The 72,089-nt window shown below is 42.7% G+C and overlaps 1 protein-coding gene across 1 annotated transcript; it reads left to right on the forward strand.

The window, feature by feature from the left end:
• The first annotated feature begins 22,891 nt into the window (after positions 1-22,891).
• On the forward strand, positions 22,892-55,972 carry FNIP2 (folliculin interacting protein 2). Its single transcript, XM_056855243.1, has 17 exons — positions 22,892-23,087; positions 27,715-27,841; positions 29,885-30,007; positions 31,828-31,928; positions 32,016-32,087; positions 33,503-33,603; positions 36,264-36,335; positions 36,944-37,064; positions 39,251-39,452; positions 39,967-40,055; positions 44,004-44,150; positions 44,246-44,415; positions 46,998-48,168; positions 49,554-49,710; positions 51,322-51,522; positions 52,129-52,244; positions 55,355-55,972. The coding sequence occupies exons 1-17, from the start codon at positions 22,897-22,899 to the stop codon at positions 55,431-55,433; spliced, it is 3,240 nt and encodes a 1,079-aa protein (XP_056711221.1). The 5' UTR covers positions 22,892-22,896; the 3' UTR covers positions 55,434-55,972.
• The last annotated feature ends 16,117 nt before the right edge of the window (positions 55,973-72,089 follow it).

Genomic DNA, 72,089 nt, shown 5'->3' on the forward strand with positions numbered 1-72,089 from the left:
CAAGTACCTACCGTATATACCCGTGTATAAGCCGACCCGCGTATAAGCCGAGGTGCCTAATTTCTCCCCAAAAATGGGGAAAAATTAGGCACCCGCGTATAAGCCGAGGGTCGGCTTATAACCCCTCCCCCCTGCAGACTTACCTTTTGGGCTCCTGGCAGCAAGTGGCGCGGGCCCGGCGGCAGCGCGGCCCGGCGGGGGCCAGGGCAGCCTCCCTGCAGCTGCAGGAGGCCACCCCAGGCTGCTCCCGGCGGCATGAAGCGGCGGCGCTGCCCGGCGGGGGCCGGGGCAGCCTCCCTGCAGCTGCAGGAGGCCGCCCCAGGCCCCTCCCGGCAGCGAGAAGCGGCATGGGCCCAGCGGCAGCGGCGAAGGTAAGTTCCCCCTCCCTCCTCCTTCCCTCCTCCCTCCCCCCTCTACCGTATTGACCCGCGTATAAGCCGAGTTCGGCTTTTTCAGCCCTTTTTTGGGGCTGAAAAGCTCGGCTTATACGCGAGTATATACGGTAAGTACTTTACTTTGTTAGTTTTCTCCCATCTTTAAGTATGTATGAAATCTTTTTGTTCGTTTTTTGAAAGATTTTTAAACAATATCTGAGTCTTATCTTGATTAATCCTGAATCCCGAAACATCACCATATTGCTTCAATACATCCAACAGGATATTTGTAGATTGATTCTGGTCATTCAGAATAAGTAATAAGTCATCTGCAAAAGCTCTCATTTTAAATTCTTGTTTGTTTACCTTGAGGCCATGGATTACATCTGTATCACGTATCTTACAACATAAAGTTTCTAAAATCAAAATAAATAACAGTGGAGAAAGCGGGCAGCCTTGTCTGGTTCCTTTTTGTATTTCACAGTTATCTGATATTGATTCATTCACTAATATTTTAGCTTTCTGCGTAGTGTAAATAGCATCAATTCCAGTCCGAAATCTTACACCAAAGTTCATTTTTTTCCAGGACTTTTTTCATATATTCCCATGAAACTATGTCAAAAGCCTTCTCAGTTTTTGAAAATTAAGAAAAATAAATGCAGCTTTATGTTGATTATTTTGTTCATAATATTCCATTGCATCTAGTAGAATCCTCAAATTATCTTTTACTGTCTTCCAGGAACAAAGCCCACTTGGTCTTCATGAATCAAGGTTGTAATACATTGTTTAAGTCGGTTTGATAATATAGAGGCATATATTTTGTAATCCACATTCAGTAGAGAAATAGGTCTATAATTAGTTACTCTTTCCGGGTCTCTTCCATCTTTGTGGATTAATGATATAAAAGCATGGGACCACGTCTCAGGAAAGAGTCCCGTATCCAATATGGTATTACATACCTTCGTGAACGGATTCTTCAAATCATCTTTAAATAGTTTAAAGAACAAAGCAGTAATTCTATCGGGGCCAGGTGTTTTATCTATTTTCTTTTTTGATATTGCTTCTTCTATTTCTGTTGTTGTAATTGGAACATCCATAGATCTATGTTGTCCTGGGGATAATTTATTAATATTCACTGTTCTCAAATATTTGTCCATTTTCTTTTCAGAAATAAGGTCTTTTTGATATAATCTGGTATAAAAGGATACAAATTATTTCTGTACATCTGCTGTAGTATGTACCAGTCCCCTTTCAGTCTGTATTTTACTGATTATTTTCTTCTGCATGGAGTCTCTTAATTGACTGGCCAATAATTTACCTGGACGGCTTGCATGTTCAAAATATCTCTACGCATATTTCATATTTTTATTCATTTCTTCCATAACCACCAGATTAAGTTGATGTTTAGCAACCTTAATCTTTAACAGAATCTCTTTCCTCTGGTCTTCTTTAGATTCCATAATAAGTTGTTGTTCTGTTTTGTAATTCCCAGAGTATATCATTTGTTTGTTGTAGATATTTTTTCCTCAATGCAGTATTCTTCTGAATCATAAATCCTCTCAGTACAGCCCTAAAAGCATCCCACATTATATTTAAGCTGGTTTCTCCATTCATATTGATCTCAAAAAAGTCTTTAATAAGAGTTTGTATTTCTTTTCTTGTTTTGTCCTCTCTTAAAAGTCTATCATTTAGCCTCCATCTGAATGCTTGTCTATTATTCCATTCAAAGGAAACCAGATTATGATTAGAGAAAGTTCTAGGTATTATTTGTACCTTATGTAATTGCGTGAAAATGGACTTACTTGCCCATATGTCAATTCGGGAGTGTGATTCATGTCTCGCGGAAAAAAAGGTATACTCTCTTGATGACAAGTTCATTGTTCTCCAAATGTCTTGTATTTTAAATTCCTCCATAAGTTGAAAAAATGTCTTAGGAAGGCAGCCTTCCTTATCATCTTTGGCTTTTGATTTTTTGTCAATCGCACAGTCTATAACTCCTTTAAAGTCACCCATTATCAATATTTGTTCTTCAGCATGTTGCAATAAAGTATCATGAAGTTGTTTGTAGAATTGTGCTTTGCCTTCATTAGGTGCATAGATCCCTACCACCAATGTTTTTTGGCCTAATATTTTGGCTCTAATTATAAGTATTCTGTCCTCCTCATCTTTGTATACAGGTTCAGGAGCAAATGATGCATGTGCATAAATGACTACTCCTTTAGTTTTTGTATTAGATGAAGAGATGAAGATTTGCCCTAGAGAGTTTCTTTCTAGGTACTTTTTGTCTTTCCTTGAGATATGAGTTTCCTGCAAACATATTAAAGAATATTTTTGCTCTTGTAAAAATTTGAAAATCCGTCCTCTTTTTGCCTTTTCATTTAAACCATTTACATTCCACGAAATTACTTTGGCCATATTGCCAGAGTGTTAATATATAGATTTTATAATCCACCCTCTGCTCCTTTTACTGAGTCATCTTCTTCTTGGCTTGAATCTTGTTTCTGGTCTGGTGTAAGACCTGTCAGGTCCCCCCTGTATTTTCTCAGGAATTTCCCAACATCTTCCATTGTGGTGATAGTATATTTCACTTCCTTGTAGGTGAATGCAAGTCCTTGTGGTAACAGCCATCTATATCTTATTCCACTTTTCCTCAGAGATGTTGTAAAGTCTTTAAAGATATTCCTTTTTGTCATCAGATGTCTTGGTGTGTCCTTAAGAAGTATTAGTGCATTATCTTCCAGGACTATTGGATCTTTGTAGTGTAGTTGCATAATTATATCTTTCATCCTGACATCATAGAAAGATATCATAACATCTCTTGCCTTTGCCCTCTTCAATTTAGGAGGCAGAGGCATCCTATAGATTCTGTTAATTGCATGATCTAAATCTTGTTCTTCTATATGGAATAAGGTAGCCAATGTTTTCACCAATGATTCTCTTGTATCACCACAATCTTCAGGTAAATTTTGCAGGCATAGATTAGATTCTCTGACTTTCAGGTCCATCATAGCAAGTTGATCTTTCGTGGTTTCTTCCTGTGTTTGCATTTTTTCCAATTGTTTTTCATGACTTTCAACTTTTTTCCTCACTTCTTTATGTTCTTCAGTCATTTTCTTGACTGAAGCATCCATTGTCTTCATATCTGATTGCAATGAGGAGAATTGTTATGACTTGTACCTTTGGAATTGGCATAAAATGAAGATGAGTGTTTTGTAGATCTTGATCAGGTGGAGTCTGTTTAAACGTTTGCACACTAGGAACTCCAGGCTGCTTCTTGGCACCCTGGGAGCTTTGGGGACAGGGCAACATTCTGGCAACTCTGTGGTATTCATCTGGCTGTAATGTCAGCATGTCACATGATGTCATTTCTAACCCCACTGTTCTCCCACTGGGCATGTGGGAGATCCTAGATTGCGGACAAATGATATGCCTAGTGTGCGTGTGTGCGCGTGCACACACAGACGCACACACACACCCTTAGAGTTCTGACAATGGGTTGGATCCAGCCATCTTTTTTTGCTTAGCCTACCCAGTTTACCCTTCTTACTACTGGACCTGTCCCATGTGGTTATCCCCATTCTTAGCTAGATAGGTGCAGGAATGGATTGTCCTTTGCCTTTACAAATGATCTGCAATCTTCTCTCCACACCCCCTGGATCCCTGTTTGAGAAATGTTCTAGTGGACCAACAGACCATTTTGCCCAAGAACATTGCCATTTATAGTAAGCAGACTTTTCAAGCTGTATTTCATTACTGTGTGTGTATGTGTTAAGTGCTGTCAAGTTGCTTCCGACTCTTGGCGACCCTATGAATCAATGTCCTCCAAAATGTCCTATCTTTGGCAGCCTTGCTCAGGTCTTGCAAACTGAGGGCTGTGGCTTCCTTTATTGAGTCAATCCATCTCTTGTTGGGTCTTCCTCTTTTCCTGCTGCCCTCAACTTTTCCTTGCATGACTGTCTTTTCTAGTGACTCTTGCCTTCTCATAATGTGACCAAAATACAATAGCCTCAGTTTAGTCATTTTAGCTTCTAGGGTCAGTTCAGGCTTGATTTGATCTATAACCCACTGATTGGTTTTTTTGGGGGGGGGGCAGTCCACGGTATCCATAACACTCTCCTCCAACACCACGTTTCAAAAGAGTCTACTTTTTTCATTGTCCAGCTTTCACACCCATACGTAGTAATAGGGAATACGATGGCATGAATTACCGGTAGCCTAATCTTGGTGGCCAGTGACACATCCTTACATTCAGAATCTTTTCTAGCTACTTCATGGCTGCCCTTCCCAGACTCAATCTCCTGATTTCTTGGCAGCAGTCTCCCTTACATTACTACTTGTACACAAATATTCTCATGGCCCGTATTATCTAGTGTTGTCCAGTCGCAAGAGGAGTCAGTATCGCTGCAGTGATATACTAGCCATTAAAGCAGGGGTGGGGAACCTTTTTTCAGCCAAGGGCCATTTGGATATTTATAACATCATTTGCGGGCCATACAAAATTATCAACTTAAAAATTAGCGGACCAAGCCCCAAGCAGGCAGCTGCCCTAGATGACACCCCCCGGGGCACGGGCAAGCATCCAATCAGTGGTGCACTCACGTACCTGGTGGAACAGGATGGTCTGTTGCACCAGCCGGGCGTAGCCGTCCAACCACATGCCAGAATTGCTCCTGCTCCACATGGTCGGGGCCGGATTCTACAGCCGGCTCCTGCTACCTCCACCTGCAGGGATGAAATGAGGACACACTGGCCCCCTCCCATGCATTCTGGCCCTGCCCCCTTTAATACAGTTTCTTGGGTGGTCTTAGCAGCTCTATAGTTAACGACTCTTTTACAAGGGGGGGAAAAGGTTCCTTTTCTTGGCAAAACAAACTCACATCCGGCTTGAATAGAGGCTATTCCTGTCTGCAGGCGGGGGCGGATCACCAGTCTTAGATCCTTCTGAGCTAGAGATCTGCCAGGAGCCATGAAGGGCCAGACCAAATGATTTCGCAGGCCTTAAACGGCCCCCTGGCCTGACGTTCCCTACCCCTGCATTAAAGGAACACAGTAGGGAGTAGAGTGATGACCAGGACTGGACAATGGCTGAGATGTTGCTCCAACTGTATTGAATTATTGGGATTCCACTGTAAATCTCTGAAAAGAGAAGCTAAGTGGCAATCTTTTTAAAACAAAATGTAAGCACTCCTAAATTAATGTGTAAGCTCTGATCATTTGGGTAAAAGAAGAATCTTCCATTGACTTGCCCATTGTAGCCTGTGAAAAGGAGAATAATTTATAGACATCTGAGAAAAGGTAAATAGCCATTACATCCCTAGGGCTCTGCTTTGATATTTGTCGTGGAAAAAGAAGGCATGCCATGTCCCTGGGGAAAATCTTTACTTGCTGATGGGTCCCCACTCCCTTTGAGCTGGAGAGGGTGTCTTTGTTATGTTGTCAGGCAACCTGTTGATAGGGAAACTGTACCAAGGTGTCTCTTACCCTGGCTTCTAACCACCAAGTGTATAATTCCAAGGGGTAGCTAGGTTTGTCTCTTACAGCAAAAGCAATTGTTCAACATAGCCCAGGGCCTCAGCAGCCTCCGGCGACATGGCGCTCTGGACCACAAAAGGTCGTGCTGCAATTTCTTGGTGTTTAGGGCTCCACAAGATTCTCTGTTGTTTCTGCCTAAGTATATCGAGAAAAATTTTGCTGCTTGGATAGATAACAAGTTCCTGAACAAGAATAGAAAAGCATTATGAATCTTGTAATTTGTGGTGGAATATATCATAATATTGGGGTGATCCTATTAACACACTTGTACTCCTGGGTGTGCTTGAAATTATCTTACTGGCACATGGAGGTGTTAGATAGAAGTTTGAAAACTTTCATAGCTGGAACTGGCTCTTGTATTTCTGTTCAGAATGCTGTTCATAGATTTGAAAGTTTCCATTTCACTTTTCCAAAATTACGTGTTCTCAGACTTCATTTAAAACTTGAATCTACATGCAAGGTGTTGCCCTCAGACACCTTATTAGGAGATCTCTTGCTGCCAGTATATGGTCTCCACAGTCTCAATATCATCTTCCCTGCTGAAAAACCGAGCAAAAAGATGTCAGAGCCAAATGCAAGAATTTACTACTTTGGGGAGTCTTGTGTACCTCTATATTTTATTTAGGCATAGTAGGGCGCTTCGTATATGTCTAGATGGCCACTGTGTTTTGGTGCCCTCAGTTTAGAGGAGTGGGATTGAAAGGTGAAGAGAAAGTGTGGTTTCGTAGTCTGTATTGTAAGTGATCACAGTATGTGAGATTACACAACATCTTTGCTACTCACATGGGATGTACATTAACGTAGAACCCTTATCTAGCACTTTCCATGTTTTGTGGTATATGTGAGGATTGGTAAGAATTTTAATTCTTCCTTCAAAATGAAGTTTTTTTTAAAAAAAAAACACTATAATTTTATTCCTCCAAAGATAGCTGTTCTGAGTAACCATAGAAACACGCTTGAATGTTCTGGTGAATTTTCAAAGTCTCTCCCTGGATTTATTGCTATTCCTGGATCACGCAACTTCTATCCTCACTTGGGCTATCTTGTTGTAGGGTTTTGCAGTGAATAAGTTAGTATTGGGCTAGTTTGTTGATTATTCTCACTTAACATGTGTGGTCATGGACAAGTCACTACCTCACAGGGTTCTTGTACCAATAAAATGGGATAAACCCCCCCCCCCCCACACACACACACACAACCTCAGAGCAGCATAGGATAGACATACAATTATAGCATATAGGTTTGGATGGGGGAAACCCAGGTTCACGTTTCCGCTCAGCCATGAAACTCCATAGCTGTGTTATTGGATAAGAAGAAGAAAAAGAAGCGTTGGTTTTTATATGTTGACTGTCTCTACCACTTAAGGGAGAATCAAACCGGTTTACAATCATCTTCCCTTCCCCACAACAGGCACCCTGTGAGGTTTGTGAGGCTGAGAGATCTCTAAGAGAGCTGTGACTAGCCCAAGGTCACCCAGCTGGCTTCAAGTGTAGGGGGGGGGGAACCAACCCAGTTCACCAGGTTAGCGTCCGCCGCTCATGTAGAGGAGTGGGGAATCAAACCCGGTTCTTCAGATTCAAGTTCACTGCTCCAAACCACCACTCTTAACCACTACACTATGCTGGTACAATCACTGGATCCAATAAACTTTCCAGTATAAGGCTGATCCCCCCACCCCTGCTGTTGCATGGACAAATAGCCATGAGGGTGTGTGGACTACAATAAGGAGTGATGAAATCGAGTCCCCACAATCCCTGGGATAATCTATCTGGGGCTCAAAAGGGATAATGGGGTGGGGAAAAGGAATGTGTGGAAAATCTGTGAGCTCCCCTTTGGCAGTTTGTTGGATATAAGCTACAGAGTCTGTCTTAGCCTGGCCAATCTTGGTGGTGTTTTGCCTCTGAAGAAGGTAACCTATGACTAAATCATGACTAAGGACAAAATTAGTGGGAGAACTTGGGTGTCTTTATAGTTTCAGCTTTCGTTTAAAGAAGCTTCTGGTCTACTATGATTATAAGTTACAGTGGGGGTGTCCTTAAGTCTCCTTGATGGTGTGAAAAAAATCATAACTTGAGTATGTTTCAGCCCTCTTGCTGGTAAAAAAAAAAATCATATCTTGAGTATGTTTCAGCTCTCATTAGAGAAGCCAGGAGGACCGACAGAGGCTTCCTTGGCACCTTCCTCAGTAAAAGGGCATCACGTGCCACCTCTACTTCACTAGTCTTGTACCGGACCTGCTTCTACCCTATTAAATCTTGCTTATGTCTGAGTGAGTTTCCTAGACGGCCCCAATATTGTAGGATTCAGAATTAATTAACTGTAATACCCAAACATTTGCCAGAATCCACTTCAGGAAGTTTCAAATCAATTTGTAATATGGGACAGGGACCCACAGTTCAAGTAAGTGCGCGTGCCCCCTTCCCGCCAAATTACAACCAAAAAGTGTCAGAAATTGTGTGCCGTGGGTGAGAGGATGCTGTTTAGAAAAGCTCTAAGCTCCATTGAGTAAATGAAGCTAGTTGTTGGGTCCTGCGTGATAAATCTGCCCTATTTTAAACATGAGAGAGAATTTCCAGGATGTTTTGTTGATGGGATCTTCAACGCGTATGGCAGGTGATTATTTTTAAAAGTCAGAAAGCTGCGATAAGTTCAGTGTTGCATCTAATACTTTGTTAGCATCCTTTATCCCAGCAACTTAAATCTATACTCCATGTAATTATTGTTTGTCTACTGGCATGTGATTGGGTGGGGTAAGAAGTATTATTATGTAATCATCCAATTACCAAACACTCTGCTTTGTGAAGCCCTCAATGAAAAGCACCTTTTGCAACATATTTTTTTCCTCCTTACTGTTTGATGCCAGATTGAAAGCCGAGGGTTTTTTTTAAGCCTTGTCTTTTTTTGGAGGGGGGAGTATGCACAGGGAGAATGTGACTTTTCTGAAACAGTGGGGACAGAAGGATCAGCAGTCAATAGAGAATGCTTTTCTGGGAACTATAGGAGGCCTAAAGATAGGGTTGCCAGGTCCCTCTTTGCAACCGGCGGGAGGTTTTGGGGGTGGAGCCTGAGGAGGGTGGGGTTTGGGGAGGGGAGGGACTTCAGTGCTATAGAGTCCAATTGCCAAAGCGGCCATTTTCTCCAGGTGAACTGATCTCTATCGGCTGGAGATCAGTTGTAATAGCAGGAGATCTCCAGCTAGTACCTGGAGGTTGGCAACCCAACCTAAAGAAATATGCAGTGTTGGAAGCACTTAATTTGTAACCTTCCCATGTACATCTTTCTTGGACTTGGTCTATTAGTTGTACAGAGGCTAAAATTGAAAAACTTTTCTTAGTGTTCTTGTAGGCTATCCGGGCTGTGTGACCGTGGTCTTGGTATCACACAGCCCAGATAGCCTACAAAAACCGATTAACTCTGACCGTGAAAGCCTTCGACAATATTTTTTTTAGTGTGTTCCCCGTCCAGATGTATCTTTAACCACCTTCATCTACAAATGGTTACCTCCCAAAGTATGCTTGATGAAGAAACTGCCATGCATTCACGTCACATAAGGCCTATGAGACATCATTAGGGAAAACCACGATTGTATCAGAAGAGTGATGACACAGGGTTAGAGTTCTGAAAAGCAAACAACATTTCTGCATAATTTATGAACGGCGTATATGGGTCTCAGATGTGGCCCTTGCATTTAAATACATGTGAGCCCTGAGTTTCTATGTATTCTGAAGCCTGCACTTAAATACTTGTGCCCCCTTCATAGATTATATGGTACCCATGTCCCGTTCACTGGATTTTAAAAACTTGTGAGCAGTCTTCAGTTGCTTCCTGCAGCTATTATTTTGGGACTTTGTGCTAGAACAAAACAGAACTGTACCTAGTAACACGAACCCAGGTCCAGGGCTGGTGCTAGTAATTTTTGTGTCCTAGGCAAGGCAAACTACTTGTATCCCCCCATTTTTTGAAAAACAGGTGTCTTGTAGAAAAAATAAAAGCACAAAATGTTTTATATTATAATTGATTCTGTTCCATAGCATTGTTGTGGTACTTATTTTGAAATAAAAAAATATTAATTGTCAGTTGCATTTTTTTCAAGAAACTAATTTGTTTAAAAACTGTGCCCCTCAGGCCAGTTCTGTGCCCCTCTGAGGTCTGCGCCCTAGGCAACCGCCTAGTTTGCCTAATGGTAGCACCAGCCCTGCCTGGGTCCATATTGTGTGTCCATGTCGAATAGTGTGAGGTTTTGCCAGTGCTCTGCAGTCTCTTCGTGTATAGCTGAATTAGAATTTTTGTGTGTGTGAATTGTGGTAGATGTTTCTTGCTATTCCTTTGCCTGATTCTGTGTACCCATGTGTTTTAAAGAGACTTCAACTCTAATTTTGAAACAGATTGTCTCTACCTTTTGTAACCCCATGGGAACGTTTCCTCGTATGGGCAAACCTGTAGTGCAGGAGTCCCTAACGTGGTGTCTGTGGGAGCCATGGCACCTGCAGACACCTTTCCTAGTGCCCACCAAGTGTTCTTATGGCACAATCCTATGGAGACTTACTCCAGTCTAAGCACATTGAAATGAGCGGGCTTAGGCTAGAGTAACTCTCCCTAGAATTGCACGGTTAGAAAGTGGGCCGGGCCAGGTAGTCCTTTTGCCCAGCAAGACTTCTGATTGGCCATTGGAGATTGGATTGGCTGTGCAGCTTTAAAAATATACGTTGCTTTGACAACTGCTTCCGCCACAGCACAACAATCATTGTGTGATTGAAGGTAAGCTGCAGCAGCAATTTTGTAGCTGGCTCCACCTCCTGTGGCAGCACCCACCTCACTGTCAACATTGCAAAGGTGCCACAGACTAAAAAAGGTTGGGGACTCCTGTGTGTGTGTGTGTGTGTGAAGTGCCGTCAAGTTGCTTCCGACTCATGGCGACCCTATGAATGAAAGTCCTCCCAAATGTCCTATCTTTGACAGCCTTGCTCAGATCTTGCAAATTGAAGGCTGTGGCTTCCTTTATTGAGTCAATCCATCTCTTGTTGGGTCTTCCTCTTTCCCTGCTGCCCTCAACTTTTCCTAGCACGACTGTCTTTTCCAGTGACTCTTGTCGTCTCATGACGTGACCAAAATACGACAGCCTCAGTTTAGTCATTTTAGCTTCTAGGGTCAGTTCAGGCTTGATTTGATCTATAACCCACTGATTTGGTTTTTTTTGGCAGTCCACGGAATCCGTAACACTCTTCTCCAATGGGGACTCCTACTGTAGTGCTTAACAGGTTTTTTTGAAATTGGTATTTTGTGGGTGTACTGCTTTAAAGAAAAAAAGCATGAACATGTTCGTCAATCAGTTCTTGTAGGTTTTCCGGGCTGTGTGACCGTGGTCTTGGTATTTTCTTTCCTGACGCTTCGCCAGCAGCTGTGGCAGGCAAGAAAATACCAAGACCACGGTCACACTGCCCGGATAACCTACAAGAACTGATGAACCCTGACCATGAAAGCCTTCGACAGTGTTCTTCAATGTACATGCTTGCATGTTTGATTGTGGAAACTAAGATAACATTACTAAAACTATTCCTGAGTGCTTAGTGACCTTGCACAATACTTGAATTTGCATTGGCGGGTCAAAAAGCCTACAGTTTGCTCTTAGCTTGTGACCTGTAGTAGCTCTAGAATCTGTCAACACTCTCACTAATGAAGGTGGTTAAGGACGTAGCAATTTGAAATTGTTCATAGAAGAGAGAATAAATTATATCTATATTAGCCTTTTAAATTGATTTTCAAATTAATAACATTAATGTTGCTGTGCCATTACCAATGCCCAGCTATATTAAGAATTCTAATCGTGTCCACAGTGATAGATTAAAACATCTCATGTTTCAACAAAATATGAATTATTCAGTCCCATGCATTTGTCATAAAACAAACATTCCATTCTTACTAAAAGGCCAAAGCTTTTAACTGTGACATTAAAATGAATGCATTAAGTTGATTTCTGCATTTTTAACCAATATACCTTGTTTTATGGTTGTAGAAAATATTGTGACAAGCTGTTTCCAGGCTGTAGATATAATTGGGCCTCTCTGAGGCAGGATTTCCTGGTATTCATCATCAGTTCGGTACATAAACAGTGCTCCAGAACTGTTTTTAGTGTTACAACCCAGTGTATAGAGGATGGTGGTCGTGACTTTATCTTCATTTTTCTTTCTTCCCTTCCCCATTTGTTAGCTCCTTACCCAAAGGCTTCAAAATACTCTTCAGTTGTTTTTATTTATATACCACAATATGCACACCTGCACAGACATACATGACAGACATACCTGCACAGACATAATACATGAGCATGTTAACATCTGAATTTAAGTGTTAAGTATTATGTGGTGGCTTTATCTACTAATAAAAAAGAACTGGTAACATAGTTCAACCATGGTTCAACCACTAAAACTATAGTTCTTTGTGGTAGATGGTGTAGTGGATAAGAGCGGTGGTTTGGAGCAGTGGATTCTAATCTGGAGAATCGGGTTTGATTCCCCACTCCTTCACATGAGCAGCAGATGCTAATCTGGTGAAGTGGATTTGTTTCGCCACTCCTACACATGAAGCCGGCGGTTGACTGTGGGCTAGTCACAGCTCTGTTAGAGCTCTCTCAGCCCCAGCTACCTCACAGGGTGTCTGTTGTGGGGAGGGGAAGCGGAGGTGATTGTAAGCCAGTTTGAGTCTTCCTTAAGTGGTAGAGAAAGTCAACATATAAAAACCAACTCCTACTCCTTCCATAATAAAACTTGCATTCCTTTTGCAATTGGAATTAATTACCTAATAGTGGTAGATTACCTAAATTGTGTTGCCAGTCTTAAACCCTACCACTGCCAAGGTAGCGGTGAGCTACAAAACTGCTCCCCCCACATTGTGTTTTTGCTCAATGCATACCCAGAGTAATTGGTCTGGTGGGGGGAGGCCCCATTGCCCCAGCCAGAGCTGTCAAGGAGTAGTCTTGGTTTCTGGGAATGAGCTTTTTCACCCCAAGCATTGATCTGAGGCAATGTCAGAGGGCTACACCAGAGGGTTTTGGCATGGCCATTTACCATGGGCTTCTAGTTGAAGACTATGCATTCCTGTGACTGATGACCTGGCTTGGTTCCTTTCGGTTGAGTTTTCAGGGTAGATTTTTTTCAGTCGGGTTGGGCAGAGTGATGTGATTCCTTGTGTGACTGGTAGTTTGCTGGGTCTCTCCCTATCTCTCTTTCTCTGCGTTGGTGCAGTGGAGATAGAATATTCACTATAGCTGCTTAGTAACTTGATGCTGTATATGTTAGGGAAGGAAGGCACTAGTTTCGGTTGTGAGAGGCAAACAGTGAGACATGCAAGCTTCCTGTCTAACCAGTCGCTGTCCCAAATTTGGAAGTGTAGGCGGGAAGGCTCAGTGAACCATCAGCTTCACCCTTGGTGTTGTGTAATGTCAGGTCTATAAACAATAAGATTTCCTCACTATATAATGTAGTGGTGGAGAACAAGATTGGTTTGGTGTACGTGACTGAACTCTGGATGGAGAATTCAGATAATGTCATTCTGTCTTGTGACCTTAGTTAGGTACGGAGTCCTTCAGCATCAAACTGAGTGGAATGAGGGTTGCTATAATTCTTCCTCTTTCCTCAGGTTTATGGTGCAAACTATTGCTAATTATGATTGTGTGTTGGGTTCCTGGCAGACACTGGCTATTTTGCTGGTATACCATCTGCCTCACACACCATTAGATATCCTATCTGGGTTGGTATCTGGCATAGTGTTGGAGACACCTTCCCCCAGAATGATAGTTCTGGTAATCGCTATTGATGCTGAGTCTTTCTTGGTAGGCCATGCTTATGAATTTATGTCCCTCATGATAGGATAATGGCAACAAAGTGTCTGTCCAACGTTGTTTTTGGCTCAACATGTGAAAGGCACATGTTAAAATACCTACTTTATGCAAAACATTAATGTTCTAGTAAGGGGGTTAACTGTACTACTTGTGCCACAGTCAGAACACTTTCTCTTGAAGGTACAAATAGCTGTGCTGCATTCCCACTGCAGGAGAGGCAGATTATATCCATTAGAATGTTTACCTTCGGAGAATGAGGGATCCTGTGGAATACCTGAGTGCTCTGGGAGATTTTGAGACTCTAAACAGCAGCTTTGCAGAAGCCTTTGTGGGGACCTGAAATGCTAGGCTTCTTGGGGCAATAGATGAGGTTGCTCCCCAGTGCCATCTTCCTGCCTTGAGTAAGAACTTGGTCCCTTGGATTGCTCCAGAGTTGGGAGAACTAAAGAGTTGGGAGGTGGACAACTCAAGCTAGTTCTGAAGAATATGCTGTAGAGTGCATTGGATGACTATGAGGTGGCAGTGTCAACGAAGCTGTCTTTCTCTACTACCATTGCATCCATCACAGTTGAGTAGGGTAATTTGGCAATCAGTGGCTTGAAGTTGTGAGTACCAAAAGGGTGGAAATTTAGCCATGGATTCAGCTGTGATATTGTTGCACAGTTCTTTTCTGGTAAAGTCTCTTAGTATTGTCGAAGGCTTTCACGGTCAGAGTTCATTGGTTCTTGTAGGTTATCCGGGCTGTGTAACCGTGGTCTTGGAATTTTCTTTCCTGACGTTTCGCCAGCCACAGTTTGCCTGCCACAGTTGCTGGCGAAACGTCAGGAAAGAAAATTCCAAGACCACGGTTACACAGCCCGGATAACCTACAAGAACCAAAGTCTCTTAGATCTAGTCTAATATGGATACTAGTTTGGTAGCATCTCATGTAGTAGAGGTGTCGTAAGCAACATCAGTTCGTTGATTATGGGTAGTTTTTAGTTGCTATTCTTAAGCAGTGTTGACAGATTCCTGAGAGTTGTAAAGACTAAAACAATAATTTGAAACACTGACCTTTCTGGCTATTAAAATCATATAGGAGGAAGGTGGCAGTTCTGTTAATAAATTCTTAATGATCTTTTATCTGAAGGGGACTTGGTAAACCTCCAAAAGAGGCTGTAGCTTTTTCTTTGCTGAAGAAGTCCATGAATACATTGTGGCCAACTGTAGACTGGTTTCTGAATGACCTTTTTCAGGGATTGAATACATTATGGCAGAGAGCCAGCGTGATGTAGTGGTTAAGAGCGGTGGTTTGGTGCGGTGGACTCTGATCTGAAGAACCGGGTTTGATTCCCGACTTCTCCACATGAGCGGTGGAGGCTAATCTGGTGAACTGGATTTGTTTCCCCGCTCCTACACACGAAGCCAGCTGCGTGACCTTGGGATAGTCACACTCTCCCAGCCTCACCTACCTCACATGGTGTCTGTTGTGGGAAGGGGAAGGGAAGATGATTGTAAGCCGGTTTGATTCTTCCTTAAGTGGTAGAGAAAGTCGGCATATAAAAACCAACTCTTCTTCTTCATTGTCGGGGGTTTCTGGATGACTTGTCTGGCTTTGGTCCCTTTCATTTGGCCTTTGGGCCCAGTTACAGGGCTCAGAGAGATTTGTTTGCTCTGGCAGATGATCTCTGTTTGCAGATGGATAGAAGTAATGGGTCCCTCTAATTCTTGCTCAGTCTTTTGGCAGCATTTCAGTGTGGTTGACTACTCAGTGTTGTTGAAGTGCAAGGAGTCTGGAGTTGGGAATAAGGAGATGGCACTTTAGTGGTTCAGGTTCTGACTTTCTGTCCACTTCTGGACAGCAGCAGTTACCACATGCATGCTGTTTCTAGACTTTTACCGTAGCTGCCCTGTTTTGTGAAATGACCTTGTGAGCCTAGCAGTAATGCATGCACTTTCATGGCTTATGTGTAAAACTGAGTGGTATTAGAGTGTTTGGCAGAGGGATGCTAGCAATGATAACAGGGCATTCTGACTAGGCTTTTTTTTGTGTGTGTGTGTGGTCTTGCCATTTTATTATAAATGCTCTATTTAAATTCTGATAGGAAGAAAGTAGAATTCTTTTCAAATGTGGTGTTGGAGGAGAGTGTTACGGATACCAAAATAACAAATCAGTGGGTTATAGATCAGATCAAGCCTGAACTGACCCTAGAAGCTAAAATGACTAAACTAAGGCTGTCGTAGTTTGGTCACATTATGAGAAGACAAGAGTCACTGGAGAAGACAATCATGATAGGAAACGTTGAGGGCAGCAGGAAAAGAGGAGGACCCAGCAAGAGATGGATTGACTCAATAAAGGAAGCCACAGCCCTCAGTTAGCAAGATCTGAGCAAGGCTGTCAAAGATAGGGCATTTTGGAGGACGTTGGTTCATAGGGTCGCCATGAGTCGGACACACACACACACATTTAAACTCTTACTGTAAGCAGCTTTAGATCCTGTTTCAAGGGAGAGGTGGTCTGTAAGAATTTTGAGTAAGTAAATGGCAAAGCATGAAAGTGATGGTTTTGAAAAGGAATTAAACGCCTGACTCACAGCTAAACCTCTGAAGGTACTACTTGCCACTCCCCAGTGTCTCTTCATGTTTTGTATTTTTTTACCCGTAATGTTTGTGCAGGCCAGGGTTAGAACCAATTCGTGCCAGTTTTCCAGTTCTGTTTTTGTTCACCTCTTATTAGGTGATAACAGCCTGAAATTCTGATCCTGGATGAGCAGCTGCATGCGCTTTGAGTTCCGCGTAAGAGGCATTGTCTGAATACCAGCCCTGTTTCCTGCGCTATTGTACTGGGGTTTGCTCGTGACTTCTGCACAGAAAAAAAAAAGCCTTTGAGCTGTGCCGGCAGCACTTTTCATCAAGCCAGTGCTTCCTGAACTGTATGTGTGCGTCTATGAAGACTATAGCTGTAGGAATAGATAGCAGAAGCCATTGTTATTCAAGTGATGTGGGGGGAAAGGGGGCCCAGCAACTTTCCATGAACAACAGGAATGTGAGCCATTCCTGTGAGGAAGAGTAGCACACAAACTAGGAAGAGCAAACCGGAAAGGCAAGCCCCGTGTATCAGGACGCCAAACCCAAGGTGTGGTCCAGAAGATTGAATTGACCCGCCCAGGCTGTATTATGATCTTTTAAGCATTGACATCAGCCAGTAATTAAGGACAAAAATGAAGCTGGTGCAGTCTGCAATTTGAGACACAAGGTGTTACATTAATCCGCCTCTGCGCTTTTTTTTTTTTTTTTTTAATGCATGTATTTACGGTCTCCCACAGTTGTATCCTTCCAGGCAGCTCAGGGCAGCGTTAGTGGTTGTTCCTTCCTCCCTTGTTGGCCTCACAACAACTCTGTGGGATAGAACAGGGCTGAGAAAGAGCGACTGGCCCAGTGTTAGCAAAGTGACTGTCATACAAAAAGCTTTCAGTCGGGTGTACCCTGGCAGCATCTTCGTTTGGGGCTGCATTCTTGAAAGTCAGCGGAGTGACATGGTTCTCTGGAACAAGGGCCACGTGAACTGAGGCACAGCACCTGAGAAGTGATAAGAAGTGTGTAAGGCTCTGTTGGTGTGAACAGAACTCAGATCTGCCTCAGAAAGTGATGCATGTTCTAATAACTTCATTCTAGACCAGGGGGTCTGTAGCATTGCTGAATCTCTGGGCAGTTTTGAACCTGGGAATTTTGAGAACAGTTGGCGATAGGGCTGCCAACTCTGGCTTGAGAGATTCGTGGCGATGTGGGGCTGGTGCCTTGGGAGGGCAGAGGTTGCGGAAGGGAGGAAGCTCCGCAGAGATGTGATGCCACAGAATATACTTTTCAAAGCTGCCATTTTCTCCAGGGGAACAGTTCTCTCTGGTCTGGGAACAAGTTGTAATTCTGGCAGGACTGCAGGTCCCACCTGGAGATTGGCAACCCTGGATTCTGATTACAACACTAAAATGGAGGGGTGGGGGAAGCAGTCATGAAATAGCTGCTGGATTGGGTTCCCAATAGGGGTGTGCATTTGACAAAAGCCGCACCCCAAAAAAACACATCGGTATTATAAAAGGGTTTTTTTTACCCCGAAAAAATGGCTGCAATTAAGTGGAGTAAAAAAACGCATCACGAATAATGCCAAATTTTTTCATCCTTATTCGGGTTGCTTCAGCCCCCTTTTCTCCCTCTCCCTCACCTGCTGGCTCTTCAGCTCTTCTCGCCACCTGCCACCTCCAAAGTCCACGTGAACTGGGAGGTTGCAGGTGGCTGGAATTTTTTGGGTTTGGGTTTAATAGACCTGGAAAATTTCAGAAAAACCAGAAAAAGCTGATATGGGGATTCGGCTTCTTTGTTTTTCTCAAAAATATCCAGGTCTATTAAACCCGAAGCTGAAAAATACACACACACACAAGTATACACACCCAATGCTGTCTCAGCAGATGCTAGAAGATTTGGGGGCTGTTGCCTGGGGAAAGTGGTGCTTGGGGAGGATGTGACATTGTTTCTGGGTGATGCCCTAGGCTGCCTCTCCTAGAGTCTATGGGTTTTACCATAGAGAACAGAGGAAATTCCTAGAACGTCACTATGTGGGGCTATTTTATCTCCACCTCCTCAATTCCTCAAGGGCAGGAAAGGGAGGCTGGAAACATGTAATTCCCTGACCTTGGCAGGTAAATAGGAGACCTACTGCTGGGGCTAGGGTCAGTTGCAAAATAATGAGAGTTTCACGAAATGTTAGCAGGTGCTAAGCAAACCATGATGGAAAAAGCTGTTTCCAAATGGGTGCTTCCCACAGACACAAGATGCTCTCTCTGCTGCTTCTTAAACACCCCCTCCTCTAATGAAGTGCAGAAAAATTAGGATTGGCTCTTCACTTTGAGGAAGAAGCAGGTGGGTGCCATGGCACCCATGAAACCACTTTCTATCAACATTGTAGACAAGTATGATATAGCTATTGAAAATCAAAAGCTAGATGTTATTGAGTCAAGAGGAAAGGCACAGAGAGGTTATGAAGGTCCCTTATGTACTCCCAATGAATTAATCCTTTAATTGGATGTTGAGGCACCTTTTTTAAAGAAGTCAACTTAAAATTTTTGTTAAGGTTTTAAGCATAAAATCTTTTAGCTGTTTATTGCCATTGTAGGGTTGCCAAAATACATGTTCATGAACACCCGAAATTTAGTATGTGAAGCGATTTTAATCACTGCATCTCCCTGTCAAGACAGGTTATACCTTTCAGCTTCTGTTTGTTGCCTAACAACCAGCAGGAAAGGCATGGGAAAGGCATGGAAACCTGTACGCTAGAGGTTAGCCCACATAGTGCGTAGATGCTGCACTTCAGAATGATTCCATGAGTAAGTTCCATTGAGATTACTGGGGCTCACTTCAAGTAACTGTGTGAAAGATCACAACCATTATCCACTTGTTTTTCATACCTAATTATCAGTGAAAAAGAGTTTTACAAAACTGGATTCTGTGATCCCTTATTAAGAGGGGAGCTGTTCAGTAGCAGGAGCCCCGTGGTGCAGAGTGGTAAGCTGCAGTACTGCAGTCCAAGCTCTGCTCACGGCCTGACTTCGATCCCGACGGAAGTTGGTTTCAGGTAGCCGGCGCAAGGTTGACTCAGCCTTCCATCCTTCCGCGGTTGGTAAAATGAGGACCCAGCTTGCTAAGAGTAAAGGGAAGATGAATGGGGAAGGCACTGGCAAACCACCCTGTAAAAAAAGTCTGCCTAGTAAATGTCGGGATGTGACATCACCCCATGGGTCAGGAATGACCCGGTGGTTGCACAGGGGACTACCTTTGCCTGTTCAGTAGCACTGGTATTTCAAAAGGGTCAGTTGTTTTAATGATTTTGCCAGTTTAAAACTTTCCGCCTTTGAATCTTCCTCAGTATTTTCCCAGTTCTGTTTTTCTAGAATGATCTGAATTCTCAGAGGGTTTATAATGAACTATGATCCATAAACGCTGAGTTAGATACAGCTCAGATCTATTTTTTCCTATTTGGTAGAATTTGGAGAATTCAGGAAAGGTGAGGTTTTGTTTTCTGTTTGTTTTTGTATGAAGGTGAACACAGGACTAGCAAGGATGCCTTAGCATTACTAACTGGAGTTATAGTAACAGGAGCATTGTAAAGATCTAAGCAAGTATTGTTGTGTTTTCTAAGCAACCAGCAATATGCATTTGTATTCAAAACAATTTTTTGTTGATAATTACAATTAATGGCCAAGTAGCAGAACTTAAATATTGAAAATTCTTGCAGTTTTATGAGCCACAAACTGTAATATTAACTTCTGATTTTTAAAAAGAAAGTAAAATAGGTATGTGTTCTAGGTGTGGTTTTTACTCTGAACTGGGCTAATCCAGCAAACAGTTCTTACGTTGCTCATGGCTCCATCCTTTTGTGTACGTAAGCTTTTATTCCCTTTGAGAATCATTCCTTAAAATTGCTGTCATCTTGGTAGAGAGAATTCCTGATCACTGCAATTTCAGTCTTTCACTGTAATCCTGAGTAGACTTTTGTACCTTTCTAAGTCCACTTAATCAATGGGCTTAGAAGAGTATAGCTCTATGTAGAATGGCACTGTTAGTCATACTTCTGGGAGCTACTTTTGGGTTTCCCAGGGTATAGCAGAGAAAATTTCACAGATCTTACGAAGTAGAGAATTATCTAGCATTAGATATTTCCATCCTTACTTGGAAGCCTTGGTGAGGCCAATGGATTTAGTAACTTCTTTATGTCTTGAATACATGGTTTTCTCAAAGTATTTTGGAACATCTGAGATTTCTGAATCTTTGTCATTCTAAGCTTTGACTGTTCAAGGGTTCATTGTCAGCTTGGGCAAATATGCCAACACTGGAGTTACCTCTTAGTTGGGAAAAACAAAATGTCTTGGTTCTTCTTTCTCTTGTTGATTCAGATGCCTATGGAAAAGGGCTTTATTTATGTATTTTTTGTTCTGCTGTGCCCTTTTATGTAGGCATTTCTTACCTCTGTTTCAGCATCTGTGTACAGAGTTACTGAGAAGGGGGAGTGAACTAGGAGTGCAGCATTCCGGGGGGGGGGGGGGAATCCCAGAGGTCCATGGATTTGAGTTGGCCACATGATTTGCTTTCATGTGGTGACTGGATCTGCGCGATATGAGGGAGCCCACAGGAAACCTTTGCTGGGTGCCTGCAGTACCTCTTGGTACACCTTGATTCTGTGTTCCATTAAACTTATAACTATATATACATGTAAGACTTACTGAGGTGACTGAAACTTACCCATGAGTAAATATGAATAGATTTACAGCCTAAGGTTGGAGGAATCCTATCTTTGACCTGTTGTGTGGGCTGGGAATAGAAAACAGCGAGGGGGTTGCCACAATCATTGAGCGTTCTGCATGGAGGCAACTTGTGGTTTTCCTCTTCCCAGCAGCAACAGGGCCCCTTCTGCACAGGGCTTTTCCTCGTGCTTTTTTTCTTATTTATGCCATTTCCCCACATCAACTATGGCAAGCTTTTTGCCAGTTTATTAATCAGTAGTTGGTCCATTGCTATAATTTGTTAACCATTATATTGATTGATACACTTGCTTCCAATAATTCTAAAATAAAATGATAAAGTCTGCTAGCTGTGGGGGGGGGGGAATGACATTGGATGGGGAGGTAGGGGGATCCACACCTTCCTGTCTTCACTTTTCCCGAAGCTTCTTTTGGTACAATGTTTCAGGAAAGATCCACCAAAGCAGGTGTGGGGAAAGTCACAGTGGAGCCTGGGAAAACCTGGAAGTTGATAGAAGCACAGGGTTGTTGTGCGGAAACCAAAATAAAAACTGCTGCAGTTTGAGGGGAAATTCGGAGCAAGAGCTCCATGCAGAAGCAACCAATGTGAAATAATGTACGCAGTGTTGGATTTAATGGTGTGGGGGGAGAGGAAACCTTGGTTCAAACCTCTTCTCAGTCGTGCAGCTCATTGGGTGATCTTGGACCAGTCCCCTACTTTCAGCCTAACCTACTTCACTGTGCTGTTGAAATTTGGGTGGGAAGTGGGAACCTTACATGCTGTCCTGCGTTTCTGAAAGATGGATAAAAATTAAATTTGAAAATAATGTTGAAAACAAAGTGAAATTGCTTTGTGTACGAGTAGCTAATAAAGCTGAGGAGCTAATAAAGTTGGGGAGCAATTCAGTTGTTTTGGCGTGTCCCAACCATACTGCAGAAAAGCATCCTTTTGTGTTCCTTTTCTTAAATTTTCAGTCCGGCTATTATTATGCATCAGAGCCAGAAGGACAACAAGCATATCCACTTAACTTTAATAGCTTGTGAGATTTAAAATCTCGATTGTCTGATATTTCAAGTCTCATTTTCTCTCTGCATCCCTCCAGAATATACAGTTCTGTTGAGTTCTTGAAGCAGTTTCTTGCCTCTCCGTGCACCAGTTCCCAGCTGTCAGAGCCTGTTTGTTGGGTTACTTATAATAGTAAAAACATCAGAGTACACAAAATTTTAAAGGGTTCCCTTCCACTGTGCGTTAATCATTCCCTACTGATAACCTGTGGCATTGGTGACAGGTTCCTGTTTTCCTTGGAAATGATGGTGCTGAGACACAGGGTTGCTAAGAGTTGTCAGATGACACTTGCTCACATGGTACCATTAAAGGGTGTTGCAGCCAGGTCTGAAACAACTTTGCAACCGAGGAGTCAATGGGAAAGCAACCTCACTCTATCCAAGGCCATCTGGTTAGGTCTTGTGATCAAATAATTGCTAGCTTCAGAAGCATACCAGGAAGCGAGGTAGTCACAGCTTTTAATAGCTCCTACACTGAACAGCTTAACATTTAGAGCTGGCTGGATCTTTATGCTATGGTTTTTAAAACGTACTTGCTATGGAGCATTTTTTGATTTGTAATACATGCTGTAGAATCTTAGATAAAGATAACTTCTGAAATCTTGGTTTTTAACCATACAGCAAGGCTTTCTTTTATGAAGGAGGAAACCAGTTGAATGTTAACAAGTTCTTGATTAGCATTTCTAATTGTCAGAAGGAAGCTTATTGCTGGTAAATAGTAAGCCATAATGGAGAAAACCCTATGTGAATATCTCATAAAAGCATGCTGGATATTTTGAAGAAACTATGAATGTATCTGACTGAGAGCACATCAGAACTCAACATGTGCGGAGGTACGCCGAAGACTTCAAACAGCGCAGGAAGCCAAACAGAAAACACAAGGAAAATTCATGGTTCCCCTAGTAAACTGGTCAATAGTTTTTCAAAGGCAAGGCTGAAAAAGGCTAAGAAACCCCGCTGGGCAGAAAACAGCACCAAACGTTTAAACCGAGCTACTGAAGACGTATCCAACAGGTATGAAAGTTTCATTTCCAAAAAGCTTCATTCAAAATATTTCTTGGGCTCATTGGGAGACCTGGTGTTTTAACCTCGCGTTATGCTAGAAATATAAAAAGAGCCATCAGTCTTTTAGTGTTTATAATTATTTTCCTAACAGGTGGTATTTCAGAATAATTCCTCTCAACTTCTGAATTTATTGTTTCTTGGGTGTTCCTAAATTATCGATGGGGGGCAGGCTAAGAGGATGATGAAGTATGGTTTCAAGTGCAGGCACAAGCTTCTATCTCATGGTGTCCTTACCGTTAAGTGCTGCCCCCCCACACTTTGATCTTGACGTTGTCAAATCAGCCAGCAGTAATATCAGTAATATAGGGAGTACGGTTGGTGTTGCCTTGCTACTGCAGTATAAGATACCTTTGTTTTCTTCCTAATGTAAAAAAGTGTTCTGCAGTTTTTGTACGCAGAGTTGGATGCTTGTTTGATAATTCCAACTTTAAAAGTGGCTACTTGGGAAACCGTTTTAAAATGATATCTTTTTTTTTTAGCATGTATAGAGGTTTTTTAACTTCTAAATTGTGACAAGTTGTCTTTATGTCTCTTTCAATGTATTATCTACAATGTTAACTAATTTAATTTTTAAAAAGTGAAAAGAAATCTTATTTCCATGCAACGTAGCTGTTGTGAAGGAAGGAGTTAGATTTACTGTGTTTATCCAAAAGTACAATAACCCTGAAAGTAAGACAGCCCCCCCCCAAAGGCGTATGCTCAAAGTTTCTACTGTACGCACTTGTACTTTGTATGTAAAATTAAGACAAGATTATCAGGTAAATGTATTTTTAAAAGATCATTTATTTCTGCTCTGCTTTATACAAATATGTTATTTGTATGTTAGATACAAATGAATGCTGGGATGTGCAAGAGAAACCTGCAAAATTAAAGTAGGAAGATAATATCTTTCCTCAAAGCAACTGTTGCTTATAATAAATACTGCACTGAAATATTTTATATTTGGCTATGGTTAAATACTAGACTCAATTGATAACTCTGTAATTCTTTTGTGGATTCAGGAGCGGATACAAGAAATCAAGTGAGGTTTTTTTTTACAAAACAGTTTTTATTTCCTTAGTTGAGATCATAAAGAATCTGTTTTAACAAATCAAGTTGATGAATCAACCTGACCCGGAAACAACTACCATTGGGGTTTTTCATTTAGGTAAATGGAAATGGGGCATTGTTTAACAATGAGGGAAACTCCCTCAATGGTGATGTGGTTGACGTCCATCAGGGCAGGTTTGAAAAATTTGTCAAAAGCAAAATTGCTTCTTTCTCTTTTCTTACCTAAGAACATAAAATTGGTGGCAGATGATTTAGCTGTGCAGAAGAACAGACTGGTTTGGTGGGAGATACAAAATGTGTTTAAGGGAACATTTCTTCCGAGTGATATGAAACTGCAAGCTTGTCTGCCTCTGTGAAGTACAATTTTTATACCAACATTCCAAACACCTTTCTCTTTTCCTTCCCCTCTCATGCCAAACTAGTCCAAGAAAGTAGGATGTTTACCAGGCTGGTTTCGGGGGGAAAGACAAAGATTGTGCAGCTAGTACCTTGCAAGAATTGTATGCTTTCTGAGATAAGCATTTTAAAACTGAAGCTCAGGCTTGTAATTCTTTGGATACTGTAGATCTTGATCAGGATAAGTCAAACTAGAATTGTAGGACTGATGCAATAATGCAAATAATTTTCAGAAGCATAGGTATAATATGCAAATGGTGGCAGAAGATTTTGGTTTAAATCCTTGCTAGGCCATGCAATGCAAAGAAAAGGGGGGGGCTTGTAATTCTGCAAGGGTGCAGCATGGTTGAAGTGGGGTTCATCATGATAGCTTCTTAGGGGCAGGTCGGGATATAAATGAGGTAGAGAATACATTCTTAAAGCTTATGTCAAACGCTTCTCCCTCTGTCCACCAAAAGTGGCCAGTGGATTGAACTAGGATCCGGGAGAACCAGAGTCGAAACATGTTGGGTATGGGTAATCATGGACCAGGCGCTGTCAGCCTAGCCTACCTCACAGGGTTGTTGTGAGGATAAAATGGACCAGGTATGAACCATGTATACTTGGAGGAAGGGCAGGACTAAAATGTACTAAATAAAGGATAAACCTATGTTACTGCTTTGTGGAACTCTCATGAAAGACCAAATCACTTTATAATGAGACTTATTCATTTTTCAAATGTTTAAACTGTGGTATGAGAGCCAAGTATATTAATTCAGCTATCCAGCCAAGAACTACGGGAGAACAGGCAAACTTGCACTTACTTACACAGACAGACTTTGTTCAGAATACGGAGCGTGGTTTAGTGTAAGAAAGAAGTGCACTCCTGTTTATATAACTGAGCACTGTAAACTTCTTTCCAACATGTTGATGTTTGATATTGTAAAAGGCTGTGTGGTAAATTTTCTATAAAATCTATGAGATTGGCTATTGAGCACATCTGCTGCCGGCCAATAATGTTTAGAATTGTATTTTGAAAAGAGAGCGAGGTAGATGTTTCATTGGCCCTCTGTCCCCTTTTCAAAGCTTTCCTTTTCTCACACTATGTGTTCTATTGGATAAATCAAGGAGTTCAGATACTATATGATTTCTAGGCTTCTCAGGAGTGCACATACTGAAGATTGTATGTGTTGCTGTATATCCTGTATTCCTCGTAGGTGTCAAAAGGTATTGAGGAAATCCTCTCATTTCAAGCAAACAGAATAAACTGAGAACTGAAAAATGTAACCGTACTTTTTCTTCAGCAAAGCAATGGGCTTCAGTTTTAATGAGAGGAACTGGGTGCATGGAAAAATCGCCTGTAAGGTATTTTTTGTCAGAGGATAGCAACCAAAAGCTTGTTTTACCCCTCAGGGTAAACTGCAAATATTTGGTCCTATATCTGTAAATGTGTCTTGGGAGTATTTTTTCCAGATATCATTGTTGGAAATGTATTGCTTTGGGTTACAGTAGCATGTGACAGCACTATGAAGGAGTCAGAGCGGGGCACGTGTTCTAAAGTCAATATATACTTCAATGGGTACAAAGGGGTACTGTCATGGGACTTGAGGGTAATGGTCTACAAGTGCATGTTTCATGTTGTTTGCAGAGCAATCGCCTGATGGACTGGGCAAGAATTCTTTTCTTGTTCAGGTTGGCTGTTCGGCAAACAGATTAAAGTACTAACTCCAGGGGGAAACTTCAAGGCAACATCTGAACTTCTACCCAAAAAAAAAAAAAAAGCTGAACTTCTTTCCAAAAATGTTTAATGTACTAATTGACCTTCTTGGCTGTCAAGGTGATACACTGTTAAAACCATCTTTGAAAGACTGAACAGTGCTTTATTTATTTGTTGTTTCTTCAAGATAAGATGATATTGGAATTGATTGCCAACATTCCAACATTCCAGTGTATTCCTGAATTCCTAATGTTTTTATAAATGATTTGCCAGTTTTTGAACTGTATGGTATTTTATGGGTATTTTTGCTAACCATAAACTATTTTTAGGATTACGTGAAGTACACATGTAATTTTTTAACAAATGAACCACAATTTCATCATTGTTACAGTAACCGTCATCATCCTATTAAACACTGCCCTTATTCTCTCTTTCTCTCTCTCAAAAAAAGATACGATGATATTATTGGTCCAGCTTACAGGAATTGTGATTGCATCCCTGCAGTGTTTGCAGTAATGTGAGAGCCCTCAGGGTTTTGTAACTGCACAGACAGGCCTTTGGGACCCAGGGCTAATGGTGTGCACGTGGGAGTGTTCTCACATTACAGAGAACAGTGCAAGTATACACGTACTTTGTGTATGTGACATTCTCCTACTTTTGCAAGTGGATCTTACTATTAAAGGTAACGGTCCCCTGTGCAAGCAATGGGTCATTCCTGACCCATGGGGTGACGTCACATCCCGACGTTTTCTAGGCAGACTTTGTTTACAGGGTGGTTTGCCAGTGCCTTCCCCAGTCATCTTCCCTTTACCCCCAGCAAGCTGGGTACTCATTTTACTGACCTCGGAAGGATGGAAGGCTGAGTCAACCTTGAGCTGGCTACCTGAACCCGACTTCCGTCGGGATCAAACTCAGGTCGTGAGCAGAGCTTTGGACTGCAGTACTGCAGCTTACCCCTCTGCGCCACGGGGCTCTTGGATCTTACTATAGGAATCCACAATTTGGAACTATGCAGAACTTAGGCTGAAAAGAAATGGCAACATTTTGCTACTTTAGCTCAATCACCAACTTCCTTTTGGCATTTTGTTAAATATATATATATGCATTAAAAAAAAAACAGTGTATGAATGACCTGAGATTTCTGTTCCACATTGCGTCTCGTACTCAACTAAGTCACTTTTACCGATGACTCTCTTACTTGTATTGAGTAAATTTGCTTATAGAGCCAGTACTAAGACCAGCCAGAGAAGCCTGGGAGAGAGAAAAGTTTGCTCCAAAGTGGCACTTGGAGTGAGCCATAGAAAGTCACTTCTGTATACAGCCTTTTCTGATTTTGTTGAATTAGACCGTTCCTGTAGGCCTCATTGGTTGATTTACTGCTGTCCACACAGAGATAAGGTTGCACAAGTCCATCATTGTATTTTCAATTCACAGCTGGACCTGCTCAGGGTTTGACCTGAATGAAATCCGCTTGATAGTATATCAAGACTGTGAGAGGAGAGGCAGACAGGTCTTATTTGACTCCACAGCAGTCCACAAGATTGATGAGACCACTCTTCAGGTATGAAATGTTCACATTAGTAAACTAAACTTCTCTTCAACTGCAATATCACCACACCTGCAATATTTTTGTTTAAGTTGGTAGAACAGACCATTCTTGCCTGTTAAGGGGGGGAAACCCAGTTGATGGTCTGGCATCCCTTATGCACCTGAGTAGATGCCCTCTTTCCCTGCCTCTGGCTCTTAAAGGAGAAACACAAGATAAGCCTGCGTCCAAGGATATTATTTCCCAGATGGTTGAATCCTGGGCGGGGGGGAGGGGGAGTAATTTTGACCACTGTTTCAACACAAGGCTTAGCTTCAATAGTTGGGTTGTTATGTGTGATTTCATACCAGCCAGGTTTGGTTTCTGTTGTGTGTCCCACATTACTGAGCACTTTCCTGTAGACTAATTTCATGCTATTTAACAGGAGCAAGAAAATGTACAAGTGGAGCCAATTTCCCACCAGGCTGGTTTATCTGGCACCCCTGGCTAAGTGCTTGTATGTGCAAGTGTGTTTAATCATTTGGTCCAGCTATTGCATTGTGTTCTGCCTCTTCCAGTTGGTGGCCCCGGAGCAAGCAGATCTCACCAACACACACCCTTCTCTCCTTGTCAGTAGCATGTGTCCGGCACATGACTGCTAACTTTTTTTTTTTTGCTCTTTTCCTAATGACAGTCACATTGGGGATTAAATAAGCAACGCTTACACTAATGTAGCATAGGATTGCCAGCTCTAGGTTGGGAAATACCTGGAGGTTTTGGGGGGAGCCTGGTTAGGGTGGAATCAGGCGAGGGGAGGGACCTCAGCAGGGCACAATGCCATAGTGTCCACCCTTCAAAGCAGCCATTTTCTCCAGGAGAACTGATCTCTATTGTCTGGAGATAAGTTGTTAATAGTGGGAGGTTGGCAACCCTAATGTAGCACCAAGCAAAATCCCCACAAAAGGAATGTGAAAAGGTGGTGAAATGTGAAAAGGCCAGTCATTTTCATAGAGCTAGAGAAAGGATCCAACTATGCTTGTGCATTATGTCACTAAAAACAAGGTCTTTAATTCTGAAAGAAGAAATGGGCGCTGTGCTTTGGCTTTTAATTCATTTCTCCTTTCCTTTTAAGCCCTTGTTCGTTCTCTGAGTACCCAGTGTTGCTCTTTTCTCACTCATCAAGGTGTGTTTATTATAATGGTGATGTTGAGCCTGTGTGGTGTTTGGGCTATTACTTTGGAGGCCAGGTTCAAGCCCCTGTTCCACCATCTAACCTGCCTCACAAAGTTGTTGTGAACATAAAATTGAGAAGGTGAGAGCTATGTCTGCTGCCCTTGGCAGAAATGCAGGATAATGACAGATATTGCCTTATGGCCACAGATCCCTGTTTTTCTTTTCCTTCTCCTTTATTCTACCTCGCATTCTGTCAAAACACTGGGTGATGCTTTAGGCAGGTTTTGCATATGCCTGCAAATAAACTCCTCTCTCTTCTGTCAGTGATCATATTTTGTATCCTGCAATCCTGGTACTTTTTGGCTACTTGCTTTGGCGCCATGGCAAGCCCCTAATGTAGTTTCTGAAAAAGATTGGCCTCATTTAGTGGATTGATTTTCCAACCTGATTTTTGTTTTCAGGCTTACCTTAAATAAAAGACCCGCTGCAGCAGACTTGCTTAGAGAGACATCTTTGGCTCAGAAGGGTATTTTTTTAATTGCTGTTACGTGCATTTAAAAAAAGAAACTTTTGAACTTGATTTTTCATATGCCAGGTCTTGTCTTAACTTTGATGCTGACCACCTGCGCTAGTTGAAAAAGTGGGTGGGCCACGTGACTCCTTCCAAGGCCTAATTTATCAATTTGCTTCATGAAACTGAAAAGACTTGCTCTTTTTTGTCTCCTACATAGCTCTGCTAGTTGATGCAGAGAAGTTGGGGCGCATGCATTGAAGAGGTAGGCAAACACCACACACACACAATGATTTAAAGGAAGCAATTTGTATTTGGCACATAAGTCAAGATTTGTTTGAAGACATATTAGGGGGAGAGAGCTGCGTAACTGTTTTGTTTGTTTCCTCCTGTAGGATGCCTCTGGAAAGACATTTGGCAAGGGTGGTCAAACAAGCAATGGGACCAATGCTGTTTCTCCCTGCAGCCCTGCTGTGGACAAAAGACAGCATTCAAAGGGTGACCTTCCAAAGTACCAGGTAATTTGTACATGTCAACCAGCACCTGTATGTATATCTGGATGGCATGAAATAAAAAACCACCTAATGCATAATGAACTTGCATCAGTCTTTAAATAACTTAAAGGAAATACTTCTGTAGGTTATACTACGCCGGGAAGTGGAATTGCTGAACCGTCACTTAAGATGCTGCCGGAGTATTCAGTATGTTCTCATCCTCCCTTTGTGGATAGGGTTGCCCGGTGGTGGCAGGCAAACCCCCGACAATCCACCCCCCTGCTCGCCAACCGGCAGGCAAATATGCACGCGCGCACACGCACACACAGCTGCACATCACTTCTGGCTTACAACTGGAAGTGCCGCATTGTGAGGGGCCTTATACCACTCAAACTCCCAGTTTGAGTGGTATAAGGCCCCTCGCAATGCGGCACTTCCGGTTGTAAACCAGAAGTGATGCACACGCGTGTCAGCATGGCTGCACGCACGCACTCCCCTCAGCTCTGCCCCGAAAGCCTCCCACCAGAGGAGAGGGGGGACCTGGCAGCCCTATCTGTGGATGTTCAGGCTCTCAGAAATACCTTATTACAAGCCTCGTATAAAAAGTTATATTCTGGGTTTTATCCTGATAGCAAGAGCAAGGATGAAGAATCCAAGGCACAGATTTGTTTTTAAATTAAAAAGGAGAAGTAATTCATAATTTTAAAAAGCCTGGAATGTACATGTTGATGCATGAAACGTAAGCGTTTTAAAATGGTAAAAGGCACTGTAAAAAGGGAATGCTCATGTCTAAAGCATGATACTAAAGTAGAGAGAGGCAAGAGCATGTTTTGCCATGCGATCTAGTCTGGCAGGAAAGTAAGAATACCTTCACACACAGGCTCACTTCCATGCAGCCTGGTTGCTGGGAAGGTGAAGATTTGTAGGCTGTGGAGGTAAGGTGGCGATGGCTGAATTTAACTAACCAAACTTTTGGAAGTCTAGCCCATCTAAGTCTGTTCTGCCATGAGGGCTGAGGCAGAAAGAGGATGGCTTGCCGGAGGCCAGCTAGTGAATTCATGGCAGAAGTGAGATTTGAACCAGGCTCTTCCTTGAGTTCTTCGGTTGCTGTCCAGGCTTGGATCCGGCCACACACAAGCAGAAACATAAATGAGCCGAACACAGTGCTGATTATTCGTGGTGCTTTCTTCCCCATATATGATAACGCCCAGAACGTAGATGTGCAAGATCTTATGTGAGCAGAAACACGAGTGAGGAATACTGTACATTTAAAAGAACGCAAGGGCTACCGTGGTCTATTTCTTGCGCTTCTGCTTGTGCAAGAGCTCTAGTGCAAGCGAAAACTTCGCACTGGATATAACCATCAGAAAATCTGAATTACCAGCAAATAACTGGAAAATGGAAATGAGGGTGAACCGATCCTTTATCTTAAATGGCCACTTTAAAAATCCTAAACCGAAACAAAGCAGTTTTACCCCCTTTGCCTCCCCCCCAATAGAACAGACGAGAATAAAAATCAGTAACCATAGAATCATAGAGTTGGAAGGGACCACCAGGGTCATCTAGTCCAGTCCCCTGCACAATGCTGGAAATTCAAAACTACCTCTAATACGCCATTGTCATTGCCTATTTAAGATGTTTAAGCAGATTGTACTGAGCATAGTAATGGTTCAGTGAGGCTACATATATAGATAATTTTCCATTTGCTTGTATGTCTGTTCCAGCTAGGGCTTAAATTACTACATAACCATACTCCAAGCTCAGTTGATTTAAAAGCAGAATCTTGCTCATCCTTTGAAAATGACTTTTTACACTGGGTTTTTATCCCCCTCCTTTACGTGTAGTATACTAGGCCAGCTTCTGATGTCAACATGTTGGGAGAGATGATGTTTGGTTCCGTGGCGATGAGTTACAAAGGCTCCACCCTGAAAATCCACTACATACGGTGAGCTCGTGTCTCCTGTTCCGTGTCAAAACTGTAAAATTGCTGCTGGCACTACTGAACCACCAGTATAATTGTTTATCCTTACAGTTCTCCTCCACAGCTTATGATGAGTAAAGTATTCTCTGCCAGAGTGGGCAGTTTTTCTGGAAGTACAAATAGGTAAGACCTGTTTCCTTTCTTTTTTCATTGTGTTTATGGAGGGGGAGTGTTTCTACTCACTGTGTTTGGGCATCAGGAATAAACTTCAGGCTTAAGCTCATATGCTCTGCCCTCCTTCTCACCTCACAAGCAGACAGCCGAGGTTAAAGATGAAAGAAACCTGCTTTATTGTACTCCCAAGCTTTAGCATATTAGTTTTTCTTGCCTACAAATCAGGATTTCTGGACTAGGGCTGAGCATTCAAAACAGTAAACCAAGCTTATTCTCAGGAGAGAACAGGGAATGTCCCAGTTCAAATCTCAAATAAGAGGGGGGGGGGGTAAAACCTTCTGCCACAGTAAGTATAAGAACCAAATGATAAATTACTGGGAGTGATTTTATTGGTTCATGCATAAGGCGTCAACTCTGCCTGACCATGAGCAGTCAAAAAGCTGGACCATCTGTAACAGAATATACAAGAGCTGTCAAGCAGAGCCTACGGGCTGTGGCCATGACTCAGAAATGTAGTAACTACATGGTGGGGGGGGGGGGGATCAGGTACTGTTTTTTTCTTGTCTGTTGTCCCGGTACACATTGTGTTGCTCCTTTATTCTTGTGGTGTGGCAGGGTGTCATTGCTCCGTGGAATGTTTGTGTGTTGCCGTAACGGCAAGAAATACTGGCAAAGGCTTGGTAACCCGTTGCCCTGAAACATTCTAAAATGGTGGGTAGGCACATCTGAGCAACAAAAAAACACTTCTGATATTTCCCCCGTGTCCTTTCTCACTTCCTGTCTCATGCTGCATACCACTTACACACAATACTCTCTAGTATCTAGTAATAATCCTTTGCAGATGTACACATGCAATGTGGTATCAAAGTCTGTAAGAGATTATAGTTTTCCTTCACGTGGGTAATATACTAGGGAATAAAACATTAAGTGGGTTTTGACAATGCAGCATTAATGAGCTAAATTCATGAAGATGAGAAAAAGATTAATTCCATATAGGAGTTCTTCAGATGGTTATAACTTGGGGGAGAAAAAACTAAAACCATTCATCAACATCGGCTACTTTTCCTCTGTCACATGATGGTCACACCTCTGCTATGTGTGCATATGAGCCATTCTGATGGGATTCATCGGTAAACAGAGGGGATTTGGTGGTTCTACTTAGGGCGGAAATAAACATGTTTAGAATGTGAAAGAACAGCAGAAGACTTGGAAAATCCTGTGCATATTGTCATCAATACACATAAAAATTCTGTGAATTGTAATACACACAGAGCTATTTCAAATCCTAAAACCAAAGTTTGCCTCTGTCATCCGAAAATGCGAAAAGACTTTCCAATCTTGGCTGGCCAACTACGGACAAACTGTACAGTAGTAGCAAACGTGGATTGCCTCCTGACACCCTTTCCTGGATGTTCCTTTTTCAGCTTGCAAGGCAGCTATGAATATATCAACCAAGATGCTAATGTAGCCAGGCTGAACTCTAATCCAAATGGTTTGGGCCCCTGTCGTAATGGAAATAATCTAGGTAAACATATGCAACGTTTACAGTCTCTGTCTTTTTCTCAGACCACATGTCTTTAGTTTGTATTTACTCCCCTTACACTGCTGTTTAATCTGTTTTTGTGTATTTTCCACGTTGCATCTTTAGGTGTGTTACAGTTGTGTAGCGGCAAACTGCTGCATGGTGTGTCTGAAGGGGGGCTCATTCGGAGTGCTTCTTTTTTCACAGGTTGGTGTGGAATGTTGAGCATACTGTGGTGTGCCCACATGCGCGGATTCAGCTTCCTATGAAATCCTTTGGCGTGTGATCAATAATTGCTCTCCACAAATGAAGGGGTTACGATGATGGTGGTTCTGGTGTTGTTGATTTTGTTTTGCAACAAATGAGACCTCTCAGGCTGCATTAACTGCATCACTTTCAGCTGCATCTTTTCTGTGTGCAACAGTTTCAGTCACGTGAGCCTGCTAGCTGGACTGCTTAGTGTACTGTTTATTCACAGATAAAAGAGCCTTTCCAGTTTTAAGAGGATCTTTTTGCTGGTGTGCAGTGACAATTTATGTTCCTTTCTTCACATGTAATAATGCTGGTGTGCTGAGATTTTTTCCTATTCTGGTAACTCTCCCCCCTTCCTCTAATTATCAACTGGTTTAAATGCTATTGGATATGCTCATTTTAGAATTGATGATTATCTTTGGAGGTGTAAAAACTACCATCTGATCAAAGAAATGCATGTTAATCACTCATGAGTCACCAATGTTGCATGTTTTTTAATCGAGTGATTTTTTCTTGCTTAATAAGGCTTCTGGTAGCCTGAATTTTATCGTGTTGTGAAATTATTGCTGCCCTGCCTAGCTGGTAATAAAAGCCAGCTGAAAAGGAAGGGAAAGTTGTCACTTGGAGTATTTGTCTTTTTATGTAAGAATAAATGACTTTTAACAAATTTTAATTGAGGTTGGAGGAGGAGCTCTCAGCTAAAAGATATGGATGGATAAAAGGGACACTTCCAGGATCAGAAGTACAAAGTCAAACAGCCTTGACCTACACTGAGCCTGTTACTGTGTTCTTGTAAATTAGATATATCAGATTCTCGTCTTCCTTGTGTACTGCAAAAAGAAAAGATACCTTTCTCTGGAATGCAAAGTCTATAATTGGGATCTTTGATGTTCTAATTAACGTGCTGAAAATTTTGTGTTTAATACCCAATCTGTGGAAGAAAAGCAGTGGTGACATGACTTGACCTTCTGCCACATAATAATGTCCAAAAAGAGAACTTGTGCGCGCACACAGACACACACACACCCATATCCTGTGGTCTTTGCTTTTTTGCTGCCTATTTAAGTGTGGGAAAAGCTCCAACAACAGATGTGCTGAAAGACTGTGGTCATTTGAGTCTGATGGAAAAGGGAGCAGTACTGGAAAAACAGGGTTTCCTCTCTCGGAATAACAACTTTGCGGAAAATAGAATGTGGAGAGGAAGACCCTTGACTATTCGGTTTACGCTTAACAATATAAATGTGTTCAGGTCGTATGGCCAGGAGCAAGCAGATGGAGTGGGGAATAGGTGCCACTCTGGGTGCCTCCCGCACTAGTCTGATAGCTCAAGGGTACCATGATGGCTGTATTCGTTCATGGGTGTATACTTGGGTGGGTGCTCGTGTACTCCTTTCTTCAACGTGTCCAGATCATGCGAAGTGATGGTATCACTTTACTCTGCTCTGGTTAGACCTCACCTAGAGTACTGTGTTCAGTTTTGGGCACCACAATTTAAGAAAGATGTAGACAAGCTGGAACGTGTCCAGAGGAGGGCAACAAAGATGGTGAGGGATCTGTAGACTAAGTCCTATGAGGAAAGGTTGAAGGAGCTGGGTATGAGAAGACTGAAAGGGGATATGATAACCATGCTCAAGTACTTGAGGGGCTGTCATATAGAGGATGGCGCTGAGTTTTCTGTTGCCTAAGAAGGTCGGACCAGAACCAACGGGTTGAAATTAAATCAAAAGAGTTTCCGTCTAGACATTAGGAAGAATTTTCTAACAGAGCGGTTCCTCAGTGGAACAGGCTTCCTCAAAAGGTGGTAAGCTCTCCTTCCCTGGAGGTTTTTAAGAAGAGATTAGATGGCCATCTGTCAGCAATGCTGATTATGTGACCTTAGGCAGATGATGAGAGGGAGGGCATCTTGGCCATCTTCTGGTCACTAGGGGTGTGCGGGGAAAAGGTAGTTGTGAATTTCCTGCATTTTGCAGGGGGTTGGACTTGATTACCCTGGTGGTCCCAACTCTGTGATTCTATGATTCTCCCGCACCCCCCCCCCCACATCATCTACATCCCCCACAAGGTGAAGAGAGGCAGTTCTGAAACCAGCAACAGCCAACTACACAAAACGGAACAGGGAAGGGGAGGACCATCTGGAGCAGGGTTTCTCTCCCCCCCTCCATTGCTGTTTGCAAACTTAGCTAAGAACTCCTTGGAATATTTAACACTTTGTAATATTGTTCTGAGTAACACTCTGGTGTATGTGTGTACCTTTTCACTCCATTTACTTTTGTTTGCTTTTAAAATAATTAACTTGGGCCATTACTCCAGAGCTGAATCTATACTGCTTGCATGATTCTGATTTAGAATGCTGATGATAAAGAGGACACTTGTCACATCTCAATGATTATCTCCTTCTCTCTCTAATTCAGCGCATAGTACACCCGTTGACATGCCTAGCAGGGGTCAAAATGAAGACAGAGACAGTGGCATTGCTCGATCAGGTATCTATTTCTTTGCTCCTTTCCCTCACACTGGTGAGAGCCAGCAGTGGAGTCACCCCTTCCCCCCAGCCATCATACCTCACAGGGTGGCTCTGAAGGAAATAATGGCGAGAAGAGATGATCTTGCATGCCTCCCAGCACTTCGTGGAGAAAGGACCATACAAAAACATGATTGATTCCCTAGCTGCTAGACTATATTGAGTGCAAAAAAAAATTAGTTGCATTGAAGGATTCTGGGACAAAGAAGCAATGGCTCCATTCCTGTGAAAATATAAAAAGTAGCAGTTATTCATACCTGTTGTCCCACACGAACCTATTTAGCTCTTAGTTGTTTTGTGGTTGAAAGTCAGAAACATAATCACTGTGGTAAAGGGGTGTTCATTCTCTTTCACTGTCAGAGAACTAAGTAGGATGAACTCTTTCTATCAAGTGTGAACTCACTATGTAGGAGTAATTATCAGTTTTGGTTGTGGTGCTTTCATTTTATCTCCAAGTTGAAACTTTGGATATCTCTGACAGGTGTAAGATTCGATCTCCTGAGGCTTGAGGGAACTACTCTGTAACAAACACCCTTAGGAAATGTTGTGATATTTTTACTTTCTTGCCAGCATCTTTGAGCAGCCTCTTGATGACTCCACTGCCGTCTCCAAGCTCCTCTTCTAGTAGCTACCAGCGCCGCTGGCTCCGAAGTCAAACAACAAGTTTGGAAAATGGCATTATTCCGAGGTGGTAGGTTTTTAAGAAATATTCTTCCTAGAACAGATTTGTACAGAATCTTATTTATTTACATTTAAATGTTTAGGGTGTTTTTCTGTCTAACAGAAATCACTCCAAGAGGATTAAACAAAGTAATGAAAAGAATAATTAAAAATCATTGATAGACCACACTAATTGACTACAGAAGCTGCAGTTTTAGAATTAGATGAAGTAAAAAAGCATCGAAAGAATTGGTAGGACAAACAATGTTTTTAACTAGGTTGTAATAGTGCAGGCCTGGTGGGTTTCTCTAGAAAGAGGTTGTCTGTGAAATTTCTTCCACTCAAATGTGCCATTTCTAAGTAAACACAAGAAGCAACTTGTTTCCTGATCATCTTAATGTATAGGTGGGGAGATGTTATGAGGCTGCCTTATACTTAGGCAGACTGTTGGTCTGTCAAGGTCAGTACTGAGTACTGTAATTGGCAGTAGCTCTCCGGGGTCTCAGGTTGAGGTCTTTCACATCTGATCCTTGGAGATGCCAGCTGTTGAACCTGGGACCTTGCCAAGATTTGTGGGGGGCATCTAATTTCCTCCTCCTCCATTATTTCCTCGTGTCCTTTCCTGAAAGCTCTCATAGCCTCTCCCCTTTTCCTGAGTCCTTCTCTCCCTCTAGGGTTGCCTACTTTGAGGCGGGGCTTGGAGATCTCCTGGAATCACAACAGATCTCCCAACTACAGAGATCAGTTTGCCTTAGGGTTGCCAGCTCCAGGTTGGGAAATACCTGGAGATTTGGAAGTAGAGCCTTGGAAGGGCGAGGTTTTGGGAGGGAAGCGACCTTAGCTAAGTGTAATGCCATAGATTTTACCCTCCAAAGCAGCCATTTTCTCCCAATATATATATATTTAACATTTCAGATTTTTCTGCAAACCTGGGGAGTCCCCCAAGTTTGCAGAAAAATCTGTTTAGCGTTGATGTGGCCCCCAATCTGCAGATTTAGGTGTTCACAGATGGGAGGCGTCACAGATGGGGGGGGTCACATGTCGCTATTAGGTATATTGATTATGATTCTCATGTTGCCAATTGGCTAACCCTCACAATGAACAAATTGTTTAGTGGATGCCCCCAGCTCATTTGCATCATATCCTCAATCTCTTCTGGTCCCATAGTAACATGTTTACAAAACTTAGTACCCCTTAATTCATCACATGCTAGTGCATAATGTGTTAATATAAATGCAGTGATGATGGGAAGAGTCTTCTACTGATATATCATCACTAATTTGACATTTGACCCAGGCGTTCTGTAGTCTGCCATTTTGGTGGTGGTGGTGACTATGCCCTGGGTACTTTTGAAACCGGTTGTACAGAAGTCTATAGCATTCCTCTTTTTGCATTATCAACTGTAAACTGAGATGCCAACTAGTTAATTAGAGGAATTGTTCTGCTGTGCACCGTATGGAAATGTAATGTGATATGATCAATCTATGGAACTGGTTTTAAACACTAACCACAGCACTGTGGCAGTTCTTGTATTAAAAAGTTTGTTGTACATGTACCTGGTGATTTTTGATTAATATTTGTTTCTAAAAGGAGCTATACTGATTGTTGAATTTCTAATCCTGCTGTACAGCCAAAGCCCTCAACGTGGCTAAAAACTCTTGTAAAGGTCATTTCAATGAGATGACGGTAATCTCTAACACTAAGCATGACAACCAACAGTGTTCAAACAGCCCCCCCCCCCCCAAGTTAAAATGGCTTCTATTGTAAAATATTTTTCTGTCTGTCAAAAAATTACTGCTTTCAGGACATGATTCTACAAAAATAAAATGGAGGGAAAACCAGGCCAGACCATCTTGTTTGAGCATAACAAGCACATCTGAACTGGGAGCATTGTCTTGAGGGAGGTTATATATTTAAAGATATACTTCAGTCAAAATATCAGTTATTATTAAGCCTAAGGTACCACTGGCACAGGAAACGATTTTGTCACTCTAAATGCCCTAGTGGTTGTGTGTGAGAGAATGGATTTTAAATGCAGCAAATAAACAGGGACAAAATTACATCAGAGTTTGAGGGTTATATTTTCTTTTATTTTTGCCTAATTTGAATCTATTGTTCAGGTCTGAGTAGTAGAGGTGTTCTTTAAAAAAAAAAAATCCCACACAAGTAACTATTCTGCTTCTCTCCTGTCCCCTCACACCACCCTGCACCTCGCAGGTCAACCGAAGAAACATTCAACATGGCAGATGAAAGCTGTGGCCTCAACCCTGCAATGATTCGAAGAAAAAAGATAGCTCTCAGCATCATTTTCTCCCTGCCAGAAAAGGAAGCGGCACAGAGGGACTTCCAGGACTTCTTCTTCTCTCACTTTCCTTTATTTGAATCACACATGAGCAAGCTGAAGAGCGCCATTGAAATGGTAAAGAGCAAACTGTTCCGATTGTTACCTCCTATGTCAAGGAGGACCCTCAACAGGGGTTCCATAACCAAGTGGAAGTTTGATTGTGGGTCTTCTTTATCAAGTCACACTGTCTTTTCCTAGGTATTGCGCTAATTCTGAATGTAATAGCAGGAGTAGGTACACCTACTTCATGTAATAGTGGCGTCTTCGAAGAGGAGCCTCTGGTGCTTGGTGGACAAAAATGTGTGTTCAGGAACTGAGGGGAAAGGTTTATGGACCAAAACCCACCCACCACCCATTTTATCTGTTGGGTCCAAGAGCTTCTTTGTGATGTTGTCCCCACTCCCACTATTTTATATTGTTTTCATGAAATACATCTTTAGAATAATGGTCATGCTGATTACAAACAAGGACTAAAAGTTGGGGGGAGGCATGTAATTTGGTCTTTGTTTCTAATACTTACATTTTAATAGTTCTTCAGTAGATCATTTTCATCGTTTTTAAACCTGCTTTTGATTACTTTCTCCCCAAGGCTATGATCACCTGTAGGAAAATAGCAGAAACTAGCCAAAGAGTTCAAGTTTACATCAGCCGTGTCATGGATGCACTGAGTGAATTCAGGTATGGTGCTATCGTATCGGAAGAGTACAGGGATGCACAAACACACCCACAGTGTATCTGTATTTCTTCTTAGGGTGCATCCAGAGCAGTGATTATGTCATATTTCACACTTGAGACCCTAATCTTTACGTGCTTTCCAGATTTTGCCTGCGTTTTTGTCTTAGAGAATAGATTCCCCCCTCTCCTGACACTAACTCTGCACAGTTGCACCTCCGCTGCCCTATAGCCTCCAGGTAAATGATGGGAATGCAAATGCCATGGTACAGATTGCCCAAATTAAAAAACGTGGTAATGGAAGAGGGCTGAGACGAGTGGCAGCTTTGTCCAGACCTGTTCTCGAAGCTTGTTTAATGTGTTACAAGTTTTTGCATTTAGGAGTGGAGCAGCAGCAACACATTTAAGTACGTAGTACAGATCGCCTCTCCCACACAAATGCCAAGAGCAGGTTTTTGTTTGTTTGCTTATATGTTTATCCCACTCTTCCTCCAAGGAGCTCAAGATCATGTACAACAGTCTTCCCTCCTACAATGTACAACAGCCTTCCCTCACAACAGCCCTGTGAGGTAGGTTAGACAGAGAGAAAGACTGACATCCCACAGAAAGGTGATCCAACAAGCTTCATGTCAGGATGGGTGTCTGAATATGAGTCTCATAGACGCTATTCCAACAACAACATTTCCCTGGTTCCTCCACAATCAAAAGTGGCATATCTCTTAAATCCCTTCGTAATCAAAGACACAAGTTTTTATTTTATTTATTTTCAAATAAACAACCTTAAATCTGGCTGATCACTTTTTTAAAAAAAGTTTTAAAATAAACAATTTTTTGAAAAAAACTTGGCAAGCACCTTGAGATATCTGTTGATGAAGGGAGGTCACCGAAGCCAGCAGTTTATTGGTTTGTATGGCCAGGGTGGCATGGGGAGGGCATTCCCTTGCTGCTGGGCAGCATTTCACTGAACCCTAGCCGCATCACATCACAGTACAAGCTGATGTTGCTACACATAATTCTCTACAGCCAATAAAGATGACCAAAAGTGTTCTTGCTACCACGCTCATTTGTTGGGCATGTGTGTGTGTGTAAAGTGCCGTCAAGTCGCAGTCGACTTATGGCAACCCTTTTGGGGTTTTCCAGGCAAGAGACTAACAGAGGTGGTTTGCCATTGCCTTTCTCTACATAATGACCCCGGTATTCCTTGGTGGTCTCCCATCCAAGTACCAGCCAGGGCCAACCCTGCATAGCTTCTGAGATCTGACGTGATCAGGCTAGGCTGGGCCATCCAGGTCAGGGCTTGCTGGGAATACACACTGGGGGGGGGGGGAGTCTGACAGCTGATTCATAAGAGACAGGCAACAGGGCATTGCTAATCCTTCACCCTCTCCCCTCAGCACTCATACACTATCATAATTACACAATCATTCTTGAGGATGACTGAGTAGCTGATAACATTTATCATTGTGTTATCTGCAGCAGTGTACCCCCAAGTTTCTAAAAGGGGGCTACATATCTGAGACTAGTCTTAACTTGGGCAAAATGGTCAGAGAATCCTATGTGGGGGGAAAAGCATAATTACTATTTAAAACTAGTCTTTTTTTTCTCCCCCCTGCCCTTTTGGCTTTTAATGCAAGAATTCTCCTACATGTATTCACACTCTGATTGTTTAGCATAGTAGCTAAGAGATGGAACTGTGAAAGCACCTCATCTGTGCGACAGAATTACTAGGTGGCCTTAGATAAGCCATGGCTACCTCTTCCAATATTGGAACAAATTAGTCATCACACTTACAGGGCTGTTGCCTGAATTACCTCAAGGCAACTGCAGAGTGCTTTGACCTTTCAAAACCATTGTACAAATGCTAAGTATTGTTATCAATGGGTTCCCTCAGCACCAAGGACTCTTCTTGCCATTGTGTATTCTGAAACTTTTGTTGAATGTTTCTTATCCCAAAAGCTCCATGTTTCCTAGCTCTGTTTTTGTCCAAGCTAACAGATTGGGTGGCATGCCAGTAAATCAATCCCAAGCATAAATGTCAACCGCAGTGATAACATACAAAGTTATCGCAACTAATTTAGTACTATCATCAAAATGTAGATACTGTTACAGTGTCTGTAAAGTGTATGCTAGGGTGAAATGAGAGAAACTGCTAGCTTTTGAAAAAATAATTGTTATTTGGGAAAGGATTTCATGCTTTACTCTGGCTTTGGTGGGTGTTTGATCAGCTGGCTGTATTTCAGCTCATTATTAAAGCACCTGACTGGGGCCATAGCCAAGATGGAAGGGGTGGATAGGGATTACATAAAAGAGCATGTGAGACTAAACCGAAAACACAATGTAAACACGCAGTTTAAAGTTCTCTTATTTGGCTTGTTTTCATTGGCAGCCCAGGGTACTTGATGATGTGTAGAAATGACCCTTGTTAGGTTTTACAGTGGGCATTTCCTCTGTGTGTATGTTTTTTTAATTATTTAGGACACTTTTATGCTGCCTTTCCACCCATAGGGAGTCCTCCTCTATCCAATTAGAATTTAAAGTACATAACGAATGAATTTAAACAGATGAAAACTCTATGTAACCATCTACTGCTTACAGATAACTGTTGTTAGGGTTCTACTGGGCTCTTGCTCTTTTCTACTGTTGTGAGCTTTGTTTCTCCTTTGAAAGAAGAGGTGAAAGGGTATGTCTGAAGCTAGACTTTCCTTTGGACCTACCCAGGCAACAACACACAGCCACGATGACCCCAGCTCCAGTCTGCCAACAGTTCCTATGGCTGCCTCAATGGCAAGAGGCTGGGATTGCCAGGCCATGCATAACTCCTGTCCAGCACTAAGTGGCCCCTTTAAGGAGCTGCCAGCAGCAGCTGGGCTGGGCTGGCTAGGCTATCATGCCAAGGGGGAATACGTGTGGAAGGTTAGGGGCAAGCAGTTGGGCATGCATGTGATTAAGCCTTGCCCATATAAGAGGCCGAAAGGCAGATCAGGGAGGAGGCTCCATGTCTTCTGCAGGCTGCAGAGGACAGACTTAGGAAGATAGGAGGCTTTGGCCTGCCCTGGGGTCTTGGCTGGAACCACGGAGGAAGACAGGGAGGACCAAGGAGGTGTTGGATCCCCACAGGGCGTGTTGACAGGAGATGATGCTTGAGACTGTTGAGTGGTGCTCCATCCGTTTTGCACTTCAATCTAATGTTTCTACTATAAACTACTCCTGCAGTTTTATACCTTCAAAGTCTCTTATGTAGCAATTTCATGAATTGGAAGCAGCAGAGGTTTGTGTGTGTGTTACATACATATAAAAACTTGTTTAATTGGTGGTTCTATTTTTTGTTGTTGTAACCTGCTTCAAGAACCAAGTTGGCTGAAAGGTGTGAGAGAGAAATGCTTAAAGTAGACTATTCCTGATGCGTTAATTAGGATGTATCCCCATTCCAGTCTGCTATGAATATAAGCTACCCCTGGCAGAAGAAGCTGTTTTCCAGTAAAAGAGGCTCTTCCTGTGGAGAAGTCTCCTTCTATCAGACGAAGCTTCTACCATGCAGTTGAGCAGGGTGGTAGGATGCATACATCTCACCTTTTTGAAAAGTTCAAAGAAATTTGATACACAGGTGATTGACAGAAGGCCAATTGAAGGGCTTTGGTGACTCTCCCTGCTTCTCCTTTGGGAGGACTGAGGCTGAACATTGACATGTTGGCTCTTTCAGAAGAAACGGCAGTTGCCTATATCAAGAGGAGTGCAGATGGTGTGTTTGACTCATACGTGCAGTCAAGTGTAACAATTGAAAAGGGCTGCAGTGATGTAAGGATCCTGCTAATCCCTGTTTTTTGGGGATGATGGTTCTTTGAGAGCTGAAGAGTTTTCTTGTCAATGCAGAGCAGGCCAAAGCAATCTTGTATTTTGAATAATGTGTTCTTCTTGGTTAACAGATTTGTTCTTGGGGTTTTCCTCTTTTGGTAGGGTTACCGTCTGGAACTTGTTCTCAGTTCCAAGGATTGCAGAGCCTGTGTGGCTTACGATGATGTCTGGTGCTTCGGAAAAGAGCCAGTTGTGCCAGCACTTCCTTAAGGAATTCACTGTCCTGATAGAACAGACCAGCAGAAACCAGTATGTTCGTTTTCCCTCCTGCCTCTTTTTGCTGCTTCTGCTTGGAAATGGCAGATTTACTGTAGCGTTCCTCACTTTGTGACTATCTCCCCCAGGTTCTTAGCTGCTTTGTTAACTGCCGTGCTGACCTATCACCTGGCCTGGGTCCCTACTGTGATGCCGGTCGACCATCCCCCCATCAAGGCCTTCTCTGAGAAACGGGCTTCTCAATCTGTGAACATGCTGGGGAGATCACATCCTTACAATCCACTTTGGGCACAGCTCGGTCAGTGAGAAATTTCCAGGCCAAACTGAAAACAACAATAACAATAATAATCTGAATAACTTCTGATTGCTCGAATCCATAAAATGTGTTAGTGCATGTACGTATAAAAAGGGTTTTGATATATTGGGTTGGATCCAGTGCAAAAATTCCACTTGCGTTAGAGCTGTTGAGCAAACAAAAAGGCAAGCAAAAGACCATGGTGGCTGCTTGTGCTAAGTCAAACTTATTGTAGCCCCACTTGCATTGCTGCTTGCTTAAATTCTTGTGCAACCAATTTCTGAGGACAAATATATAGGGAGGCCTGTGTTAGGTGTTGCACAAGATCATGTACAAGTGGAACTGCACTAATTCCATTTATGTTTCCACTTGCACGTCGCTGGATCTAAGCCATACGGTAGGAGATTACAGATGCATTTAAAATACTTTCCAAAACCTGAGCTTTACAATGGTATACAGTAATGTAAGCACATATAAAATCCTATAATGAGCAATAATGTATCACATCCCCAACAATTCAAAAGCTACTTGGAAGTACACCCACAAGCTTGCATAAGGCTCAGTGCATCTTTGGGGGCATAAGTGCTATATCTACTAAAATCTGTTCATGAGTACCCAGGTAGTAGCTTGAAGAAGAACTCTTTAAAGCTCAGAGACTTGCAAAACAAAACAGAAGTCCAGTGACATCTTAACTACTAACAACATTTCCTCCCTCCAGCATGATCTCTTGTGAGTCAGAGTTCACTTTCTCAGAAGCATCTTGCAAACGGGAGTCCACTATACAGTACCTTATTCTGTTGTCCATATAGCCAGACCACTAAGAAGCACATGGTGCCCTCTAGCGGTACCTGAGTAGGCTACAAGCTAGATACTTACCTTTTTACTCCTTTGCACAGCCATAGGTTCAAGCAATAGATTTTGTTCGGGAGCTGAACAAATGTAGGGTAGATCTGTCAATCATGAGCTGTACAAGCTCTGTTGACTGCTCTCTGTACAGCCAGATAATCCACCAAAAATTAACGTATTTGGTAGATCAAGCTCAGCACTGGGATACTGACTTTACTTTCTTTAAAAATAAAAGCTTCAGGCAAAGAAGAGCTGTGTGGGTGATTCCACGGGCATAGTCTTGAAGGCTCAGGTATAGATGAAGCTGTCTTATAATGCGTCAGACCATTGGTCCATCAAGGTCAATTCACACTGGCAGCGACTTCAGGGTCTCAGATCGAGGTCTTTCACATCTACGATTATCTGATCCTTTGGAGTAGAGAAGCTGGGAACTGAACCTGGTACCTTCTGCTTGCCAAGTCAGATACTCTGTCACTGAGCTACAGCCTCTCTTTAATGATGCGACAACCTTGCTAAAGCTAAGCGAGTGTGGGTCTGGTCAGTCAGTGCCTGTGTGAAAGAATGTGTGCGTGTCCAATGTATGTTGTCTGAACTTTGCATTGTGGGACAAATGTGGGATATAAATGCAGTAAAAAAAAAAAAAACTAGACCAAAAATCAAAGGGTGAGGTGGACAGAAGTTCCAAGTCAAAGATCCAGTGGCATTCTTTGCTAAATTGTGCAAACTATATTTTGGCACAATTTGACATAGGTTGCAGAATTCAGCTGCTTGTACAGATATGAAATTCCTTTTAGTGCAAAGTGTACACAACCCTGCTTGTAACTTGGAAAGAACCTTTCCCAAAAAAAGGAGCAGATCACATGGTATCAGTGGAATACTGTGGGCACATTCTAGCCAAAACTGAGCATCTTAAGGTCCCGGTGATTTCAGAGGCAGAATTAAGCACACCATTTAAAAATTCTCCTGTTAAAATCAGTGGGATTTCAAAGGGCTTAACTTTGGCTGAGTCGTGTCCTGAGTTTTCTGTGATGTAAGCAAGGTTGTGAGAGAAACAGTGTGGTGTAGTGGTTAAGAATGGTGGACTGCAATCTGGAGAAGAGTTTGATTGCGCACTCCTCCACATGAAGCCTTCTGGGTGACCTTGGGCTAGTCACAGTTCTCTCAGAACTCTCAGCCCCACCTACCTCACAAGGTGCCTGTTGTGGGGAGAGGAAGGGAGGCGATTGTAAGCCACTTTGAGACTCCTTAAAGGTAGAGAAAAAGGTATGAAAACCAACTTTCTTCAAATATAGTAACTTATTTACACAAGAGTCTCTCTTTTGACAAAGGAAAAAGAAATGCTGAATGTAATAGGAAATTGCCTTAAACCAAGTCATGACATGACATTGGCACATATTATCGATATTGTCTACTCTGGCCGGCAGCAGCACTGTATGTAAAGGGCTTTCCTAAAACCTCTTGTCCAAGATCCTTTATTTGGAAATGCCAAGAATTAAATCTGAGACTTTATGTGAGAGTCATATGTGCTCCACCACTGAGCCATATCCTTTCACCTCATAAAGGCTTTCCTGACTAGGAATCAGACCCGTCATGGTGGTGAAAGTGGTGAATCCTGAACATTAGAGCATCACAGATAGGTGCTGAATTTCAACCATCTGTTCTTTATGCAACCTCCATCCATTTGAAGTAACAACACGTACAGTGTGTGAGTCTCCTTATTTTTCTTGTACTTTGTATAGGTGACTTGTATGGTGCTATAGGGTCTCCTGTCAGGATGACACGGACTGTGGTGGTTGGCAAACGTAAGGATTTGGTTCAGCGCATACTCTACGTTCTCACCTACTTCTTACGGTGCTCTGAGCTACAAGATGACCAGCTGACCTTGAATGGGAAAGTCGGTGAAGAAGCACAAACCCTGAGTGGATGTAAAATCACGACAGCTCTAGAAAAAGGGGACATTGAGGAATCTGATTATGTGGTAGTCACTTTTAGAAAGGAACCTGCTCTTGTGCCTCCTCATCTGCCTCAGAAGATTACACGGCATACCTCTGTGGGACATGAGAGCTGCATCGAGCCTGCAAGCTCGATGGAAAAGCATGATGGAGTGAATGTTGAGCAGAGTTCTGAGGTATCTTCCTGTTTATCCAACTCAGGCTCTCCTAAAGGAATCACGGAGGAGGTGAACAAGGGTAAAACCATAGCCAGTTCAGAAGCTATATTTGGAGGACGAGCTAAATTGGAGAACTCAACTATAGAAATAAATGATGGTAACCACCGCAAGGAAAGGGACCAGCTGCTTGGCAGTGCATCTTCTGTGCAGTTTCCTGTGAGGGTTGACCAGAGGTGCCCTCACTCGGAAAGAATTACCTTCCAAATTGGAAGCTCCACCTCACCAGAGTCCGATGTAGAAATCCAAAGAAAGGAGATGAGTGAAACTCTGGGGAAACTCTGGAGTAAGAGCAAATCTCTGTGCTCGGCAGCAGACTTCTCTTATAAGCCACGTTCCAGGCAGAAAACGAGTAAAACACAAACGCCAACTGCACCTCGAGTATTACATCAGCAGTCTGCCCCTTCTGACAGCAAAATCAAAACCGTACGTCTAGGAAAACTGGAGGAAGCTAAAAGTACATGCTGTGAAAACCCAGCAAGTGGTTCTCTTAACTGTGATGCAAAGAGTTCTGCTGATGGGCATGTTTCTGACCTAGTGGTTATTGAGGATGTCCCCTGTGGGGATACTGGAAGGAAGCATCCTTTCGGAATGGAAGAGAACATTCCTAGAAATGAGAGCTCGGACAGTGCCCTGGGAGAGAGTGACGATGAAGGCAGCGCGTGTAGTCCAGATGTACAACCTCAGAGCTTGATCACCAACTGGCCTGAGGATCTCTCAGAAGTGGAACTTGTTTTGCCAAGGTAAAATGCTTTCTACAACCCTAAAATTTCATTCCCCAGAATTTTGCATTGTTCTGGAGCAGCATTTGAATACGAAAGTAATAGAATGGTCAGTGTAGACCAAAATTAAGCCAGGCATTTTCATTATCTAGCAATCTTTTTGTATTCTGGGAAGATTGGGGAGGGGAAATACATGATTAATTCTTAAATATCCCAATTTAAGTTTTAAATAATAGATAAATTTAGCTGGACAGAACAAAAAGCCTCAGTTTTTGTCCTGTGGCACATAACATTCCTATTACCTTTGCTACAGAAAGTATTGTGACCTTTTAGTCTATATAAATAGGTGGATTTTGAGAACTGCTACAGAGCACAAATGACTCAATTTGAATTTTTTCTGTGAGAACAAAAATGGAGACAATGTAGCTGAATTTGTGGCTTCCAGAAATTTGGGTAAAAAATTTCCAGAGCGACTACTTCAAAAATAGAACTGAGAGTATGGTAATTACATTATAACTGTGATGGTACAACTGGTAAAGAAGACATTTGCCTAGTTATGGTCTTGGGCAACCGCCTGGCTCCCTGCCTACAGGATGGTTAGAGAGAACCGACACAATCTTCCTAGCTCTTCCCAGCTTTTGGTTGCAAAAATGCAGTGTAGACATTTGCGAGTCCTAAAGCAAATGTAAAACAAAAGCCATGTAATAGCTTTTATTAAGATCAACCACAATAACGCAAAACTATATGCAAGCTTCTCCTTTCTCCAGAACTCTTCATTGGACTGGTACTTAGAGGAGCTGGTATCAGGTTGTTCCATTGGTATTCTGGGAAGAAAGAGGAAAAATGGAAGTATTCGATTAAAAATGCAGAGACCAGTAGTTGACCAAATGTGTCTCAACACCAGACAAGCACAAACAGATCTCTTAAAAGGCTGAAGGGAGTGGTGGTAGTTAAATTAATCCTAAAGTTTATGCCCTAGGTAAAGAGTTGATGGGAGCCAAATTGGGTAATATTTCTCAATGGCACAGGAAACCCCAGTAAGAACAATCTCCTCCTAGGTATCTTTCCTCTGTTGACGAGTCCCTCTCTTTATCAAATAATTTCAGGTGTATTCAAAATAGGCAGAAGTTACAGTTAACCATGTTGGTCCTAATCACGATCCAAAAGCGAAAGGCATGATAAGTGACATGCATTTTGCGAACAAGGGTAAATTTTTCATGACCACCCTCGACTTTTGGTCATAATCTTGGCTGGCAAGGAAGGTGGCAAATGTAGTCCCATCAGATGATGATAAGTTCTTGCCAAAACTAACTCAGCTTGATTGACTTTTGCAACACATTGACAGAGAGGCCTGAAAAGGTGGTGAGTTTCTTGTACGCAGTGAGCAACCACTTCTTGTGTTTCAGATCCAACACAATCAGCAATAAAAGTGTGAAACATTTCGGACGATCGCTTCTGGGGGGCTATTGTGCTTCATATATGCCTGATCTTGTACTACATGGAATCTGTAATGACGAGCAACTCAAGCTTCAATTACCAGCTGATTTGTGTCATTCAGTAAATGTAAGTCTGTGTACTTTTTTCAGCAAGAAGCCTCTTTCTATACGCAGCTGTTGCCAGTAGAGGAAGCATTACAGAGAGTTACCTGTTGGGCAGAACTAGCAACAGAATTGTTCCCTTTTGATTTTGCTTGAATCTACTTTTGTTCCACCCTGGTCGGGAAAGGGCGGGATAAAAATTGAATAAAATAAAAATAAAAACTTACTTACAGAGCTCAGCAAAGCATGATGTAGTGGTGTCTACTAGCATAGATGGGCGTACTTCAAAAATAATCAGTCATTTGCAGACTTAACCTGCATGAACTGTTCTACTGTCATTCATAACTAAATATGACCCTCCCTTACGGAAAGGCAGTGTGCCTGATCACTGGGGATCATCATCACTATCAGGGGGTGCACTTGGGCTTCCAAAAGTGTCTGCCTGGCCTCTGCAAGAATCTACTGCTAGACTAAGATGCAACTTGCATTATTTTATTTATTTATTCACATTGATAGTCCTCCCTCATTCCTGGCAAGCATTCTTGGCATTAGTATATTCTGTCATAACAAAACAAAACAAAAAATCCCTCTACCTAAAGAACCACGATGTTGCTTACCTTCTTTCTATGTGGAAGGGATATTTTTGCATGGAGGAGTATTCAGACATGCAAGTTCCCACCTGTATTCTGAAGTGGTACAATCAAGTGAGACGGTTACCCCCTTGGTGAAACCTAGGCCTTATTGTTTCACTGTAAAGATGAGCTGTTGTTTTTTCTCTGCATGATGAGGAAACCACATCATTGTTCTGGAGATTTCCTTTCTGGCACATTATAGTTGCCTTATTCAGTTTGCACCTTTTATCTAAAGGGAAGGCGTATTCTGAAGACTCGTTTGTGTAGCCATGTTTCTTCCACTGCAAGGTGGTGTCTCCCATTTTCTTCTGCCCTTTTCCATACTCTAATGAGAACCAGATGGAACTGGATCAGGTATAGGCAGCCCTAATTGTTTGCTGGACCTCATAAACAAACTCAGGTTTTAAAACCTGGTGGTCAGGCGGCAAAGTGGAACCTTCTGTCCTTCATGCAGCCCAATTCCTTGTAGATCTTGTCATATCTATGTGTTGCATAACTGCCGAAATCTGTATTTGGTGAGGTGTGCAAATGTCCTGAATATGCACCTGCTACATGTATGCACACTATTTGTTTTGATAGAGGGTCCCAATCCACATATATGTCAAGTCCTTGCATTGGAATGAAATGGAGGCTTTTGTAGGCCCAGCTTCTGGAACTGGATATTTGTGTGAAAAGTCCATTTGCTATCAGTAATTTGATATTTGTTAACAGAAGTAAGCTGGCTTGGTAAATGTTACCAGAACTGGTCCTGTCAGTATGCCTTCAGCATATACCGTGAGGAAGGAAAATCCTACCAGTCATAAGCTTCATCAAGTAGAAGTTACAGGCCCGACAACCATCGGGTTTAAGTAAAGCATTTGTTTTATAGTGTTTAAATTGTGCTGAATGCAAAATGTCTCCATTCTACACTTAACTTGTATACTTATCAATCAAATACTTAGCATAAAAGTGGTTTCAAAATGTCCCATTTCAGCTTCTTTGTGTGTGTTTTGTGCCTCTTACAGCATCCAGTACTAGATGAGCCCATCGCAGAAGCCCTCTGCATTATTGCTGATACAGACAAATGGACTGTGCAGGTGGCCACAAGCCAGAGAAAACTGGTGGACAATATGAAGCTAGGCAAGGATGTCCTGGTCTCCAGCCAAGTGTCCTCTTTATTGCAATCCATTTTACAGCTTTACAAACTTAACCTTCCTGCTGACTTCGTAAGTTCTCATTTACGAATAAGTGCATGCAGTTAGTATCGATTAGCAGGGAAGATGTGAGGGGTGACGAGGTTTAAACTGTGTGAACCACTGCTCTCACTTTCTGTCCTGGGAGCAGCAGGTTAGCATACCGGATACTACTCTCTTCCTGCCAAGTTGGCTGGATCGACGTATCTGTTCGACGGATGTATTTATGTGCAAAATATATGTATACCACCTTTCAGCACTAACTTCTGAGGTGGGTTTATGAGACTAAAATAAAAACAAGCAAATATGACCACTGTTAAGTTAAAGTAATTTTAAAAAAACCCAATCTTTAAAAGAAAAGGCAGCACAACAATCCTCCAGATGAGTTAAGTTGTGAGAAACTGAAAGCTTGATTTTTTAGAAGCCTGGGGAAATAAAAACATCCTGGTCTACATCCAAAAGGAGGTAAGTGTCAAGGCTACATATGTGTCCCGAGGAGAGAGCATCACACAGAGTAGGGCCCAATACTAAAGAGGCCCTGCTCCTAGCAAATAGGACTCTGAGCACCGCCTTGTTGGTAGATCTTTTTTGTGTCGTGGTCTACTGGATATGAACCATTGTGATGTTTTTCCTCTGTAGTGTATAATGCACCTTGAGGATCGGCTACAGGAAATGTACCTCAAAAGCACAATGCTGTCAAAATATTTGCGAGGCCATACAAGAGTTCACGTGAAAGAGCTTGGAGTGGTATTGGGGTGAGTTATTCTTCTTGCCGGAACTACTTTTTATTAAAGTTTGAGGCATTTGCACCCTGTCAAACGCTCAGATATACAGAACGTTTTCTCATTGCCAGTTTTCTGTGAATGAGTGTATGTACCACTGAGCCATCTGGAAATCAAACTGAGCAGTTAAATGTGACGAAAATAGAACAAATACTTAGTTCCTTTTCACTCTCTGAAATATAGAGGGTAGTAATCTTTTCTGTTTCAATCTGGCCACTTCAGGGTCTACAAATGTGGAATAGGCCAGAGGAGTCAATGTCAGTTGATCCCAGTTAAAGGAGGAGAGATCAGTGTCTCTCAGGTCTGGAGAAGAAAACATTGCTCTAATCCCTGGCCAGTACCGTACTCTTGACTTGAAGCCATATTTTCTGCGTTTAGAACTTTGCATCTGAAAAGCTTGATATGGGTGGGGGTGTTTTTAGTACTGGCCAAAGAGCAATAAGTTATCTCTGTCTCTCTCTCTCTTTTTTTTTTTTTTTTTTTTTTGCATTATTTATAGACTACCTTTCTCTCTGGGACTCAAGGCAGATTACTAAGGATTACACATGAACACATGAAGCTGCCTTATACTGAATCAGACCCTTGGTCCATCAAAGTCAGTATTGTCTACTCAGACCGGCAGCAGCTCTCCAGGGTCTCAGGCGGAGGTCTTTCACATCACCTAGTTGCCTAGACCCTTTAACTGGAGATGCCGAGGATTGAACCTGGGTCCCAGGTTCAATCCCCGACATCTCCATTGAAAGGGACTAGGCAGATAGGTGATGTGTAAGACCACCTGAGACCCGGGAGAGCTGCTGCCGGTCTGAATAGACAATACTGACTTTGATGGACCAAGGGTCTGATTCAGTATAAGGCAGCTTCATGTGTTCAGGCCTCCAGCAGCCAGACTTCCCTGTATGGGCTGACTGGCATGGGCCCATCACAACCACACACAAGGTGTGAGTTTTTCATACTCTTGGGTACAAACTTTTTATGAGTCTTAAGGAGTAATATTATTCAGTTTGCCATTTGATACTTTGTAACTTCTTTTTTCTTTAAATTCATTGCCACACACTCAAAAATAGCTCAGTCCTCAGTACAAGAAATCTGTGCTGAGATTTTTGGGTCTAGGTTAGTGAAATGGTGGATCATCCATCTGTTACCATGTCTGGGTCTGAAATGTTCTCTGTAGAAATAGCATCTTACAGCACTCCCACGTTTTGTAGTGTTGAACTTATCTTTGTCTTGTAGATTTCTGCTCCTGAAAAGTGAGTCTTGTTACAATTCAGGCTAAATAGTGTTTTTCCTCATGTTTTCATGTGGTTGTTTGTACATGAATATTGATTTCTCCTGAAATGGCCAGCACCGTGTGTTTACCAGGATTCATTTTGTTCCTTAGCGGTCATTTAGTGCCTGGGATCCCAGTATTCTTTTCTTGATAGCAGGCTGCTTTTTCTTACTGTGTGTGCTCTCTATGACACATGGACACTAGACATGCATTAGTGTTGTTTGTGGCTTCCTAGAGGCACCTGGTTGGCCACTGTGTGACCAGACTGCTGGACTTGATGGGCCTTGGTCTGATCCAGCATGGCCTTTCTTATGTTCTTAGTGTGGACAAGGCTCGCTTGTTACTTGGATCCAGAATCACTCTGGGGAAGACAAGTGTAAGACCAAAACATCTCTTACACCACCTCCCACTCTTGTTCTAGCAGAGCTCCAGGTTTAGATTGAGACAACGAGCCTATCCAAAGGGGAATAAATCACACTTTGGAGGGAACCTGTAAAATAAAGGGAGGAAACTCAAGGCAGAGATGGAAAATGGAAGTGGGGATTCAGCGGAATAGTTGGAGGGAGAGTTTGAGGGGAACAGCAGGGTTAGTTAAAGTAATATTCAGATACATTACAGCACAATACTAAGAAGCCCACCAATACCTGCACACAGTCCCCGTGCCTACACAAAACCCTCGTGCAACGTGGATCTCAGACAATGAAGGGTTTCAAAGGCAAGAAGGAAGAGAAGGGAAATCAAAAAGAGCTAAGGGAGATACTGCATTTCCTCTTCTGCCTGGAAATGTTGTTTGGGATGGCTTATAAGCATTGGTATACATGATCCAAGTGTACCTCCAGCCTTCACTAAACTGAGTAAGATTTGGAAAGCTGAGAAGCAACTCTCATTTTATGGGTCAGAGAGAAATGGGAGCAGACATTTAATTTATCTCCGGGCTGTGAGAGATTTCGAGGAAAGTCTAGGTGAAGACCAAGTGGTGGCTTTGAGATGAGAAGAGGGCATGCCTTGAACGGGCCCTAAAGGCAGGAAGCTTTGGGGGGGGGGAATTCATCAAGTTGGAAGCTGAATTTACTGAAGGTTATTTTGTGTGGGAAAACTAAGGATAAGCAACCAAATATTGTGCCCAACTGCACCTTAATTGGTTTGAAATTCTTAGAATAGTAGTCAGGGAGTTGGCAGTGGTTAATAAGGGCCCCTCTCTCTAGACTTTTCCTTGTGCCAGGGCTTGTTCCACAACAAGCTAGTTACCCATTGTATTTCAGGATTAAAATTAAGTTATGAGGTGGGCTGCTCCTGCCTGTTCTCATGACCAACCTTGCCTCCTTTTTCTTAAACATACTTTCCAACCAAACCTCATATGATTCTTTCTGCAAACAATTCTAAAGCATTGGCTAGACCTTTCTAAGTTTGGCAAGACAGATGGGATGGTTACAAAGTGAGGGGTAGAAAACAAACCCAACAAAATGGAGGCTGAATGGTCAGTGGCAACATTGTGATTTTAAGGTATTTGGCTTGACTCTGGTCACTCCAAACAGGAAGAGACCACAGAGAATGTGGTGCAGTGACATAATAGGCATTTCCTTCTGTTTAATCATGTATGCACACAGGAAGAGGAAGTAGAACTGTCAAGGAGCAATTAAGTCATACACAGCTTCAGAGGTCCTCATATCAATTCTGTTTCTGTGACCACTCTGGAAGTCGCATTTCATCATAGACCTGCTCTACCTTGCTGTAGTGGAAACCCTCCCAAGCTGACACTTTCAAAGCTGTGCTGTTATCTGCGTATTGAAAATTCTCTTATAATTTTTATTTCTAGGATTGAATCCAATGACTTGCCTCTGCTGGCAGCTATAGCAAGTACTCATTCTCCATATGTTGCTCAAATACTCCTCTAAGCTATCATCTTGAAGGAAAAGTTCCCCCGGCAAAATGAAAGGAGTTGGGGCACGGAACAGATGCCAAGCATGAAGAGGTGGCAAACGGAGGGCGGCACTGCATTCTGTCGCTTATCCGTTTTTGCATTTTGTCTGGATGCTTATCAGTGGGATTTCAGTTTACATAATGTAAAAGACATTCAGGGTTTTTATATTCTTTGTGGAGTAAGCTAATTCAAGAATGCATCTTTGTATTTTAATGGACAAAAGGATTAAACGCTACTGAAACAGAACTATCAACAGAACTTTCCAAGTATGGTTTTCCTATTGTTGCATTTGTCAGTGTCTTGTTCTTTTGAATTTTTCGAATGGGAAGCTGTTAGCAGTTGTATCCCTAAGCATTCCTATGCTCTGTTTGGATGGGACATGATGATTTGGAGCATGTACGCATGCATGTGCTTTTGTGTTATACTACTTGCCTTCCTTGGGACAACAGATTCAGCATTTGGAGTAACTGATTGGTCACGCAGTTGGCTAGTTCATAAAACAGATAAAAGAAGCAGATAATAACTGAAGCCTTTTTTGGATGGCGTTGCTGGAAAAAGACATTCTGGACCTACACAATACTGCATCAGCTTGGGATAAAAATGGCCTTTTGAAATTGGGAGATGCATCTAGAACCTGACATAATTTCTATGGCCAACTTGTCCTGATGCAAATGCAGCATCTTGAATTCCAGTTTCCTGATGTTATTAAAATGTAGGTCAAGCATCCTACTTTTTTTAATCTTGTATAAGCGACTGAAAAATGGGTTTGAAACAGAAGAACCAATATGACAAACTTAGCATAAATCTTGGCAGATTTCTTTTAAAGCATAACTGCTTCATTGCCCTTTGAATAGGGGATCATTCTTTAGCAGCACTAACAGCTTAAGTGAATGAATGGAATGTACAGACAAAACCCCTGCAAGGGTATTGGAGGTGGCCATAGAAACAGTGGCAGGCGCAGTTTATTAATGACTAAATATTCAAAGCGATCTCACAGAATGTTTTGCACTAGCCTCTCAGTGCCTTCAATCTTGTATGTCTTAATCAGAAGCTTCTCTTTCAGAATTAAATTAGAAATTAATCATATCCACCTCATTTCCTGGAATGTTGTACAACTGCATCAGTCTTGTGTTTCAAGCATTGGGTTTTACTTTCAGGAGGTTTGGTATAAACGCTAGCCTTTTAACACCCAAGGTTGCAAATTACTAGAACAAGGAAGCGCAAAAGCCTCTTTTGAAAAAAGCCCCCCATCAGCACAGTTGCTTACATTGTGCAGTTGTCCCAGAACAATCTCTGTCTGAGAATGAAAATGTTACATGGAAGTAGAAAAGAAATATAAGGCAACCACAATGGAGAGGTGCGTGCAGTTTGATGCCGAGTCTTCTAAATACCAGTTTACTGTTACACTTTTTTGTCCAAGGCTCATCACAATTTTCCATTTTGTCACCTTGCGCCCTCATTCTTGCCTTATTTTTGCAACCATACTTAATCATACAGACCCAGAATCAGGCATCCCTGTGACAGATGCCGGTATGTGTCCATAGCTGCATTGTTTTCCCTCCAAGGCCTGCAATTCTTCTTGTCATAAATTAGCTTCAAAAATCAATTTCACTCCGATCTTATGGTTCTAAATTGACAAAGTCTCCATTTTTGTAGGAAGGGTCCACACTGGCTTTAAGACAGATTGTTCTTCAAAATTCACACACTGAAAGATGACCCTAAATTAGAATTGGATCACCAAGTAGCTTTGTCCTGTATTAAAAAATAAATAAAACCTTTTCCTTCCCGTCAAAAATACTACCTCAGTTGACAGGATAACCTGCCAGTAGGGGGCTACTTCAACTGTCTGCACCTGTTGAATTTTCTGCATCGTGCTTTAGAATGGCAGAGCAAAGCTGTACCAGTGACTGCCATGACTCTTTATTGGCATCGTTTAGTTTTTTTGGTATTATTAAATAGTTTCAAAGTTGAATGTACACAAGAAACATTTACACTGACAATGAGAGGAAAGCTTGTCTTAAATCGTCATGATTCCAAAGACTTTTTTATTGTTTGTTTCCTTGGTATTTTAACAGTATTTCAGAGTGGAGGCAGATTTGCATGGACCATGGTTTGCAATTTAAAACTTGAGTGTGTTTTCCCCCAAAATGATTTTAAATTATGAAAGGGGGGAAAAAAGGATACCGGCTGATTGTTTAGGTAAATGAACTTTTACACTGTATGATATTTTAATACAATCAAAAGGCAATACTTGCTGCCTAGCATTCATAAAAATTGATGTGAAATAGTGAACATCATTCTAGAAGGCCTCTTTCCCCCCTTTTCCACCAAATCGTTCCATTTCCCAACCAACTGATATCTACTGTGCTAGAATTAGGTGTCCACTCCTTTAAAAAGAAGCTGCATTTTATAGTGTCGTAATTGTTTCACAAGCTGTGTCAATGGACCATATTACCTGGATTAGAGGAAGTAACATGTAAACTAGACCAGGGAAGATACGTGTGTTATACTACAGCATGTTTTCAGCGAGGAATGGTGAGTAGTGTGTGTTTGAATGGGTATCAGTGTCAAACTGTGGAAACCTCTTACTTGGAGCTCTTAATGAACAGTATCATTTGTGTCAATTTCTTTGTGGCATTGGTGCAATAAATTTTATGAATTCATCATTGAATGGGTTCTCAGTGTGTCATATTGCTGCTGTAGGCAGAGGTTTCAGTTGAGAAGACACTTGAAGAGTGGTAAAGTTGACAACAAAGAGGTTTCTTAATATTTTGAAATCAGAGATCATTTCACTGACCATTATATATTTTACAGGAAAGGGGAGTAACAAAATTCATCACAAATATTCTACAGACATGAGGGAATATCAAGAAACGTCATTATGTCAGCTTGTGCATATGCTATGAATTGAACTTGAAGTAGCCTCTGCATAAGCAAAAGATGGTCTAGTTTCTATAGATTTCCCCCACTCCAGAGGCACCCCAATCCTTAGGAGCAACTTTTCAACTGATGCAGGAGGCTGCAAAAGACAGGAAGTCAGGAAGATCTGTTCTGCAAGAGGATCTTTACTTGCCTTTCTCTGCTGACCTAGCTATGTTGATCCACCCCTTTGTAACATCTAGGCTGGATTGGTATCTCCTGAAGAATCAGAAGCCAGAATGTTTTCTCCCAATTTGGTGCTGTGTGTTAACCTGAACAACAGAGACTGAGCCAAGCTCCATATGGTACAGCCCTTCCAAAACTGTACAGTATTTCTAACTAGTTTGCGGGGGGGGGGGGGTTACATATCCAAATTTCTGCCAACAGTGAAAGGCCCTCTGTGCTTGTTGAAAACTTGAACATCAGGAAAAATGGATCCTAGTATAGGCTCTTCTCTGTCATGCTACTTTTATATTTGTTAGGAATTATTTTTCTGAGGTCAGCAAGTATACCGTCTTCAGCTGCAGTCACAAGTGGAACAATCCCAAAAAACAGAATGTTTTTAGTACTCCAGTATTGTGGCCAGAACAAATTATGGTGGGACATCTGGATACCTACATAACCATTTACTACATAATTAGATCAATATATATGTATGTGTATGTGTATTTTTGTGTATGTATATGTATACATATTGTCCTATGCACCAAGTGAGCATGGAACTGAAAAGCTCTGGAAGGGTAGCAGTGTTCTGTTATAGCACGTTAGAGTCTAGTTGCACCTTAGATCCTATAAGCCATGAATGGAAGGCTCACTAATGCGTCTTTCCTCTTCCACAAGCAGCCCCCTGTAACCCAGAACTACTGATGCTTGGGGCGGGGGGGGGGGTTAAGGGAACCTCACGGACAAATTGCCACATAGAGAGTCAGTGTAGTGGTTAAGAGTGTTGGACTATCATCTGGAAGACCCAGGTTTGAATCCCCACACATGCCATGGAATCTCACTGGGTGACCTTTGACCAGTCATATCCCCTAAGCCTAACCTACCTCACAGGGTTGTCGTGAGGATAAAATGGAGAGGAGAATGGTGTAAGCTGCTTTGGGTCCCCATTGGGGAGAAAGATGGGGGGGTATAAATTAAATAAGTAAACAAAATGGCATGGGGGGCTACAGTAAGGAGGAAGAATCAAACAAAATTGTTTCCACCACCCTGTTCTACTAGCAGAATCCTCACAAACTTATTGTGCACAGTAGGTTTAACTTCATCTGATAAAGTGGACTAGAGTCCATGAAAGTTTGCTATTTCAAATCAGTTGAAGAAGAAGAGTTGGTTTTTATATGCTGCCTTTCTCTACCTCTTAAGGAAGAACCAAACCGGCTTACAATCACCTTCCCTTCACCACAACAGACACCCTGTGAGGTAGGTGGGCCTGAGAGAGTGTGACTAGCCCAAGGTCACCCAGCTGGCTTCATGTGTAGGAGTGGGGGAAGAAATCCAGTTCACCAGACATGGGTCCGCTACTCATGTGGTTTGTTTTGTTTGTAAAGTGCCGTCAAGTCGCAGCCGACTTATGGCGACCCCTTATGGGGCTTTCAAGGCAAGAGACTAGCAGAGGTGGTTTGCCAGTGCCTTCCTCTGCACAGCAACCCTGGTCTTCCTTGGTGGTCTCCCATCCAAATACTAACCAGGGCTGACCCTGCTTAGCTTCTGAGATGTGACAAGATCAGGCTAGCCTGGGCCATCCAGGTCAGGGCAACTCATGTGGAGGAGTGGGGAATCAAACCAGGTTCTCCACGTCAGAGTCCACAGCTCCAAGCCACCGCTCTTAACCACTATACCCCGCTGTCTCAAGGTGTCAAGTCAGAAGATTGCAATTGAAGATGCTGGGAGTTGCCATGGGGGAGGTGCCTCAAGGCGTTGTGTTAAATCCCCATGATGGTCAGTAAGGCCCCATAATGAGATTGTTTGAAGTTTTGGAGTGGGCTGTCATCAGTAAACTGATGACGCCTGTATATATTATTCTGAATAAGCCACTTGCTGTTGCTTCTGCTGCTCTCTAGGACAGGTTTCTGAATGCAGTGGTCAGTTGGCCAAGGGAGAACGAACTGAAGCTGAATCCAGATAACTTGGAGGCAATCCTGGCTAGGAGTGCTACTGTTTTAAATGGGGGCAGTTCCTCCCACTGTCAATCATGTGCCGCTTTCACCAAAAGACTATGCTAGTAAGTTAGGAGTCTTGCTGGATCCTGGTGTCCTATTGGAGAAACAGATGTCCATGACAGCAAAATGCTTTTTTCCAGCGTTATGTAGTTAGAAAGCTGGCTTCCTATTTGTTGATGCCTGATCCAGCCATGCCGATCCATGCTTTGGTAACCTTCAAGCTAGATTACTAGAATGTGGACTATATTAGGCTGCCCTGGAAGATTAATCAGAAACTGCAACAGGTACAAAATACAGTTGGAAGGCTGGACCCTGGTGTTTCAATCACCAGCCACAAGGTGTTTTAGATTATGCTAGGAAATGTATTTAGGCTGTCTGCCTGTGCTTTTATTTTTTCTTGGTGGTTTTGCCGAGTCAACCGACTCCCCAGTTAGTTCTAAACTTAATTCAAATTCCACCCATGTTTTCTCCTTTTTCTTATAAAGTTCTTTTATCTGGAATAAGCTGTTACTACACCCCCAGTCTGTGTCTTGCAGCCTGTTCTATGCTACTGCTTTGGCAAAGAAGGATGAATTTCCTACCAGAATTTTCGTTTCCCCATTGCCTCAGACCACAGGAAGTGACTCCCACAATTACAGTGGAGCGGAATCAGGTAACGGCGGCACATGTCCCCCATCCCTGCTTCTCTTTGCAGCCAAAGTTTTCCTCCCTCTCTGTCTGGGGTGTTTTCTAGCCCTTTTCTACATCTGACCAGGGACAACCCCTCCCCCCTCCCGGGGTCACCATACCATCATATGGTATATAAATATATATACTCCACCACATGATTCTCTTCAGAGTTTCAACTGTAGACAAAGTGTGGGACTACTAGTAAATAGGGAGATGGAAAAAAAACAGGTTTCGGTTATTAATGCATTTTCACTTCTGCCCAGGCAGGAAGAGTGACAGCGTGGAACTAAAATATGCAAGATAGATTGAGGGTGGGGGAACGGCTGAGGGGATTGGCAAGCCAAGCACAAGGCTTTGACCTACTTCTGGTGGCTCACAAAATTAGCTGAATGGCCACATGTTGGAAATCAACATGCTGGCAGGCTACCTTGTAAGGAATGTCAAGTTATAGGCACTTATCTCTATTTGCCAGAGTCCCAACGCTGGGGGATGGTCCCTAGGAACTGCAAGGGGCGAACTGCACAGAGCCAGGGATTCCGCAAGGTCAACAGAGTGTAAGGAAGCTTATGCAAGACGGTCTGTCAAGTCCTTAAAAATAAATGTAATCTCAGCTAAATTGGATTTCTTGTGTTCAGCATTGCAACAGTCTGCCAAAAGTCCCTTGGGCGGGGGGTGGGGGAACCCTCCTTGCTGATGCTAGCAAGAAAGTTCCTGTAGAGAGAATAACCCAGCAGTCCCACTTTATATGAAGAACTGGTTTAAGCTGGGAGCACTTGGAAGTGAAATTGTGTGCTTTCTTCCCCCTTCCCCACTGGCCACTTAGTGCCTTTCAAATCAACCTTCATTGTGAGCTCCGTGTGACAGGAAGCATTTGAATAAGACAAAAATGGGAAGTGCTTAGCTAAGTCAGTCTTTAAGCGTATATCCTTACTGGCTCCAGCAGTTACCTTTGTTGCTGAGTTGGTGCAAGTCTGGACCTTGGAAAGATGCATTTTCTGATTTCCAACTGATTTGTTTTTTAAATGCTAAATTAGGACTCAGAATTTATGCTGCCCATACAGTTCAGAATGTGATGCTGGATAGAACCTATGCAGATCATCTTAAGAAATATTAAAGCCCTTCATCTAAGATAGAAATTAAGGCACTTAGAAATTCACCCATGCTCCCAAAAAACGGACATTGTATATCAGCACTGCCACCAACTCCTACACCATGGGAGCAACACAGATGCCGTGAAGGGTTGCCAGGTCCCTCTTTGCTACCAGCGGGAGGTTTTTGGGGTGGAGCCTGAGGAGGGCGGGGTTTGGGAAGGGGAGGGACTTCAATGCCATAGAGTCCCAATTGTCAAAGCAGCCATTTTCTCCAGGTGATCTGATCTCTATTGGCTGGAGATCAGTTGTAATAGCAGAACTCCAGCTAGTACCTGGAGGTTGGCAACCCTAACGTCATGTAGTCTGACATTTTGTCTGTGGGGCAACACTTTTCCTGCCTCTTGTATTTTTTTTCCTGACATTGTTTTTGCTATTTTCTTCACATGGTCCTTTTGTGCCCTTAATTTGGAAGTATCCCCTAAATTCTTATGAAGCATTCATATAGCACTGCCTCTGTTGCATCTCGACCTGCAGGAGAACAAAGAGAGGAGTCAAAAAGTGGGGAGATGTTGCCACCTAGAATCTCAGTTGTAAATGAGACCTATCAGTGCAGTCCTAAACAGTGTTACACTTCAGTGTTGACTTTAATGGACTCAGAAGGGCATAACCCTGTTTAGGATTGCGCTGCAAATGTCAGACTGTATGACACTGGTACCGTTCACATGGTATATAATTGAAGGTGGCAGCTGTAACTTACAGTTTCTAGGCTAACTAGCAATTATTAGTAAAAAAGTAATATTAGTTCATGAGGGTGTTAACTCTTTCAACTGGAAGGTTTTTATTCGAGTATTTCCTTGTTTGGAAAGCAAAGCCATTGAATGCTATGAATGGGGGAGAAGCGGGAAGAGTTTTCTTTCTTGTTGTTCCATAGAATTGAAGCAACAGTCCTATACAACGTAAAAACAAGAGAGGTTAACCTCAGGTAATTTATGTTGTTCATGAAGTTGCGGAGCCATTACAGTGCTATGCTGCTGTGTGACAAAAAGAAACTAACCCCCCCACACACAGACACACCTTCACAAATGCATGCATTGGGGAGGGGCCGTGGCTCAGTGGTAGAGCATCTGCTTGGCATGCAGAAGGTCCTAGGTTCAATCCCCGGCATCTCCAGTTAAAGGGACCAGGCAAGTGGGTGATGTGAAAGACCTCAGCCTGAGACCCTAGAGAGCCGCTGCCTGTCTGAGTAGACAATACTGACTCTGACGGACCAAGGGTCTGATTCAGTATAAGGCAGCTTCATGTATTCATGTGTGTCTGAAAGCCCCTTTTACTCCATCTCTCCCTTGAGATTCCTTTCCCTAAATAACCAACTGTGCTACTGCTTCTCTGCCTGCTGGCTCCAGGATCTGCAGGGCAAGAGATTGCCTTTGAGGGAAGAGTAGACATTCCGCAGAGAAATTTTACTTTATTGAAAGCTTATAGCTTGCCCTGACTTCTATCAATAATGTAAATGGGAATTTTGCTATTTCATAAGGTTATGAATGCACACTGGAAGGCAAATCCCCTAGTTCGAATGCTGTGAATTTATATGTGATGTAATTTGGCAAAAAAAAAAAAAAAAAAAAATTAAGTATTTTTGAGTGTGTCCAAAAACTGATTGCAAACTTTCAGTGTCTTAAAGATCAAGGTTTTTTTAAAAAAAAAATTCTACATTTTCCTAGCAAGTTTATTTTTCCAGAAAGATTTTCTGGCAAAGGTGTGACTGATGGAACTTGATATTATGATAAATAGAATCCTCAGGCATTATAATAAGGCACATTGATTCCCCCCCCCCGCCCAGTATTTTAACTATACAGCCACTCTTGCCCTGCAGAACCTGGAGCCAGCAGGCAGAGAAGCAGTACCACAGTTGGTTATTTAGGGAAAGGAATCTCAAGGGACAGATGGAGCCACTCTTGTGGCTGCATTATAAGAAGAAGAGTTGGTTTTTATATGCCCATTTTCTCTACCTTTTAAGGAAGAATCAAACCAGCTTACGATCTTCTTCCCTTCCTCTCCCTACAACAGACACCTTGTGAGGTAGGTGGAGATGAGAGAGTTCAGAGAAAACCGTGACTAGCCCAAGATCACCCAACTGGCTTCATGTGTAGGATGGGAAATCAACCAGGTTCACCAGATTAGAGTCTGCCACTCATATGGAGGAGTGGGGAATCAAACTTGGTTCTCCAGATTAGAGTCCACTGCTCTTAACTACTACACCACACTGGCTGTCATAATAAAAGAAGAGACCGGCATACCTTCTCTTGAGGAGACAGAGTCCTTGTGCTATCCATGATATGTTTAGGATGACGATTCTGGTAGCCTTCCCAACCTAAAACTTCAGGACAGGGAGCAGGATACCTTTTCCATCTGTGTTTTAGAGAAGAGAGACACTAAACTGAGAAAGCATGTTAACCTTGGGACTCCATGCATCTGTGCAGTCTGCATGGTTCCACCCAGGCAACACTGTACCACCCGTATGGCCCAAAGGCCCAAATTATCATCATCCACTAATACTGACTTCTGGGATAAGAGTGGTTGTTTGATTCTGAAGACCAGTGTTGACCTATGTCCTCTGCCATGTTTGGTTCGCTAACCTTTTGAACACGAAAAACTGGAATCTCTCCATGCATATTTGACCCTGCAGAGGGACAAAGCCCTATTACCAATTTAAGCCATCGAAGGCAGTTATTTTCCCTTGAGAAGTCCTGATCGCAATTGGCACAGGTGGGTAAAATCTTTCTTTCCTTAACCTGTTCAGGAGCTGGGAAAATCCAGCAGTTGTATTATGTCACAGCTGAGTGAACAGAACAGAAGCAGGTGGGAATGTCTCTCTGATTTATGAGCAATTTGTAGTAGCCTGAAGCTGTCGACAGATTTCTTCTGTCCCAAACAGTATGCTTTTTACCACTAGGTAATCAAAAGAGAAATAATAGTGTTTATTAATATTCTCAGAGAAAACGTTAGCAACTAATATGGAAAATATTTTTATTTCATCCTGTTTTCAAATCAGAAGATCAAAGCTGTAAGGGCTTTTGGCACATTCTTGGCACATTCTTAAAATCCTGTGGCAGAGATTAAAAACAAACAAACACTGCCTTTAAAAGCAAAATCATACAAACAATCATTGTATTGTATTCCTAGCTGACATACTGGTCTAATTGATGGCGAACATTCAGTCTTATTTTTCTGCTGCTTCATGAAGTCAATCCATTGGAAATTTTCCTCTAGGCCTTCACGACATGGTTTATATTGCATTGTGTTACAAGATGGATAAGCAATGCAAGGCAATCTGTTTTCAGATCACTCTTTTCCAGAGGTGGATTAGCCCAATAACTTGACAGCAAAGTTCCCAGTGAGAAGGGTTGCCAGCTCCAGGTTGACAAATACCTGGAGATTTTGGGGGTGGAACCTGGGGAGGGGGGTTGAGGAGGGGAAGGACTTCAATGGGGTATATTGCCATAGAGTCCACCTTCCAAAGCGGCCATTTTCTCCAGGTGAACTGATCTCTGTCACCTGGAGATCAGTTATAATAGTGGGAGAGCTCCAGCCACCAGCTGGAGGTTGGCAACACTACCAGTGAGCCACTGGTAGCCAGGAGCAAGCTGAGCCAAGTGGCACCTGAGGTGCTGTGCTAGCAGCTTTGCAGGGGTATTACAACTGATCTCCAGCTGACAGAGATCTGTTCCCCTGGAGAAAATGGCCGCTTTGGCAATTGGACTCTATGGCATTGAAGCCCCTCCCCTCTCCAAACCCCGTTCTCCTCAGACTTCACCCCCAAAATCTCCAGGTATTTCCCAACCTGGAGTTGGCAGCCCTACTCAACTCAGGCCCAGGGCAAACCTACACCCACTCACTGTCACTGTATCACAGACCAGGTGGCTAAGTGGCTCAGCATGCTCCACAGCAGTTGGAATTTCCCAGTCCACTCCTGCTCTGTCTCTTCATCACAGAGAGCCATTATTTCTTGTAGAGGGATATATAACTAATTTTGCAAACACCTTAAGGAAAACCTTACTGCTAAAACTGCTAAAACTGTGGCCTACTGACTAGAAGCAGCTTCTGAAAAGCTTTTCTCTGGTCTCTGCCAAATTTAAATCAAGGTATGATGTCAAAGTTGCACTGTCTTTCTGCCTTTCTTCATGAGGTATACTTAGGCTGCCTTCCCTTACCTATGGAATTCGAAGTTTTCTAACTCAGTTTCAAGGTTATGTTTTCTGAATTAAGGACTAAAACATACTTTTTTGTAGAGTAGAAAGTAGCCTGCTTTTAGATAGCACAACAATCCTCTACAGAGGTGCAAGCCAGCCAGCAAGTGTGCATGGATGTGAACTAAGCAACTAGAGAAAATAAGAAGCAGAGCGAGAGATTGAGACAGGGACTTTATAGCTACCAAACCAAGCAGGTTCCGGGCACTGATCCAAGCCCTGGGCCGGGGTTGCAAGGGTTAGGGGAGCTGATAATCCACAAGCAGGACGTAGATTTACATAATGTCACAACCATTGTGGGGGCTTAATCGACCATACAAGCATGGGTTGTATGGGGCAAATCAGAAGTGGATGCTACCAGAGTCCAAAAGACCCATCCAAACGGTGGTCAAGAAGGGCAGAAAAGCAAAGAGGTTCATAATATTGCTTATTCCAGGAATAGGAGCCCTGGTAGTCTTGTGCAGGTAAAAACTTGATGCGGAGCCAGATTCTGGCCTCAGCATTTGAGGCCTTTTGCTGGCCCCGAGGGCATGGCTGGGACCACAGGGGTGGAGTAGAAGGTAGATAACAAGCCCCTGGATCTCCACATTCTAAAACTTCTAAAAATTATGGTGAATTACAAATCACACAACAGGACGAGCAAATTCTGTCAGTTTGGAAGGTGACTACACTAGTAAATATTTACTCGTATGAAAAGCACATATTAAGTAGCATAGTGTCTCTGGATATCTTGGACTCTGTTGTCGTGGGGCAAATGCAATGTTAGACGATGGATGCAGGAAATAAAACAAGACTGAATGTTCTTTTTTCATACACAAAGAAATAATTTGTTATTCCTGGAAATGACCTCTCACTCAACGCAGTTGATGGATTTCAGAGAAAAGTAAATAGATGGGAATTCATTTTTTAAAATATTAAAATGTGCCATTTATAAATGTTTTATGAAGCGAATATGTTTATCTCTTTTCAGCTAATCTGCTTACCGCTTTTGGAGCAGAGGGGAAGAAGGAAGAGCGTATTATTCCACAGCATGGTGCTGCCTAATGCTAATACTTGGGTTAAGCAGATGCTTAATGTTACTTAATGGGGGAAAAAATTAGAATGGGTATGTACATTCCCTGCTCTTGAGAAGCCTGACCTTACTTGCAGGCTGAAATTGTCCCCCAAAGCTATCACATATCTAGTGTGTTGGAGTGTTTAATAACTTCCTTCGCTGACAAATGGCATTTCTGCTGTCTTCAAATGGGGTGTGTGTGGGTTTTTTTTTTTTTCCTCAGTTCCATGGTGATGTCACCAGCACAATGCTGATTGCTACTTACAGATTCCAGCTGGGTTTCAAATTACTCTGAGGTAATGCAACCTAAGCAAATCCTATTTTCCCCTTCACAAGCAGCTTCCCAAAGAAGCCTCTGTGCCAAGGACTCCTCCTCGCTGAAAATCATTTTGTGGTCAGGAGGATATTGGGCTTGCAGCATCTATTAATTGTCTTTCCTGCCGCTTGAACAACTTGTAGCAATTGCTGCAGATATTCACAATCGTTACAGAGCTCCTCTGTCTCCATACCTGTGCCTGTTGTTGTAAGAGATGGCTGAGACAAAAACTATAGCATTATGGCTTGCTCTCGTTTGGAGAGACCGAATTGCAACTGGTACTACGCTGCCATCATTAGTAATTCCTCTAAACACAAAGTATTTTGTCCTTTTATGGAAACTGAAAACAGCTACTCTGTGTTTACATGAATCATGCATGCATTGAGCAGGTATTCCAGTGTGCCCTTGCCAGTGGTGAAATTGGGATACTTGCATAATGCCTATGAAAAGCAAAGGAAACAGTAATTATAGTGGGGAAGCACATGCATAGGCCTACATTAAGCTAACATATTCACTGTAATGCTTGTTTTTCCTCGGGACATTGTATCATGAAATGTTTTATTGCCTTCCAATTTTGCTACTCTAATATGGCCGTAGGAGCCTACATGTAATATATATTTCATGTACCGGTAGTTAGGATAGAGTAAACAGAGTAGTTCTTTTTATGTTTTCATTGGCAAAAATGGCTAACTAGATATTACTAGAATTATGAATGCTTTTGGACTGTAATCGGTGGTGGTTACTACCTCAGAGAAAACACCTGCTGTCAATAGCATGTGGTCATGTGAGGGCTAATTTACACATTCCCGTCGCCATGCCAAAATCAATGTAAATAACATATCTGCGTAGGTATCCCATGCAGTGGGCACAGGGTGGCTCATCTACTAGGCAGCCCTATGCAATCGTCCAGGGCTTCAGATGTGGAGGGGTGCCAACTAGCCCTGTGCCCCCGCCACCTGTTGTGTTTGTCTGCTACAAAAGCAGCAACCCTGGTGGTGCCCCCCTCCCTGGGACCAGTAGGCAGCTACAGGGAGCTGCTGATGACAACTCTCCTCTGGCTGTTGTTAGCCTTCTTTTTAAACAGCATAAACAGCCCTGAGTTAATGGGACGTAGTTGGGGGGAAATGTCATGCCGTCACTACCGCAGTCTTGGAAATTGTTGCTGACTGTACCCTTAATTGCTCATCTATTTGCATATCTGCATACAGGAGCATATATCTAAGGAAGGCAGGGAATAACTGTGTGGATATGAAATAAGGGTGTGTGCAAACATGCATTTTAACTTCTGTGTTACACAATTATTTCACCCCACTGTATTTCATTATTTGTTTTAATATATTCATATAATGTTTACTAGATTCCTTCCTCATCCCTCTCCATTTATTGCGCAGACTGGGCTGGGGCTAGGGTTGCCAACTGCCAGGTAGTAGCAGGAGATCTCCTGCTAATTCAACTGATCTCCAGCCGATAGAGATGAGATCACCTGGAGAAAAATGGCTGCTTTGGCGATTGAACTCTATGGCATTGAAGTCCCCACCCCACCTCAAACCCCGCCTTCTTCAGGCTCCACCCCCAAAATCTCCTGCCGGTGGCGAAGAGGGACCTGGTAACTCTAGCTGTGGCTGAGGTTGCTCCTGGCCAGGCCAGGGGGGGGGTCAGTCCCTCTCCCCTTGACTCCCTCAGCATTTTAAATGTTTTTTTCTGATGCTTTAGTGCACCCTCGGAGCCTGAAGTTGAAACTCACGTTCTTTTTCCTCCCTCTCCCTTCTCCCCCCACCCCGAACTCTAAGACAGACATCCAGGTTCCATAATGAAGAAATCTGGATATTAACTAACATCAACAGATGCGAGAGTTATTTATTATTTACTTTAAAATATTTTTAAAATTACCAACCTGCCCTCCCTGGCCAAGGCCAGGCACAGGGCAGGTAACTACAGTAAAATTCCAGTCACATATACATCTCATTAAAACATTTAAAACAATAAAATATAACACATTTACAGAACATTAAAACCATAGATGGTGCACAATGATTACAGCACTTGCGATGTCAAACAACAGACAGGCAAACGCCCCTTACACAATTGTACTTAGAACCACAAAAAGGTGGGGGAGGTAGGGAGACCAGCATTGATATAATCTGCCGCTGTTCTCAGTTATAAGACAGAGCTATTCCGCCAGGCCTACAACTAGGGTTGCCAACCTCCAGGTCATAGCTGGAGATCATCCTCTATTACAACTGATCTCCAGCCGATAGAAATTAGTTCCCCTGGAGAAAATGGCTGCTTTGGCAATTGGCCTCTATGACATTGAAGTCCCTCCCCTCCCCAAACCCCACCCTCCTCAGGCTCTGCCCCAAAAACCTCCCGCTGGTGGCAAAGAGGGACCTGACAACCCTACTTACAGGCCCTGCGGAACTCTTTAAGGTCCTGCAGGGCTAGGGTTGCCAACCTCCAGGTAATAGCAGAAGATCTCCTGCTATTACAACTGCTCTCCAGCCAATAGAGAACAGTTCACCTGGAGAAAATGGCTGCTTTGGCAATTGGACTCTACGGCATTGAAGTTCCTCCCCTCTCCAAACCCCGCCCTCCTCAGGCTCCGCCCCCAAAAACCTCCCGCTGATGGCGAAGAGGGACCCTGATGTTACTATGCAGAGCATTCCACCAGGCTGGAGCCATGGCTGAAAAAGCCCTGGCTCTCATCAAGGACAGATGCACACTCCTAGGGCCGGGGACCATCAACAAATTATAGTCCAAATCAAATTAAAATCAAATTAAAGCTTTTTAGTTTAAATTTTTCCAACAAAACTGATGCACTTGATCCAGTGGTACCAGCTCTTCAATGTCTGGAAAAAAATTCTATAGTTTCCACCAAATTTACCAGGATGGTGCCATAGCTTGATCTATTGTAAATTAGTGAACAACACAGTTGAAGGGGCTCACCTCTAGCACCCCTCTGCTGCCCCCTTGCCTCTTAGTGCCCCCCTGGGAATCCCACCCCCCCAGGGGGTGGTACTGCCCACTTTGGGAACCACAGCTCTAGAGCATGTCCTCATCCAGCCATCTCTGTGCCCAAGCCGAACTCTGTGCCCGACTACTAGGATAGCTGTTCTTAACTTATTGCTGGAGTAATAAATTCAAGTGCTTTCACAACCCCCAGTCACAATTGAGATCTATCTTTAAGATGTAGGGAGGAACGCATGCCCACTGATCTCAGCATTTTGCTTTCTTCTCCGGCAGGGTTTCTACTAGGTAAGCCTCAGGTAAAACAACTGGAATTGTGGTACTAGAAAAGAAGCCAATCTGGGTCTAAGGGCATAAATACCAAGGATGTGCAACATATTATGACTGGGTAAGAGCCCCGTGGCGCAGAGTGGTAAGCTGCAGTACTGCAGTCAAAAGCTCTGCTCACGACCTGAGTTCCATCCCAACTGAAGTTGGTTTCAGGGAGCCAGCTCAAGGTTGACTCAGCCTTCCATCCTTCCGAGGTCGGTAAAATGAGTACCCAGCTTGCTGGGGGTAAAGGGAAGATGACTGGGGAAGGCACTGGCAAACCACCCCGTAAACAAAGTCTGCCTAGAAAACATCGGGATGTTGCATCACCCCATGGGTCAGGAATGACCCAGTGCTTGCACAGGGGACCTTTACCTACGTTACTTAAAGGCAGAATGGTGCGAACTGATGATGTCTCAGCCCATGACAGGAAAGGCCAAGCGGCATCCCTCCCAAGTGGGCTGCAAGCAGTTAAAATTTTTAACACAGTCTGTGCAAGATGCCTAAGCCAAGAACTGGGGAATGGAAACTGAGGAAGTCTGCATCCACCATCCTCCGCTTCAAATTTCCAGATATACCTTGAGCATATTCTGATTGTCCTGCTGTGTCTGGTTAATGCAGGCCTGTAAATGCCAGATTGGGCAGCCAGAGGTTGTGTGTTTGGGATATGGGGTGGAGCAGAGAAAGATACAGCCACTTATGTCCAAAGTGGAAGCAGCTGAAAAATGGCCCACCCCACACACTAAGAGACAAGTGCAGACTTTTCTTGAGATGGTGGGCTATTACAGGCATTTTATGAAGCAGTACAGTGAATTGCTGTCCCTTTGACTGATTTATGCTGGGAATGAGAGAGCCCAACAAGGTAGTCCGCGCTGACTGTGTCAAAAGGCTTTTGAGACTCT

The sequence above is a fragment of the Euleptes europaea genome, chromosome 9 (assembly GCF_029931775.1).
Source record: "Euleptes europaea isolate rEulEur1 chromosome 9, rEulEur1.hap1, whole genome shotgun sequence".
NCBI classification, from domain to species: Eukaryota; Metazoa; Chordata; class Lepidosauria; order Squamata; family Sphaerodactylidae; genus Euleptes; species Euleptes europaea.

Coding starts and splice junctions, on each gene's coding strand:
- FNIP2 (XM_056855243.1), top strand. CDS start 22,897: ATGTGCGGAGGTACGCCGAAGACTTCAAACAGCGCAGGAAGCCAAACA. Junction 37,065..39,250: donor AATGGCATTATTCCGAGGTG/GTAGGTTTTTAA, acceptor TGCACCTCGCAG/GTCAACCGAAGAAACATTCA. Junction 40,056..44,003: donor GATGCACTGAGTGAATTCAG/GTATGGTGCTAT, acceptor CTCTTTTGGTAG/GGTTACCGTCTGGAACTTGT.